Source organism: Zea mays, chromosome 1 (genome assembly GCF_902167145.1).
Source record: "Zea mays cultivar B73 chromosome 1, Zm-B73-REFERENCE-NAM-5.0, whole genome shotgun sequence".
Lineage (NCBI taxonomy): Eukaryota > Viridiplantae > Streptophyta > Magnoliopsida > Poales > Poaceae > Zea > Zea mays.
In genome coordinates this window covers 297,967,497-298,038,247 of record NC_050096.1, presented here as the reverse complement: position 1 = coordinate 298,038,247, position 70,751 = coordinate 297,967,497, and the positions used below count along the sequence as shown (strand labels likewise).

The following is a 70,751-nucleotide window of genomic DNA, read 5'->3' as shown; positions in this document are numbered from 1 at the left end:
TCCAGCGAGTGCTTGGCGACATCCCTCGGTATGCCGGGCATGTCCGAGGGACTCCACGCAAAGACGTCGGCGTTTGCGCGGAGAAAGTCGACGAGCACTGCTTCCTATTTGGGGTCGAGCCCGGAACCGATCCGGATCTGCTTGGTGGTGTCGCCACTGGGGTCGAGGGGGACGACCTTGACCGTCTCCGCTGGCTCGAAGTTGCCGGCATGGCGCTTCACGTCTGGGACCTCCTTGGAGAGGTTCTCCAGGTCGGCGATGAGGGCCTCGGACTCGGCGAGGGCCTCGGCGTACTCCACGCACTCCACGTCGCATTCGAACGCGTGTTTGTACGTGGGGCCGACGGTGATGACCCCGTTGGGGCCCGGCATCTTGAGCTTCAGGTAGGTGTAGTTGGGGACGGCCATGAACTTCGCGTAGCATGGCCTCCCTAGCACGGCGTGGTAGGTTCCTCGGAACCCGACCACTTCGAACGTCAGGGTCTCCCTTCGGAAGTTGGAGGGTGTCCCGAAGCAGACTGGGAGGTCGAGTCGCCCGAGGGGTTGGACGCGCTTCCCAGGGATGATCCCATGGAAGGGCGCAGCGCCTGCTCGGACGGAGGACGGATCGACGCGCAGAAGCTTGAGGGTCTCGGCGTAGATGATGTTGAGGCTGCTGCCCCCGTCCATCAGGACCTTGGTGAGCCTGACATCGCCGACAACGGGGTCGACGACGAGCGGGTATTTCCTCGGGCTCGGCACATGGTCGGGATGGTCGGCCCGGTCGAAAGTGATGGGCTTGTCGGACCAGTCTAGGTAGACTGGCGCCGCCACCTTCACCGAGCAGACCTCCCGCCGCTCTTGCTTGCGGTGCCGAGCCGAGGTATTCGCCGCATGCCCTCCATAGATCATGAAGCAGTCGCGGACCTCGGGGAACCCCCCTGCTGGGTGATCTTCGTTCTTGTCGTCGTCGGGGGCCCTGCCACCCTCGGCGGGTGGCCCGGCCCTGTGGAAATGACGCCGAAGCATAACGCACTCCTCGAGGGTGTGCTTGACGGGCCCCTGATGGTAGGGGCACGGCTCCTTGAGCATCTTGTCGAAGAGGTTTGCACCTCCGGGGGGCTTCCGAGGGTTCTTATACTCGGCGGCGGCGACAAGGTCCGCGTCGGCGGCGTCGCGCTTCGGTTGCGACTTCTTCTTGCCTTTCTTCTTGGCGCCGCGCGGAGCTGACGCCTCGGGAGCTTCTTCCGATGGGCGGCCCTGGGGCTGCTTGTCCTTTCGGAAGATAGCCTCGACCGCCTCCTGGCCAGAGGCGAACTTGGTGGCGATGTCCATCAGCTCGCTCGCCCTGGTGGGGGTTTTGCGACCCAGCTTGCTCACCAGGTCGCGGCAAGTGGTGCCGGCGAGGAACGCGCCGATGACATCCGAGTCGGTGATGTTGGGCAGCTCGGTGCGCTGCTTCGAGAATCGCCGGATGTAGTCCCGGAGCGACTCCCCCGGCTGTTGCCGGCAGCTTCGAAGGTCCCAGGAATTCCCGGGGCGCACGTATGTGCCCTGGAAATTGCCAGCGAAAGCTTTGACCAAGTCGTCCCAGTTGGAAATCTGCCCCGGAGGCAGGTGCTCCAACCAGGCGCGAGCAGTGTCGGAGAGGAACAGGGGGAGGTTGCGGATGATGAGGTTGTCGTCGTCCGTTCCACCCAGTTGGCAGGCAAGGCGGTAGTCCGCGAGCCACAGTTCCGGTCTCGTTTCCCCCGAGTACTTTGTGATAGTAGTCGGGGGTCGGAACCGGGTCGGGAATGGCGCCCGTCGGATGGCCCGACTGAAGGCCTGCGGACCGGGTGGTTCGGGCGAAGGACTCCGATCCTCCCCGCTGTCGTAGCGCCCCCCACGCCTGGGGTGGTAGCCTCGGCGCACCCTTTCGTCGAGGTGAGCCCGACGGTCGCGTCGATGGTGCTCGTTGCCGAGGTGGCCCGGGGCCGCAGGCGCGGTGTTGCGCGTGCGCCCGGTGTAGACCGAGGCTTCCCGCATGAATCGGGAAGTCGCGGCATGAGGTTCCGAGGGATATCCTTGCCTCCGGGATGCAGTGCTCTTGGCCCGCCGGGCCGCAGCGCCTTCCAGGAGATTCTTGAGTTCTCCCTGGATTCGCCGACCCTCGGTGGTTGACGGCTCCGGCATCGCGCGGATGAGCATTGCTGCGGTTGCCAGGTTCTGACCGACCCCGCTGGATGCGGGGGGTGGCCTGATCCTGACATCGTTGGCGACGCGGTGCTGGAGACCTTGGGGCAGATGACGTATTTCTCCGGCCAGGGGTTGGCCCACCCATGCCTGTCCGACGTCCCGACGGATCGGCTCAAGCGCTCCTGTTCCCTCGTTGAGCCTGGCCTGCGCCTCGCGGACTTGCTCGAGTTGTGGGTCGTAACCCCCCGCCGGAGCGGGGACCACAGCTAGCTCCCGTGGGATGTCGGTGCGAGGCACCGGCCTAGGGAGATCACCATCCTCCGGCATGCCAAGATGGTTGCCTTCGGTGGGATCCCCTAGCTCAATGTGGAAACATTCGCGGCTTGGGCCGCAGCTCTCGTCGCCAAGGCTGCGGCTTCCATCGGAACAGTCGGATAGACAGTAGTCACATGCGGTCATGAAGTCCCGCACGGCACTGGGGTTGCCAAGTCCGGAGAAATCCCAACCGATGCTGGGATCGTCATCTTCCTCGGACCCAGAGGGCCCGTAGGTCGAGACGTCCGTCAGTCGGTCCCAAGGCGACCGCATACAGAACCTCAGTGGGGTTGCACTCGCCTCAATGAGAGCGCCCGCCAAGACGAGGTCGTTTGGCGGGTTGAGGCCGAGTCGAAATGACGCAAGATGGGAGTTAGTCGTTACCTTTTGGTCGACGAGGAGCGACGTAGTCACATCGGGGACTGGTTGCGCCGTCATCTCTGGTTCGAGGGCGACGTCCTGCAGGCTTTCCGCGAGCGCGCCGGTGTCGTCTTCTTGCTCAAGGTCAGCGTGCCGCGGGGGGGCGGCGCTTGCCTCCGTCCGTACGCGAGGTCGACGTCCGGCGTGCCTTCCGTCGGGGGCGTCGATTCGCTCGACGACCGACGAAGCGCGGCCTCCCGCCTGGCCTTGTCGGCTCTGCCTCCTCCTCCGTTGGCGGGGGAGAGAACGGAGCGAGCCCGAATGTTGCTCTTCCACCACGCGGGGAAGACGTCGTCGATTCCGCCGCCGGCGGGCGGGTTGTCGGCCGCCATTGTCGTAGTCGCGCGGCGGTGGAAGAAGTGTCATGTCGTAGCTGCCGTCGAAGGACATGAACTCAAGAGTCCCGAAACGAAGCACCGTCCCGGGCCGGAGAGGTTGCTGGAGACTGCCCATCTGGAGCTTGACGGGGAGCTGTTCGTCAGCACGCAGCAGGCCCCTACCTGGCGCGCCAACTGTCGGCGTTTCGAGACAGGGGGGTCCCTAAGCCGACGAGTGAGTGTGCTGCGTGCCCCAGCCCAGATGGGTCGAGCGCGTGGGCGAGCGCGAAGGGGGGAGAGGCGAGGTGGCCGGAGTCGAGCGTGAGAGAGGTGGAAGTCCCGCGGCCTTCGTGTTCGTCCCGCGCCCAGGTCAGGTGCGCTTGCAGTAGGGGGGTTACAAGCGTCCACGCGGGTGAGGGAAGCGAGCGGCCCCAAGAGAGCGCCTGTCCCGTCCTCGGTCCCGCGCGGCCAACCTCCTCTGAGAAGGCCCTGGTCCTTCCTTTTATAGTCGTAAGGAGAGGATCCAGGTGTACAATGGGGATGTAGCAGAGTGCTACGTGTCTAGCGGAGGGAGAGCTAGCGCCCTAGGTACATGCCAATGTGGCAGCCGGAGAGGTCTGGGCACCCTGCTGGCGTGATGTCGTGGCTGTCGGAGGTGCGGCGGAGCCTGATGGAGGGACAGCTGTTGGAGCGGTCGAGTCCCTGCTGACGTTGTCCTGCTTCCGTAAGAGAGCTGGGGGCCGCCGTCGTCATAGAGCTTGTGGAGCGCCATCATTGCCCCTCTGGCGGAGCTGGCCGGATGAGACGCCGGTCTTGTTCTCCGTGACCCGGGTCGATTCGGGGTGGGATGATGATGGCGCCTCCTGTTGACGTGGCGGTCTGTGCCCCAAGCAGGGCGACGTGGGGGTTCCTCCGAAGCCGAGGTTGAGTCTGCCTTCTGTTGTCGTGGCCGAGCCCGAGCCGAGGGGTCGGGCGAGGCGGAAGTTGTTTGGCCGAGGCCAGGGCGGAGTCCGAGCCCTGGGGTCGGGCGAGGCGGAGTTTCGTCGTCTTCCGGGTCTTAGCCCGAGTCCGAGCCCTGGGGTCGGGCGGAGCGGAGTTTCGTCGTCTTCCGGGTCTTAGCCCGAGTCCGAGCCCTGGGGTCGGGCGGAGCGGAGTTCGCCGTCTTCCGGGTCTTAGCCCGAGTCCGAGCCCTGGGGTCGGGCGGAGCGGAGTTCGCCGTCTTCCGGGTCTTAGCCCGAGTCCGAGCCCTGGGGTCGGGCGGAGCGGAGTTCGCCGTCTTCCGGGTCTTAGCCCGAGTCCGAGCCCTGGGGTCGGGCGGAGCGGAGTTCGCCGTCTTCCGGGTCTTAGCCCGAGTCCGAGCCCTGGGGTCGGGCGGAGCGGAGTTCGTCGTGGCGCCTTTGGCAAGGCCCGATTGCCTGTCAGACTCACTCTATCGAGTGGCACTGCAGTCGGAGTGGCGCAGGCGGCGCTGTCCTTCCGTCAGACTGGCCAGTGGAGCGGTGGAGTGACGGCGGTCACCTCGGTTCTGCCGGGGGCGCGTGTCAGGATAGAGGTGTCAGGCCACCTTTGCGTTAAATGCCCCTGCAATTTGGTCAGTCGGTGTGGCGATTTAGTCAGGGTTGCTTCTGAGCGAAGCCAAGGCCTCGGGCGAACCGGTGATGTGTCCGCCATAAAAAGGGGGGGCCTCGGGCGAGACGGAAGTCTCTCGAGGTTGGCTGCCTTTGGCCGAGGCTAGGCTCGGGTGAAGCGTGATCGAGTCACTCGTGTGGACTGATCCCTGACTTAATCGTGTCCATCAGGCCTTTGCAGCTTTATGCTGATGGGGGTTACCAGCTGAGAATTAGGCGTCTTGAGGGTACCCCTAATTATGGTCCCCGACACCTATATACTTAGGCTCAATTATATTAGTTATATTATCATTACTGCGTGTTCAACCAAAACCAAAACGAGGAAACAGTCGACTCAAGAAATACACCGCAGTGTAGAGCAATCCACCAAACATAACAAAATTAGGACAGCAGCACAGTAGCTACTTGTTTCAGTCATAACTCTTCAAATATTAATCCAAACATAGAAAACTAGGACTTTCTGGAAAGCTTAAAATGTGCTCTACAACTTTGGTATTTTCACCTAAACAAGATTCAACACTTAGAAAGGTTAAAAGTGCTAACACAACAGATCTGTCCAGATTTGGACATATTCAGACTTGCAACTTCAAAAATTCACATCTAAACATTCAGACATCCAAACAAATTGATTCTAGACTTTCTGGAAAGGTAATGAAATTGTCTACATATCATTTATAAACATCCCAAGGTGATTCAATATTTAACTAAGGATAAACATCACTAAAAGACTTTGCTGTCCAGAACTGGACAGATTCAATCTTCATATTTGAAATATTCATAACTTAAGCTTCAGACCACCAAAAAGAGTGATCCAAGACTTTTTGGAAAGCTTGGCAAAAGCACTACATAACTTTTATAATCACCAAGGAGTGATTCCAGGTTTAATCAAATCAAACATTACAGTTTTCAAAATCTGTTCTGACAGAGGACAGAACACAGCAACCAGTTTGTAAAATTCATAACTCTTGAACTATCAGGCCTATGGTTATGAAATTTTAACACAAGCAAGATCAGAAAAAAGCATCTACAACTTTCTTATAACGATTATGAACAGATTGTAACATAAAATTAGGCAAACAATGCAGTTTCTGAAATATGTACAGAATTTGGACAGATTCAGTTACTGAATTTGTAAAAAGCATAACTCCTAACCTGTCAGACCTATGGCTGTCAAATTTTAACACCAGCAAGATAATAAAGTTATCTACCACTTTTCTATAGCACATATCTACAGAAAACACAATTTAGTTCATCAAACATACAGCACTGGGAAATCACTGCGTGCAGTCCAAAACAGCAATTTATAAATTTCAGCTCCTATACAATCCAAGAATTGCCGTGTTCTAGATACTTGAATTATTCTAACACTTTGACAATTGTTAGAGTTAAAATAACCAAATGAGAACTAACAAGTAGACTTACTAATTTTTTTATACAAGTTATTTCGCACTCTAGAATTACCTTACACCATTAACAACGCATTCACCAAAATAAAACACTTCGGCACACATGTCCGATATCACACAAAATCATGATAAAGAACTATTAATATTTATCTTTAGAACACCATGATATAACCATTAAATCCCTAATTAGTTTTAAGGTATAACTCAAGCATTCCATGAAACATGCATGATTTTGTTCTCTCCTAATTTTTCACTAACTCTTGTAATTATAAAAGGGGTGTTATTTTAGCACCATATGAAACTATCTATTTTGGGGATGGAATTTTTATGAGGCATAGGTAATGACAAATCATGACTAATGTATAAATTTCACATGCTCAGATTTTATATTTTATTTACTACAAAAATAACAGTTTGTTAATGCAATAAAGCATGTGAGAGCAAGTTAAATCTAAAACTAATTATCTTCTGTGGATGCATGACCATATTAAGTTTCCTTAGGATACTATAATATCATGCAAGGACAGTGGAACACCATTTTCCATTTTTCATTCATATATTATTTATAAATCATTTAAAACTACTTAATGTGTATTAAACAGGTTAAATCACCAACTTAATCATACGTGCACAACAATTCATAAAATTTTTACCCGTCACCAAGCATCACACCAAGAGTCTACTGTAAAAATTTCAACCCATTCAAAGCAATAGAGCTACAGATCCAAAAATAACAAGCAAATAAATCTTCTTTTTCCTATTTAACATGACTTAATTAGCACACCAAGGAAAACATGGAACAACATATAAGTTTTATATTTTTCCTTGATGGAGTATGACAACATCTAACTAACAAAACAGGTTTCATCATTTTTGGATTTTTATAAATAAAATTATGGAGAGAAGCAAGTTAGTTTATTCTCTAAACCAGTTTTTAAATACGAATTTCTATAGAAAAACTTTTCCACTAAAACATGCCAACCTATAGATCCAATAGTTAGAGCATTTCATAAGGAAGCCAACAAAACAAGTTTCACGATTTTAGGAGCTCTAAAACTCGATATATGAATATTCGAAGGAAGAGCAAAAATCTGTAACTTTGTGTGTTCTCACCCATGGCCTTGGGCCCACTCGTCATAGACTCAGGGGGGTCTTCTTCTACCTCCACCTCCAGCCATCACGCAGCAGCACAGGGGGCTGCCATGGCTGGCGTCCAAGGAGAGCAGAGGAGGGGCTCCTGTAGGGGGAGGAACAGCCATCACGAAGGGGAGCTGCAGCAACGGAGAAGGAGGGAGGGAGGGGCGAGCACCACCATTGGAGAGGGTGGGCGCCATGGAGGGAGGGCTGCTGCTCCATGGATGGGAGGAGAGGAGGATGGCGTGGGGAGTAAGGGAAGGGGCTGGTGGCGGCTAGGGGGGGAGAGTGTTGGGGAGGCCAAGGGCATTCATTTATAGGCGAGGGAGCAGCCAAGAACGTGGACAAGTGGCAGCCATGGCGGATGCAAGCTCTACACATAGTGGCCACGCGTCCTCCTTTGCAGCAATCCATCGAACACGTGGTAGATGCTACAGTAGCGACATTGGGCGGCCATTTTTGACGTTTTTTGCTTGGATTCGGACATGGGTCACTGTAGCAAAGATATTTCCCACGCAATACTCTACAAGTTTGATTAAGGGTTCTCAGCCATTTGCCAAATAGATTAAGAGATAATTAAGTCCAAAGTTGCTACTGTCAGAGGGTTAATTTCACCTAAAGAATGGATGTCAAACCTTGTCAAAATGGGTCGGATGAATGCCATCTTTTGATATGATGTTCCTCCATTAGTTACTAACAACTTTTATATTTGGTGAAACTCAAGTTGTTTAACAAATTTTAGGGAACGCGGGACGTCGACCCAAACGACACTGATTTCAGACTTAGAAGAATTCGAATCCTGAAATCAGATTTTTTATTCTGTCTTGATGGCACTGTTTGAGATACTTAGAGATTGAATCAAGACTTTGTTTATATATGAAATTTGTTGTATAACACAGGTTCTACAATTTTCATTAAAGGTCAAACCTCATATCTTAAATATAAATCAAAGTTTCACTTTTGTCAAAGTAGTATCATTATAAGGCTTCAATTTATATTTTAAGGCAATTGGGGTGTTTTCTCGACATTTCTTTGGCATTTTCTCCACATGAACCCTTAATAAATTTTGTTGTAGAGTTGATATAGAGTTGTTTGAGCAAGATGACAAGGTTTTGTTGAATTTCAAAATATGCATTTGTTCAGACGGGCAGTTTCAAGCATATATAGGATTTATCTTTTCTTGTGTGTATTTGGTTCAAACTTCTAGAAATCTTTAGGTACACTTGATAGATAGAGATGAATGATGATATAGATATAACAAGTCCATTTGAATAAGAATTAATTAGAGGTTGAGACAAAGAGATTATGCGGGAGAATGCAGATTCGGATTAAGTATTTGGACATAGACCAACTATCGAGAAAGCGGATTCGGACACCGATTGGATAACATAGCAACTATCGAGAGTCCGAATAAATGAGTCTAGACAGGAGTTGCGAGACGAGATTGACTTTCGAATTTGCCTTTGCTCTGAGAAATAAAAGTTCTAACAGGCTCCAAATTTGGCTGTTCTTGAGATCGAATAATCCCAAACTTGGTAAAACTTTCATGAGTAACTTAATAAATGGAGATAAATGTGATAAAGGGATAGAAATTTTCACTGAGCACCCGAGATTAGGATAAATCTCCCGACATAACGCGAAATTGACACCTGGGGTGTCACATTGCGCGTGCGCCCGGTGTAGACCGAGGCTTCCCGCATGAATCGGGAAGTCGCGGCATGAGGTTCCGAGGGGTATCCCTGCCTTCGGGAGGCAGAGCTCTCGGCCCGTCGGACCGCAGCGCCTTCCAGGAGATTCTTGAGCTCTCCCTGGAATCGCCGACCCTCGGTGGTTGATGGCTCCGGCATCGCGCGGAGAAGCATCGCTGCTGCAGCCAGGTTCTGACCGACCCCACTGGATGCGGGTGGCGGCCTGACCCTGACGTCGTTGGCGACGCGGTGCTGGAGACCCTGGGGCAGGTGACGTATTTCTCCGGCCGGGGGTTGGCCCGCCCATGCCTGCCCGACGTCCCGGCGGACCGGCTCAAGCGCTCCTGCTCCCTCGTCGAGCCTGGCCTGCGCCCCGCGGACTTGCTCGAGCTGTGGGTCGTGACCCCCCGCCGGAACGGGGACCACAGCTAGCTCCCGTGGGATGTCAGCGCGAGGCACCGGCCTAGGGAGATCACCGTCCTCCGGCATGCCGAGATGATTGCCTTCGGAGGGATCCCCTAGATCGACGTGGAAACATTCGCGGCTTGGGCCGCAGTCCTCGTCGTCGAGGCTGCGGCTACCGTCGGAACAGTCGGAGAGGCAGTAGTCACATGCGGTCATGAAGTCCCGCATGGCACTGGGGTTGCCAAATCCAGAGAAATCCCAACAGATGTTGGGGTCGTCATCTCCCTCGGACCCAGAGGGCCCGTAGGTCGAGACGTCCGTCAGCCGGTCCCAAGGCGACCGCATGCGAAACCCCAGAGGGTTTGAACTCGCCTCTACGAGAGCGCCCACCAAAGCAAGGTCGCTAGGCGGGTTGAGGCTGAGTCCAAATGACGTAGGATGGGAATCGGTCGGTACCTTTCGGTCGACGAGCAGCGACATAGTCACGTCGGGGACTGATTGCACCGCCGTCCCAGGTACGAGGGCGACGTCCTGCAAGCTCTCCGCGAGCGCACTGGCGTCGTCCACTTGCTCGAGATTGGCGTGTCGCGGGGAGACGGCGCTCGCCTTCGTCTCAAACGTGAGGTCGACGCCCGACACGCCCCCCGTTGGAGCGCTGGGGACGTCGACTCGCTCGATAGCCGACGAGGCGCGGCCTCCCGCTTGGCCTTGGTTGCCCCGCCTCCTCCTCCGTTGGCGGGGGAGAGGACGGGGCGAGCTCGAATGTTGTTCTTCCACTACGCGGGGAAGACGTCGTCGATTCCGCCGCCGGCGGGCGGGCTGTCGGCCGCCATTGTCGTTGTCACGCGGCGGTGGAAGGAGTATCATATCGTAGCTGTCGTCGAAGGACATGAACTCAAGACTCCCGAAACGGAGCACCGTCCCGGGTTGGAGAGGTTGCTGGAGACTGCCCATCTGGAGCTTGACGGGAAGCTGTTCGTCAACACGCAGCAGGCCCCTACCTGGCGCGCCAACTGTCGGCGTTTCGAGACCTGGGGTCCCTCGGGCCGACGAGTGAGTGTCGCCGCGTGCCCCAGCCCAGATGGGTCGAGCGCGTGGGCGAGCGCGAAGGGGGGAAGGAGCGAGGCGGCCGGTGACCGGCGTGAGAGAGGTGGGAATCCCGCGGCCTTCGTGTTCGTCCCGCGCCCAGGTCGGGTGCGCTTGCAGTAGGGGGTTACAAGCATCCACGCGGGAGAGGGAAGCGAGCGGCCCCAAGAGAGCGTCTGTCCCGTCCTCGTCCCCGCGCGGCCAACCCTCTCTAAGAGGGCCCTGGTCCTTCCTTTTATAGGCGTAAGGAGAGGATCCAGGTGTACAATGGGGGTGTAGCAGAGTGCTACGTGTCTAGCGGGGGAGAGCTAGCGCCCTAAGTACATGCCGATGTGGCAGCCGGAGAGATTTTGGCACCCAGCTGGTGTGATGTCGTGGCCGTCGGAGGAGCGACGGAGCCTGGCGGAGGGACAGCTGTCGGAGCGGTTGAGTCCTTGCTGACGTCCTCCTGCTTCCGTAAGAGAGCTGAGAGCCGTCGTCGTCACAGAGCATGCGGGGCGCCATCATTGCCTATCTGGCGGAGCTAGCCAGATGGGACACCGGTCTTGTTCTCTGTGGCCCGAGTCAGCTCGGGGTAGGGTGATGATGGCGCTTCCTGTTGACGTGGCTGGCCTGCGCCCTAGGTTGGGCGACGTGGAGGCTCCTCCGAAGCCGAGGTCGAGTCTGTCTTCCATGGCCGAGGCCGAGCCCGAGCCCCTGGGTCGGGCGAGGAGGAGGTCGTTCGGCAGAGGCCAGGGCGGAGTCCGAGCCCTGGGGTCGGGCGAAGCGGAGTTCGTCGTCTTCCGGGGCTGAGCCCGAGTCCGAGCCCTAGGGTCGGGCGGAGCGGAGTTCGCCGTCTTCCGGGACCTAGCCCGAGTCCGAGCCCTGGGTCGGGCGGAGCGGAGTTCGCCGTCTTCCGGGACTTAGCCCGAGTCCGAGCCCTGGGTCGGGCGGAGCGGAGTTCGCCGTCTTCCGGGACCTAGCCCGAGTCCGAGCCCTGGGTCGGGCGGAGCGGAGCTTCCTATGGTGCCTTTGGCAGGGCCTGGCTGCCTGTCAGTCTCACTCTGTCAAGTGGCACTGCAGTCGGAGTGGCGCAGGCGGCGCTGTCCTTTTGTCAGGCCGGTCAGTGGAGCGGCGAAGTGACGACGGTCACTTCGGCTCTGCCGGGGGGCGTGCGTCAGGATAAAGGTGTTAGGCTACCTTTGCGTTAAATGCTCCTGCGATTCGGTCGGTCGGTGCGGCGATTTAGTCAGGGTTGCTTCTTAGCAAAGGCAGGGCCTCGGGCGAGCCGGAGATGTGTCCGCCGTTGGAGGGGGGCCTCGGGCGAGACGGAAATCCTCCGGGGTCGGCTGCCCTTGTCCGAGGCTAGGCTCGGGCGAGGCATGATCGAGTCGCTCGAATGGACTGATCCCTGACTTAATCGCACCCATCAGGCCTTTGCAGCTTTATGCTGATGGGGGTTACCAGCTGAGAATTAGGAGTCTTGAGGGTACCCCTAATTATGGTCCCCGACAGTTTTCTTGTAGATTCTTTATATTATAACTTGCTTTTAGTTTCGCAATTATGTAACATGGGTTACAACTGTCTTTTTACGGATATAGGTGTTACTGTCTTTAGAAGAAGTGATGATTCAATAGCATTTAAGGGAGTGTTAGAGGGTTAGCTATACTTAGTAGATTTTGATAGAGCTGAACTCGACACTTGCTTAATTGCTAAGACTAACATGGGCTGGCTCTGGCATCGCCGACTAGCACATGTTGGAATGAAGAATCTTCACAAGCTTCTAAAGGGATAACATATTTTGAGACTAACAAATGTTCATTTTGAGAAAGACAGGGTTTGTAGCGCATGTCAGGCAGGAAAGCAAGTTGGTGTTCATCATCCACACAAGAACATTATGACGACTGACAGGCCACTCGAGCTCCTTCACATGGACCTATTCGGCCCGATTGCTTACATAAGCATCGACGGGAGTAAGTATTGTCTAGTTATTGTGGATGATTATTCTCGCTTCACTTGGGTGTTCTTTTTGCAGGAAAAATCTCATACCCAAGAGACCTTAAAGGGATTCTTGAGACGGGCTCAAAATGAGTTCGGCTTAAGGATAAAAAAGATTAGAAGCGACAATGGGACGGAGTTCAAGAACTCACAAATCGAAGGCTTCCTTGAGGAGGAGGGCATCAAGCATGAGTTCTCCTCTCCCTACACCCCACAACAAAATGGTGTAGTGGAGAGGAAGAATCGAACTCTATTATACATGGCAAGAACCATGCTTGATGAGTACAAGACTTCGGATCGGTTTTGGGCCGAGGCAGTCAACACCGCTTGCTACGCCATCAATCGGTTGTATCTACACTGAATCCTCAAGAAGACATCATATGAACTCCTAACCAGTAAAAAGCCCAATGTTTCATATTTTAGAGCCTTTAGTAGCAAATGCTTTATTCTTGTTAAAAGAAGTAGAAAATCCAAATTTGCTCCTAAGGCTGTAGAAGGCTTTTTACTAGGATATGATTCAAACACAAGGGCATATAGAGTCTTTAACAAGTCCTCTGGGCTAGTTGAAGTTTCTTGTGACATTGTGTTTGATGAAACTAACAGCTCTCAAGTAGAGCAAGTTGATCTTGATGAGCTAGATGATGAAGAGGCTCCGTGCGTCGCGCTAACGAACATGTACATTGGGGATGTGTGTCCTAAGGAATCCGAAGAGCCACCACAAGCACAAGATCAACCATCTTCCTCCATGCAAGCATCTCCACCAACTCAAAATGAGGATGGGGCTCAAGATAATGAAGGAGAAGATCAAGAGGATGAGCCACCTCAAGAGGAGAGCAATGATCAAGGGGGAGATGCCCATGATCAAGGTGAGGAAGATGAACAAGTTCCAAGACCGCCACACCCAAGAGTCCACCAAGCAATCCAACGAGATCACCCCATGAACACCATCCTTAGCGACATTCAAAAGGGGGTAACTACCCGATCTCGTGTTGCTCATTTTTGTGAACATTACTCTTTTGTTTCCTCTATTGAGCCACACAGGGTAGAGGAAGCACTTCAAGATTCGAATTGGGTGGTGGCGATGCAAGAGGAGCTCAACAATTTCACAAGGAATGAGGTATGGCATTTAGTTCCACGTCCTAACCAAAATGTTGTAGGAACCAAGTGGGTTTTTGAAAGGGAATTAGGCTTACACCTAGTTCCTAAATAATTTTGGTGGTTGAATTGCCCAACACAAATAATTAGACTAACTAGTTTGCTTTAGTGTATAAGTTATACAGGTGCCAAAGGTTCACAACAAGCCAATTGAAAAGACCAATGTTGGGTTCAAAATAGTGAGCTAAAGGCATCCCGAAAGGCTCCCTGGTCTGGCGCACCGGACTGTCCGGTGTGCCACCGGACAGTGTCTGGTGCACCAGGGGACTTCGCGCTGAACTCCTCAGCCTCGGGAATTTTCAGAGCCGCCGCGCTATAATTCACCGGACTGTCCGGTGTACACCGGACAGTGTCCGGTGCTCCAAGAGGACGCGGCTCTGGAACTCGCCAGCTTCGGGAAACCGCGACGGCTGCTCCGCTATAATTCACCGGACATGTCCGGTGTACAACGGACTGTCCGGTGTAACTGCGGGGCAACGGCTATTTCGGCGCCAACGGCTACCTGCAGCGCATTTATTGCGTGCCAGCGCGTGCAGAAGTCAGGCACGCCCATACTGGCGCACCGGACACTCAACAGTACATGTCCGGTGCGCCACCGGACATCCAGGCGGGCCCAGAAGACAGTGCTCCAACGGTCGAATCCCAACGGGTTTGGTGACGTCGCTGGCGCACCGGACATGTCCGGTGTACACCGGACTGTCCGGTGCACCATACGTCAGTCAGCCCCACCAAACGGCTAGTTTGGTGGTTGGGGCTATAAATACCCCCAACCACCCATCATTCATTGCATCCAAGTTTTCCACCTCTCAACCACTTACAAGAGCTAGGCATTCAATTCTAGATACACCAAAGAGATCAAATCCTCTCCAATTCCACACAAGGCTTTAGTGATTAGCGAGAGAGATTTGTCGTGTTCTTTTGAGCTCTTGCGCTTGGATTGCTTCTTTTCTTTCTCACTTGTTCTTGTGATCAAAACTCCATTGTAATCAAGGCAAGAGGCACCAATTGTGTGGTGGCCCTTGCGGGGAAGTTTTGTTCCCGGTTTTAATTTGAGAAGAGAAGCTCACTCGGTCGGAGGGACCGTTTGAGAGAGGGAAAGGGTTGAAAGAGACCCGGTCTTTGTGACCACCTCAACGGGGAGTAGGTTTGCGAGAACCGAACCTCGGTAAAACAAATCCGTGTGTCACATCTCTTATTTGCTTGCGATTTGTTTTGTACCCTCTCTCGCGGACTTAATTATATTTCTAACGCTAACCCGGCTTGCAGTTGTGTTTATATTTGTAAATTTCAGTTTCGCCCTATTCACCCCCCCCTCTAGGCGACTATCAGTTTTACGCAACAAGCAAGATGAGCATGGTGTGGTGACAAGGAACAAAGTCCGACTTGTGGCTAAGGGATATTCACAAGTCGAAGGTTTGGATTTAAGTTAAACCCATGCACCCGTAGCTAGGCTAGAATCAATTCGCATTTTACTTGCCTATGCTACTTACCATGGCTTCAAGCTTTACCAAATGGACGTGAAGAGTGCCTTCCTCAATGGACCAATCAAGGAAGAGGTCTATGTTGAGCAACCTCCCGGCTTTGAAGATAGTGAGTATCCTAATCACGTATATAAACTCTCTAAGGCGCCTTATGGGCTCAAGCAAGCCCCAAGAGCATGGTATGAATGCCTTAGAGATTTCCTTATCACTAATGGCTTCAAAGTCGGAAAAGTCGATCCTACACTCTTTACTAAAACACTTGAAAATGATTTGTTTGTATGCCAAATTTATGTTGATGATATCATATTTGGGTCTACTAACGAATCTACTTGTGAAGAGTTTAGTAGGATCATGACACAAAAATTCGAGATGTCTATGATGGGGGAGTTGAAGTACTTCTTAGGATTTCAAGTGAAGCAACTCCAAGAGGGCACCTTCATTAGCCAAACGAAGTATATTCAAGACATTCTAAACAAGTTTGGGATGAAGGATGCCAAGCTCATCAAGACACCCATGGGAACTAATGGGCGTCTCGACCTCGACACGGGAGGTAAATCCGTAGATCAAAAGGTATACCGGTCGATGATAGGTTATTTACTCTATTTATGTGCATCTCGACCAGACATTATGCTTTCCATATGCATGTGTGCAATATTCCAAGTCGATCCTAAGGAAGCTCACCTTAGGGCCGTAAAACGAATCTTGAGATATTTAGTTTATACTCTTAAGTTTGGGCTTTGGTACCCTCGAGGATCCACATTTGATTTAATTAGTTATTCGGATGTCGATTGGGCGGGGTGTAAAATTAATAGAAAGAGCACATCGGGGACTTGCCAGTTCTTGGGAAGGTCTCTGGTGTCTTGGGCTTCAAAGAAGCAAAATTCCGTAGCTCTTTCTACCACCGAAGCCGAGTATATTGCCGCAGGCCATTGTTGCGCGCAATTGCTTTGGATGAGGCAAACCCTTAGGGACTATGGTTACAAATTAACCAAAGTTCCTCTTCTATGTGATAATGAGAGTGCAATCCGCATGGCAGATAATCCCGTTGAACATAGCCACACTAAACACATAGCCATTCGGTATCATTTTCTAAGGGATCACCAACAAAAGGGGGATATCGAGATTGCATATATTAACACCAAAGAACAATTAGTCGATATCTTTACCAAGCCACTAGATGAACAAACATTTAACAAACTTAGGCATGAGCTAAATATTCTTGATTCTCGGAATTTCTTTTGATGTTTTGCACACATAGCTCATTAATATACCTTTGATCATGTCTCTTTTATATGCTATGACTAATGTGTTTTCAAGTGTATTACAAACTAAGTCATAGATTGAAAGGGAATTGGAGTCTTCGACGAAGACAAAGGCTTCCACTCCACTCCATCAAATTACTCATCCTTCGCCGTCGCTCCGCGTCACTCTCAAACTTTGGTATAATCTTCACTCTTATGTTATTTACCATAGGGAGAGAAAGAAAAAGGGCTTATATTTCACTCAAGTATCCGTTTTTGGCGATTCATGCCAAAGAGGGAGAAAGTATTAGCCCAAAGCAAAAGGACCGCACCACCACCAATTTCAAAAAATTTGAGTTAAGAAAAGATTTTTCAATTGATGATTTTTCAATTGGTATCTTATTTAGAATTTCAAATTGGTACAACCTCTTCAAAACTAATATCTAAAACCCTCTTGAACACTAAGAAGAGGATTTGATTGAGGGGGAGTTTTGTTTAGTCAAAGGAAAAGCATTTGAAACAAGGGGAGAAATTTCAAATCTTGAAAATGCTTCTCAAAATCTTATTCATTTACCTTTGACTATTTGCAAAAGGACTTTGAAAAGAATTTACAAAAGAATTTGCAAAAACAAAACATATGGTGCAAGCATGGTCCTAATTGTTAAAAATAAAGAAACAATCCATGCATATCTTATGAGAATTTATTGGTTCAATTCTTAGTAACCTTTGCACTTACATTATGCAAACTAGTTCAATTATGCACTTCTATATTTGCTTTGGTTTGTGTTGGCATCAATCACCAAAAAGGGGGAGATTTAAAGGGAAATAGGCTAACACCTTTTCCTAATTGATTTTGGTGGTTGAATTGCCCAACACAAATAATCGGACTAACTAGTTTGCTCTAGATTATGAGTTCTACAGGTGCCAAAGGTTCACAACAAACCAATATAAAGACCGAAAAAGGATTCAAATATAAAGAGCAAAATTCAGCCGAAGTGTGCCCTGGTCTGGCGGTGTGCCACTGTAGGATCCCAAAAATTCAAATCCTAAAATTTTCTCAAACTCGCTCTAAATTCAAAATGAATTTCAAATATCTTTTCAAAATGTTTGTTTGCAAGTTGATACCAACAAATGAAGTATAGTGGTCTATATTCTCTCTAAAACCCTCCTCAAAATATCCTACAAATATTTCTCAAGTGATCCCCCTCAAATTGTTTCCAAAAATACTACCCAGATATTTCCAGTGACCCCCTCACATTCTTTCCATAAATACAGCCCAGATATTCCACCAATAATCCTCCAAGTATTTTCTTCTTCAGAAATACCTTCAGAATCATTTTCAAGTCCCTCCAAATATTTTCTTCATAACTTTCCTCATGCTCATACGTATACGTATGCCTCCGGTGTCATACGTTGAGCTCTACAAGCTAATTACACTCATATAAGACAAATCCATGCTAATCTCTCACTAATCCTCTCATCCTCCCACTAATCCTCTCATCCCTCCCCCTAATCCCCCCACCATGGCTATAAATAGAGGGGCAAGGGCCTCCTCTCATCCCACCCCCAAGCCATTTCATGGCAACTCTCTCCCCCCCACACCCAATCCATGTTCCACACAAGCACACACTAGCACAAGGATCGTTCGGTCGTTCTTCGATCGTTCGTCCCCCTGTTCTTAGTTTGTTCGATCGTTTGTCAGATCGTTCGCCCGATCGTTCATGGTTCGTTCGTTCGATCGTTTGATCGTCCGTCCGTTCGTTCGTCCAAATAATCTTTTTTCTGCCGTTAAACTGCCGAAATTCCGATCGTTCGTTCGTTCGATCATTCGATCGTTCATCGTTCGTTCATAGTTCCTATTCATCATTCATCGTTCGTTTATAGTCCCTATTCATCGTTCTTCCAGATAATCTTTGTCCTGCCGTTATGCTGCCGAAATTCCGATCGTTCATTCGTCCGATCATTCGATCGTTCGTTCGTTCGTTCGTCCAAATAATCTTTTTCCAGCTGTTATGCTGCCGAAATTCCGATCGTTCGTTCGTTCGATCATTCGATCGTTCATCGTTCGTTCATAGTTCCTATTCATCGTTCATCGTTCGTTCATAGTCCCTATTCATCGTTCTTCCAGATAATCTTTGTCCTGACGTTATGCTGCCGAAATTCCGATCGTTCATCAGTTCGTTCGTCCAAATAATCTTTGTTCAGCCGTTATGCTGCCGAAATTCCGATCGTTCGATCATTCAATCGTTCGTTCGTTCGTCCGATCATTCGATCGTTCGTCCGTTCGTTCATAGTTCCTATTCATCGTTCCTCGTTCGTTCATCGTCACTATTCATCATTCATCGTTCATTCATACGACTATTCACCATTACTATTCATTGTTACTATTCGTCATCGTTACTATTTATTGTTCCTATTCATCGATGATATCTATGGCAACCTTTTTCGTCGTCACTATTCATCGTTACTATTTATTGTTACTATTCATCGATCATCCGATCACCCCAAATTTCAACTACTCATCCGTCATGCTGTCCAGTCCACCTAAGACCAGCCAGACCAATATTTCAGTCATACGAACTCCGGTGACTGTGATTTTCCTTCCAGTAGGGAACTTCCCATCTAGTCACCCACCCCAGTTTTCTCCAAGTTGAGCACGCTTAACTTTGAGATTCCTTTGAACCAGGCTTCCAAACTCAGATTCCAATGATTCTTGTTTCTAAATTCTTATCAAACTATTCCCTATCCAACCATGTCATCCCTTAAACATGGTTCATATTCCAGAAAACTACCAAAATACTCTTGTCCCATATTCTACTTATAACTCTCCTGTTCATACTAAGTCAGACAATTCATTCGTCAGTATTCTCACCAACAGTGAACTTCACTGTGCTACACCACATACACTCAGCTATAAATACACCCAGCTACCCTCTCCCTCTCCACACACACTCAACACCCTCAGCCAAGGCAAACACCCCACCCACTCAGTTACTCTGCTCTGCCGGCTACACGCATAGTGTCGCTTCGCCTCCAGTCCACCCTCCTGGTAAGCACCTCCGCTCCACCACCAGTAATATCACAACACCACATGACACAGATTCTACTCAAGACTCTACCCATCCATATATCACTATTCTGACCACTATACTAAATATTTGTTGGTATACTTGCTGGTTTGTATGTTTGCTTGTTCATGTTGCATAGTTATCGGAGCGTTCGTGTCGTCTCGTGGAGGCCAGATCTGCAAGTCTACGCTAGGCAGTGGAGCTAGAAGCCAGTTTCGCGAGCTCCCCTTCCCCCTTCGCCAAATAAGCACGGCAAGCTCACTAGATCCCTTTGATGCATAAATTACCTATGGTTTTTCAACCACAACCCTCAGCCTGTTATTTTATGCATGATGTGATTTTGAGACAAGTTATTATGGCCACCCAAGTCGCTTGCCGCAATCAATCCTTGATATATTTGTTACAAATGATTTGAGAAAAGGTGTGAGTTTTCAAAAGAAAATGCTTTTCAAAATGTGTATGATGAAGGGTTTTCACCCTTATCACCTTGTGAGTGGGATAATCAGGGACTCCCTGGTTTAGGAGAGGGCCTAAGGTGATGGCTCAGCTGGTTTAGGCGTGAGCATAAGGATTGTCCCCTCGTATAAGGACCGGTTTGTCATCTTTCACTACCTGTACTCATGATAAGTACAACCACTCGAGACTGTGTGGGCAGTCACTCAATCTGAACTCGTACGGTCCAACCCCAGGGTTATGAAGGCTGGGGAGCACCGGAAGGATAAGGAGGGGGAATGTTTTGTCCGGTTTGGACATGGCGGTGGCTTGACTCCTTCCGGTATAACCGTTAAGGTTAGGACGTGCGAGGAAAGAAAGAGATTCGGATTCGGATCTCATTGGCCATGAGATCGCAGAGCCGGACTAGTGGGTAAAGTGTACCCCTCTGCGCAGAGTTCAAACCTATTCGAATAGTCTGTGTCCACAGGAATGGACGAGTCTGGTGTGGTATGGCAATTAGTGTTTTGTTTCAAAAAAAGGGTGCTTTTGAGAAAAGTGATTTTTAAAAGGACCGGCGGTTGAGCCGTGAGCTATGGTGGACGGGAAGTCCAGTAGCTGTTTTTGAAAATGAAAACCAGTGGGAAACTGCTGAGATACCTGGATGGTTTAGTCCAGGGGATTTTGTTCTAATATTGAAAAACTTCCTGCTCCTTTGGGAGAGGATGCGCTTTGCAAAATACAAAATGTTTTCCAAAACAACCCTGCATAAAATATTGTTGTTTCTGCAAATTATCCTGAGCTCCACATATTCCATGCATTATATCTGATTTCCCCATTCCACGGGTGAAGGTGGGCTGCTGAGTACGTTTGTACTCACCCTTGCTTATTTGTTGTTTTTCAGAAAAGGAGATCGGGTAAGAGTTACGACTGTTCCCAACCTTGCATGTGGCTGTTGGACCGCTGATTTGCTTTGTTGCGTATATCGGGCTGCTTCAGCCCCACTCTGATGATATGTCCCGAGTTGTGGACCAACTCTTAAAGTTGATTGCCACCTTTATAGGTTTGTCTCATTTAAGCAGATCTGGAACTATCTGATGTATAAATGTGTTTACTAGCCTCCTGGGACTAGTAATTGTATCACATTTTAGTCCAAGGGGACCGGGACTCTTCAGCCACCGGACAGTGTCCGGTGCACCAGGGACTCCAACTCCGAACTGCTCACCTTCAGGAATTCTGGAGGCCGCTCCGCTATAATTCACCGGACTGTCCGGTGTAGCACCGGACTGTGTCCGGTGGCGCACCGGACTGTGTCCGGTGGCGCACCGGACTGTCCGGTGTGCCAGCGGAGCAACGGCTACTTTGCGCCAACGGTCGTCTGTAGAACGCATTGAATGCGCTACAGTGCGCGCCAGAGTTAGAGCAGAGCCTGATGGCGCACCGTACAATGAACAGTGTCTATCCGGTGCACCACCGGACTGTCCGGTGCCCCAGAAGACAGAAGCTCCAACGGTCGGAATCCAACGGTTTGGTGACGTGACAGGCGCACCGGACAGTGTCCGGTGGCACACCGGACTGTCCGGCGCGCCATGCGACAGCAACCTTCACCAAACGACTAGTTTGGTGGTTGGGGCTATAAATACCCCCAACCACCCACCATTCATTGCATCCAAGTTTTCCAACTTCCTACACCTTACAAGAGCTATAGCATTCAATACAAGACACACCAAAAGATCAAATCCTCTCCCAAGTTCATAGTTTATTCCAAATCAAATAGTGACTAGTGAGAGAGTGACTTGTGTTCATTTGAGCTCTTGCGCTTGGATTGCTTCTTTTTCTCATTCTTTCTTGTGATCAACTCAATTGTAACTGAGGCAAGAGACACCAATTGTGTGGTGGTCTTTGCGGGGACTTTGTGTCCCGTTTGATTGAGAAGAGAAGCTCACTCGGTCTAAGTGACCGTTTGAGAGAGGGAAAGGGTTGAAAGAGACCCGGTCTTTGTGACCACCTCAACGGGGAGTAGGTTTGCAAGAACCGAACCTCGGTAAAACAAATCCTTGTGTCTCACTCTTTATTTGCTTGCGATTTGTTTTACGCCCTCTCTCTCGGACTCGTTTATATTTCTAACGCTAACCCGGCTTGTAGTTGTGCTTAAGTTTATAAATTTCAGATTCGCCCTATTCACCCCCCCCCCCCCCTCTAGGCGACTTTCACTTATTAAAAGAGGTAGAAAATCTAAATTTGCTCCTAAGGCTGTAGAAGGCTTTTTACTTGGTTATGATTCAAACACAAGGGCATATAGAGTCTTTAACAAGTCCACTGGACTAGTTGAAGTTTCTTGTGACATTGTGTTTGATGAGACTAACGGCTCTCAAGTAGAGCAAGTTGATCTTGATGAGCTAGATGATGAAGAGGCTCCGTGCGTCGCGCTAAGAAACATGTCCATTGGGGATGTGTGTCCTAAGGAATCCGAAAAGCCTCCACAAGCACAAGATCAAACCATCTTCCTCCATGCAAGCATCTCCACCAACTCAAGATGAGGATCAAACTCAAGATGATGAAATTGAAGATCAAGAGGAGCCACCTCAAGAGGAGGACAATGATCAAGGGGGAGATGCTAATGATCAAGACAAGGAAGATGATGAGGGTCCAAGACCGCCACACCCAAGAGTCCACCAAGCAATACAATGAGATCACCCCGTGAACTCCATACTCGGCGATATTGATAAGGGGGTAACCACTCGATCTCGTGTTGCTCATTTTTGTGAACATTACTCTTTTTGTCTTCTATTGAGCCATACTGGGTGGAAGACGCATTAAGGGATTCAGATTGGGTGTTGGCGATGCAAGAGGAACTCAACAACTTCACGAGGAATGAGGTATGGTATTTAGTTCCACGTCCTAATCAAAATGTTGTAGGAACCAAGTGGGTCTTCCGCAACAAGCAAGATGAGCATGGTGTGGTGACAAGGAACAAAGCCCGACTTGTGGCCAAGGGATATTCACAAGTCAAAGGTTTGGATTTTGTGCCTTCCTCAATGGACCAATCAAGGAGGAGGTCTATGTTGAGCAACCTCTCGGTTTTGAACATAGTGAGTACCCTAACCATGTCTATAAACTCTCTAAGGCGCTTTATGGGCTCAAGCAAGCCCCAAGAGCATGGTATGAATGCCTAAGAGATTTTCTTATTTCTAATGGCTTCAAAGTCGGAAAAGCCGATCCTACTCTCTTTACTAAAACAATTGCAAATGATTTGTTTGTATGCCAAATTTATGTTGATGATATCATATTTGGGTCTACTAACAAATCTACTTATGAAGAGTTTAGTAGGATCATGGTACAAAAATTCGAGATATCAATGATGGGGGAGTTGAAGTATTTTCTAGGCTTTCAAGTCAAGCAACTCCAAGAAGGCACCTTCATTAGCCAAACGAAGTACATTCAAGACATTCTTGCAAAGTTTGGGATGAAGGACGCCAAGCCCATCAAGACACCCATGGGAACCAATGGGCATCTCGACCTCGACACGGGAGGTAAATCCGTAGATCAAAACGTATACCGGTCGATGATTGGTTCTTTACTCTATTTATGTGCTTCACGACCGGATATTATGCTTTCGGTATGCATGTGTGAAAGATTCCAAGCCGATCCTAAGGAAGTTCACCTTAGGGCTGTAAAACGAATCTTGAGATATTTAGTTTATACTCCTAAGTTTGGCCTTTGGTACCCCAGGGGATCCACTTTTGATTTAATTGGATATTCCGATGCTGATTGGGCAGGGTGTAAGATTGATAGAAAGAGCACATCAGTGACTTGCCAGTTCTTGGGAAGATCTCTAGTGTCTTGGGCTTCTAAGAAGCAAAATTCTGTAGCTCTTTCTACCACCGAAGCCGAGTATATTGCCGCATGCCATTGTTGCGCGCAATTGCTTTGGATGAGGCAAACCCTTAGGGACTATGGTTACAAATTGACCAAAGTTCCACTCCTATGTGATAATGAGAGTGCAATCCACATGGCAGATAATCCCCTTGAGCACAGCCGCACTAAGCACATAGTCATTCGGTATCACTTTTTGAGGGATCACCAACAATGGGGAGATATCGAGATTGCTTATATTAACACCAAAGATCAATTAGCCGATATCTTTACCAAGCCATTAGATGAGAAAACATTTACCAAACTTAGGCATGAGCTAAATATTCTTGATTCTAGGAATTTTGATTGATGTTTTGCACACATAGCTCATTTATATACCTTTGATCATCTCTCTTTCATGTGCTATGAATAATGTGTTCTTCAAGTGCATTTTATGCTAAGTCGTAGATTGAAAGGGGAAATAAAGTCTTTGGCGAAGACAAGGCTTCCACTCCACTTCATCGAATTATTCATTCTTCGTCGTCGCTCCACAACGCTCTCCAATTTGGTATAATCTTCACCCATATATTATTTCCAAAGGGAGACAAAGTCAAAGGGCTTATATTTTACTCACAAGTATCCGTTTTTGGTGATTCATGCCAAAGGGGGAGAAAGTATTAGCCCAAAGCAAAAGGACCGCACCACCGCCATTTTCAAAAATTTAGTCTTTCAATTTGTATTTAAAGTAGTGTTTTCAAATTGGTATCTTATTATTGATAGATTTTTCAAATTGGTATAATCCCTTTCAAAACTAATATCTAAAACCCTCTTGAACACTAAGAGGAGAATTTCATTAAGGGGGGGGGTTTTGTTTAGCCAAAGGAAAAGCATTTGAAACAGGAAATTTCAAATCTTGAAAATGCTTCTCAAAATCTTATTCATTTACCTTTGACTATTTGCAAAAAACTTTGAAAAAGAATTTCCAAAACGCTTGCAAAAACAAAACAAGTGGAGCAAGTGTGGTCCAAAATGTTTAATAAGAAGAAAGCCATCCATGCATATCTAGTAGAAATAATTATTGGTTTCATTCCAAGCAACCTTTGCACTTACCTTATGCAAACTAGTTCAATTCTGCACTTTTATATTTGTTTTGGTTTGTGTTGGCATCAATCACCAAAAAGGGAGAGATTGAAAGGGAAATAGGCTTACACCTTTTCCCAAATGATTTTGGTGGTTGAATTGCCCAACACAAATAATTAGACTAACTAGTTTGCTCTAGATTATAAGTTTTACAGGTGCCAAAGTTTCACAACAAACCAATAAAAAGACTAAGAAAGGGTTCAAATAAAGAGAGCAAAAGACAACCCAAAGGCAGCACTGGTCTGGCGCACCGGACAGTGTCCGGTGCACTAGGGAACCCGACTCCGAACATGCCACCTTCGGGAATACTGGGAGCCGCTTCGCTATAATTCACCGGACTGTGAATAGTGATTGTCCGGACAGTAAAAGTGAACAGTGCGCGCCTGCGCGCGCAGAAGTTAGAGCAGCACCAGAAGGCGCACCGAACAGTGAATAGTGACTGTCCGGTGCACCACCGGACTATCCAGTGGCCCACCTGTCAGAAGCTCCAACGGTCAGAACCCAACGGCCGGGTGACGTGGCTGGCGCACCAGACTGTCCGGTGCGCCATGCGATAGAAGCCCTCACCAACGGTCACTTTGGTGGTTGGGGCTATAAATACCCCCAACCACCCACCATTCATTGCATCCAAGTTTTCAGCCTTCAAACCTCATACAAGATCTCTAGACTTCATTCAAAGACACAGACAAGAGATCAAATCCTCTCCCAAGTCCAAAGATCATTCCAATCAAATAGTGACTAGTGAGAGAGACAATTGTGTTCATTTGAGTTCTTGCGCTTGGATTGCTTTTCTTCTTCCTTCTTTATTGTTTCCAACTCAATTGTAATCAAGGCAAGAGACACCAATTGTGTGGTGGTCCTTGTGGAGACTTATTGTCCCGATTGATTGAGAAGAGAAGCTCACTCGGTCTAAGTGACCGTTTGAGAGAGGGAAAGGGTTGAAAGAGACCCGGTCTTTGTGACCACCTCAACGGGGAGTAGGTTTGGAAGAACCGAACCTCGGTAAAACAAATCATCGTGTCATCCGCTCTTATTCGCTTGTGATTTGTTTTCACCCTCTCTTTCGGGCTCGATTATATTTCTAACGCTAACCTTGGCTTGTAGTTGTGCCTAAAGTTTGTAAATTTCAGATTTGCCTATTAATTCACCCCCTCTAGGCGACTTTCAATAATTTCATGAAGAGAAACCACCCCATCCATGATATACCTGCCTTTGATAAACCCGTATTGGAAATCACTTATCACTGAAGTAATACAACGGGCCAACCTATTAGTAAGGACTTTGGTTTTGATTTTGTAACATACATTGAGCAAGCAGATGGGTCTAAAAGATTTCAGGTCAACCGCATTAGGGATTTTAGGAATGAGAGAAACTATCTCATGGTTAAGTCTCTCAATATTAAGTGTACCATCATGAAAAGATTTGAAGAGGTTGAACAGGTCGTATTTAATTGTTTCCCAGAAATCTTGGAAAAACCAAGAAGGCATGCCATCAGGACCAGGGGCAATGTTATGTTTTAAGGAAAACACAACATTCTTTATCTCCTCAAGAGAGAACGGCATTGTAAGCAGAGCTCTGTCTTCCTCACCAAGTTCATCCATGTGGAAGTTTACTAAGGAGATACTAGAATCATGTGAAGGTCCAAATAATTTTTTATATAAAAAAGTAGCCAACTGATTAATTTCAGTCTCCCCTTGCACCGACCGATCTTCATGAGATAAAGTCAGGATTCTGAGTTTTCTCCTTTTGCATTTAGCTAAAAGGTGAAAGTATTTAGAATTATCATCACCCTCCAAGGTGAACTTGTCTTGGGCTCTTTGTTTTAATTTCACCCCCTCTTCATAAACTAATTTTTTTAGATTCATTTCAAAGTCTAGTTTCAACAATCTATCAGCTTCTGAGAGCCCATACATCTCACTTTTTTTGTCCAGAACTTCAATTTTATCCATGTAATCTCTTTTCAAATTTTTATATTGCCCTTCCACATTGATGTTCCATCATTTAAGCATCTTTTTCAGTCTTCTGATTTTCGTTTTCCAAACATCCAAACTGTGCCCAGAGTTCACAAGAAGAGACCAATTAGCTATCACTTTTTTGGTGAAAATTTGGTCTGAACTTCCAACACAGTTCATATATGAACTCTCTATGACAAGAGGGAGTCGAATCCGTGCTAAGATAGAGGGGAACGTGATTAGAAAAAGATATGTTCAAACCCCGAACACTTACATTATTGTAAGCAAGGTCCCATTCAGGACTAACAAGAAACATGTCCAAATTTTCAAAAGTTGGGTCACTTCTATTATCAGACTATGCATACAATCTGTTTTTCAACTCCAATTCAATCAACTCATGATGATCAATAATCGAATTGAAAAGGGAGCTCTGTTTGTTGATTCCTCCAGGCTTATTCTTTTCCTCCCTTTTCCTCGGAATGTTAAAATCTCCCCCTACCAACAAGGGGAACTTACTTCTAGAGCAGAAGGAAGATAGTTCACTAAGGAACCTATTTTTGTTGTCATCTTGAGCGGCTCCATACACATTAATAAAATTCCAAATGAATTTTTTCTCTGTGCAAGATAAGGGTCCTAATCATGAACTCCCCATACTCCTGTCCCCTGACATCGAAAATTTTAGACCTAAAACCCACCAAAAGACCTCTAGATATCTCATTTGGAGGAGAGGAAAACCAGGCAAATTTTTATTACCACCAATCGAGTTCAATCGGGTATCACTAAACGTTTTTCTATTGGTTTCTTGTAAACCAATGAAGTCCACTTTTTCATCTTTAATGAGCTCTTTTAAGAACTCAGATTTGGAGACCTTTCCAAGAGCCTGACAATTCCAAATAAGACATACCATTCTGATTGGTTTGGAAAAGGAATGGTCTCGGTAGCTTTACTCCTCATATTAGGTGTACACCTAAATTTATGATGTGTTGTATATGCTTAGAATATAAATTAGAGGGTTTTCTATATCTGCATGAGAGAATCATTTCTCTATCTCTACTATATTAAAGCACCAGTTTCAACGGTCATCCTGTGTCACATTTCCTGCTCAAAAATAAAGTAAAATTGTGCACAAATAAAGGGTTTACCTTGGTTGTTGCCTTGTTGGCTCCATGTCCACAACCACCTAACCAATAAAACACATATTTTTATGTCCTATTAAAACAATGATACACCTATATGATATATAGAAACTGTGGTAATGCATTGACAAATGACTATCTTAAATCGAATGACTAAAACTATCAATCTATCTCGTGGACGATGGAGCCTTTTTTAAAAAAAACTTATGGTCAAGGTTCACCAAACCAGTTGAAGGGTAAAAATCGGCGCACCACCCATAATTGGTTTATCGCGATAAACTCGTGAAAACCGATAGAAATCGTTCAAAATCGAAATCACTTAGTTTTTTAATTCAAAACGGTTCAAAACCGATAAATCGATCGGTAAGTCTGATTAATTGAGTCCTGGCCTCATAAACCAATGATATAGAAACAGAAATCGAGCCATCTGTATTTTTGCAAATAAAGCACATTGAGGTCTCAAAATTTGAACAAAATTTAGCAGTTCAAATACATTACATAACATTGTTTAATAGTTTTTAAATTCAAACGACTCAAAACCGATTAATCGACCGATAATACCGATTTATCGGTCACCAATTTGATAAATTGTTAGTAGTGCGCGAGAAAATGAACCTCTTGTTTTTTTCAAATAAAGCCTATTTAGGTCACAAAATTAAAATAAAAATGGCCTAAATATTATCACAAGTCCAATAACAACATTTAGCACTTCAAAATACATTGCACGACAAGGTTTCAATATATTCATGTCATTGTTTCATAGTTCATAAATACCATCTTAGACCATCCGGTGAAGATCATTCCCACGGGTGTGCATTCCACTGATTTTGTGTTGTAATCTGTCCAAGTGTGATCGGTCCACGTAGAAGTCGTACTCCACAACTCCACCAACATTTGGTAGTACTCAAGGTCCTGCCATTCGTATTTTGAAATTTGGTTTTAGCAGAAACTCAAATAATCCATAGTATTTATACAAAAATTGGCATCATCCCGTGAACGTGGTCCGATGCTCCTCATGTCCGCCTCTAAAATTAATATGCATTTTGATAGACATATACATATCCTGCTATATACACATGTAAATTTGCTTGAGTTAGTGTTACAAGTCATTATCTAGCGAGGACAAAATCTTTTGTCTTCAAATCATTATAGGGCACCCGAAGGGCACCTAATGTTTTAGTGATCTATTATTACAAGTATCGATAGCTCATATTGCATGTAGCGGTGATAATTTGATAACATTTCCGGTGAAAATGAGAAAAAAATCCCCTAAACCCTAGCTCTTACTTGAACACCGGCTAATCAATCCTATACATCGGTTTATCGGCTTTGGGGAGCGGCTAACCGCTAATACTAGCCGATATATCGGTTTTTTCTTTTTTGTATTTTTTTCAAAACTTCCATAATTTTTAGTTTGAAATCTGTTGTCTATTTTGAAATTTGGTTTTAGCGGAAAGTTTGCAAATAATCCATAGTATTTATATAAAAATTGGCATCAAAAGTTTCCAAATTTTATATTTTTTTAAATTCAAAATCCAAAATCGGTGTATTGGCCTTACCGGCCGGGTGCAGATAACCGGCTAGCTGTCCGGTTAACCGGATTACCGACCGGTTTGTGGACCCTTGCTTATGGTCGTATAGAGAACACGTATCTAGATTAGTAATTTTAATGGCCTCGTTGGATGGATTTGGACATCATGTGGGTATGATTACTCGCACGCCCTCCACGTGATAGTGGCTGCTCAACTCGACTAGATAGCGATGCATAATGCAGGTTACTCTATATCACTATTTATAGTTTAGTTATTAAAATTCCTTACTCTATATTAAAATTCTCCTCACCCATATCCCTCTATATATTCCCTTATTATCAACTACTACATATCTGTTCACTCTAATCTAACTACTATATTTTTTCCCTCTATATAATAGATGATTTTGGTACTGTCAACAAGTAGTGCGGAATGAAATGGCACGCACCATATTTGGCGGATTCCTGTTGCTCCGGAGCTATGCAGTGCACTATGGCGTACAGCGCTGCAGCATTCTCTTCCAGTCTTCCTGTACTGTACGTGTTTTTGTTGGAAGTTAAGCCGAAGCCCAGTGCAGATAGCTTTACAACGAAGTAATTCCAGATTTGTAGTGGACATTAACTAATTCCGTCTCGCTGATTCTTTTAAAAGAAAGAAATAATAATAACGTAGGCAGTTATGTCGGCGGAGCGATGGCCGCCTGCCATCCGGACGCCTCTGCAGCCCACACCGCTATATTACGCAGCTTCCCAGATAGAGACTGATACACGCTCAGTCGCTTACGGCTCACCCAAGACCAAGAACCCCGGGCGGACGAAAAGATGGGCGCCGATGCCGCACGCACGCCGGCGCCGCACGCGCTGCTGCTCCCTTACCCAGCGCAGGGCCACGTGATCCCGTTCATGGAGCTGGCCGACCGCCTCCTCGACCGCGGCTTCGCCGTCACCTTCGTCAACACCGAGTTCAACCACCGCCGCGTCGTCGTGGCCGCCGGCGGCGGCCGGGCGCCCGATGGCCGGCTGCGGCTCGTGGGTGTCGCTGACGGGATGGGCGACGGCGAGGACCGCGACAACTTCGTCCGCCTCAACGCCTGCATGAAGGAGGCCATGCCGCTGCGGCTCGACGCGCTCCTCGACGCCGACGACGAGCGCCTCGGCAGGGTCACGTGCGTCGTGGTCGACGTCGGCATGTCGTGGGCGCTGGACGCGGTCAAGCGGCGTGGGCTCCCGGCCGCCGCACTCTGGCCCGCGTCGGCGGCCGTGCTCGCCGTCCTGTTCGGCGCCAAGAAGCTCATACGCGATGGCGTCATCGATGACGACGGTGAGTACTCGTACTGTCGTACTCATTATTAATATTAATGGCCGCTACAGTGCGGGGCAGCACAACTGTGACTACTTTACTCATTATTAATGGCGTCGGCGTCGTCGATGGCTGCGTTCTTGGGCTGGGAACCAATGGCCAAAGGCCCAAAGGCCAAAGCTGAAGAATGGTGCGCGTGCGTGCAGGAGCTCCAGTGAAGCAGGAGAACCACTCGTTCCGGCTGGCCGAGTCGATGCCCCCCATGGACGCCGTCTTCCTGGCGTGGAACTACATGGGCAACCGCGACGTCGAGCGCATGGTCTTCCACTACCTGACCACCACCGCGTGGGCCGCCGTGGCTAAGGCGGACGTCGTCCTCTGCAACACCTTCGAGGACCTCGAGCCGGACATCTTCGGCGCCCACTCCCCGGCGGCCGCCTCCATCCTCCCGATCGGCCCGCTGCGCACCTGCCAGCGCCGGACGAGCGAGGCGCCGGCCGGGCACTTTTGGCGCGCCGACGACGAGGCCTGCGCGTCCTTCCTGGACGCGCAGCCCCGTGGGTCCGTGACGTACGTGGCGTTCGGGAGCCTGACGGTCATGAGCCCCGCGCAGCTCCAGGAGCTCGCGCTGGCCCTGCTGGCCTCCGCCCGCCCCTTCCTGTGGGTGTTCCGGCCGGGGCTGGCGGCCGAGCTCCCGCCCGCGTTCACGGATCTCCTGCCACGCCATGCGAGGGGCAAGGTGGTGGAGTGGGCGCCGCAGGAGAAAGTGCTCGCGCACCCTGCTGTCGGCTGCTTCCTGACGCATTGCGGGTGGAACTCGACGCTGGAGGGCGTCCGCCATGGCGTGCCTTTGCTTTGCTGGCCCTACTTCACCGACCAGTTCACGAACCAGGCATACATTTGTGATATCTGGAAGGTGGGGTTAAGGGTGGTGCCCGACGGCGGTGATGGCATTGTCGCCAAGGAAAGGATCATGGAGAGGTTGACGAGCCTAATGGGTGACAGTGGTGTGAAGGAAAGGGTGAAAAGATTGAAGGAATTGGCAGAGAGGAGCATGGGGCCTGAGGGCAAATCTTTGAAGAACATCAACGCCTTCATGGAATCCATGACGAAGTGATTGTTATTGTGTTATTGTTTTATTTTCGGGAATGACTAGCCCTGATGTCCAAGGCATGTTCCAACATCCAACAAGACCATATAAGATATCTGGAGAAAATATCTTCAACGATTTATCAAAATACATGTTGCAATATCAAGAAATATGAAGAAAAAATATCACAGTACCATCAATTCGACCGGGAGAAAAAAAGCACACACGAAACTAAAGTAGCATCATTCATAGATTAATCAATGAAAAAAGTACATCAACAAAAATATCTGATATTACACGGTACAAAGTCATAACAGTGTCATTAAAGTACATCGATCGTGCATTATTGAAAAAAATATCATATCTTATGATACTTAAACGGACTAAGCGAAGAGCTCAGATTTAAAAAAAATACAAGCAACTACGTTAAATCAAGCACTTGAATTGAGATGAGCAAATTGCATAGAAGGAACACAACAACAACAACAACTAAACTATGCTTAGTTGGTAATCAAAATCAATTAGTAGCAGTTGAAGATTAGAAGCAGCAACAGCCGATTTCTTAAAAATCTGAAGCGAACGTGGCATTTGGCTTTATTTATTTATTTATTTATTTATTTATTTATTATATGGCTACAATTTTACGATTCTAGTAACAATGATCAAACTTTCGATTTACACTATCGTAACGTAAAAAAATCGTATTCATATCTTTTGAGGTTTCATCTGATTTTGGATGACATTTTAAATAACTTTTGGTTGTTCGGATAAGATTAATATATTATGGCACCCTTCCTGCCACGACGGGCAACCAAAATCTCCGGCACAGGCTACGCAAAGAGTAATCACAGGTCAAACCACGGAAGTTTTTTTTTTCCAACCAGGCGATCTCCGGTCCTTGCCCCTCGTCACCTCGTGGTGGGTCATTGGATCACTGCTTCCTGCAACCTCCAACCGGGCGGGCGCGGGCCACTGGACCAGCGACACATCCGGGGAGAAGAAAGCTCGGAGGATCCGAACGACGCTGACGGCGAGGCCGTAACCGCAGAGCAGCGGTTGTTGGGATCTCCTGCTCCTGGTCCTGGATGCTGGCACTTGAATTCCAGCATGAGGTAAGCTGCAGATTCTTCCTTCTAGTCTGCAAAGAGAAGAGAGGGGTCATTTCTTCCGGCTTGATGGGCGGTTCCTTCGCTTCATGGGATCCCGGCCCAGTTATTGTTATACAAAAAGTCGCTTTGCTTTCGTAGCTGCGTTCAGTGCGTCCTTCAATTGGGGATCCAAATCTAGTGTCTTATAAAGGGCCGTCGAGTTCGTCGTGTTAATCCCTCTTGATTGAGGTGAAAGGAGGGATTTTTTTCCTCCTGGGGAGAGTTGACTCAGGGTGCTATGGAGCTGGATTGTTCCGCCACTCAGCCTCGAGTGGATTGGAGGATTCCTGAGCCTGTCAACGCAAGTACGTAACACGGATGCGTTTGAGCAATGACTTTGGCTGCCATCTGTATTCAGGGGAGTGCTCACGTTGCGCTTGAACTTCTGAAAGATAAATTAGAATTTATATACGGTAATTTCTCAGGGAAGTGAGGATTGTACAATGATCTCGAGACTGAAAGGTGCCAATGTGGTCTCTGGAACACCGCTACAGTGTTTAGAGAGATTCTGAACTGATGTTGGTAAGACCTCAGGATAGATCCCCTTGAGCAACTAGGAGCGCTTACATTCCAACGAAACCAAAAATTATGTCAGTTCTGGAGCATCAGCGAGGCTCCCTGTTTACTAGAAGCATTTTCTAACTATGGATTAGAGAGTTGGAAAGTTGCAAACCAATCCACCGGTATATGTTCCTTTCGGATGCTATTAGCTCAATCTCATATCACAAGCAGATTGGCTAATGGCTATTGATATTTTCATGTGAAATTAGGATTCCACCTACCGGTTGTGACACAAATACTGGAGGGGACTGGTAAGAACGAAAAGCATGAATTAGGTTCAAAAAACAAGAAATAAATTAAAGTATACTAGTGGCCCATATGGGCGTCATCTTGTGTGGTTCGAGTGTAATTATATTGGTTTGACGGAATAGTTTGAAACATATTTTGTGACACAAAAGTATCACATGATTCACGAGCATCCCTTGAGTTTCTGAAATCTAGAAGGGCACTTACCTTCCTTTTTTCTTGTGAAATCATGCTCTAAATCTTCTCCTTGTTTCAGGTCAAAGAAGATATTTGGTTTATCAATTTCCCTTGTACTCATCAACCTAGCTTCTATATTGGAACGAGCTGATGAGAATCTCCTCCCAGCTGTTTACAAGGAAGTCAGTGCTGCTTTCGATGCCGGTCCTACTGATCTGGGGTACCTTACATTTCTGATGAACTTTCTGAAGTCCATAGCATCTCCCTTGGCAGGTGTTCTTGCTCTTCACTATGACCGCCCTGCAGTGCTTGCGATAGGGACTGCGTTCTGGGCTTTGTCAACGGGGGCTGTTGGTGTCAGCCAGTATTTTGGGCAGGTTGCATTCTGGAGAGCTATTAATGGTGTTGGGCTTGCCATTGTAATACCAGCTCTTCAATCCTTCATTGCTGATAGTTACAAAGATGGCACACGTGGAGCGGGATTTGGTTTGCTATCACTTATTGGTTCAGTAGGTGGGATAGGAGGTAGTGTTTTGGCAACCATCGTGGCTGGAGGGGATTATTATGGTTTTCCAGGATGGCGGCTTGCATTTATATCTGTTGCATTTGTGAGCTTCTTAATTGGACTTCTTGTATACCTTTACACTGTTGATCCTAGGAAATTATCTCCAAGCCATTTTGGCGGTGGTGAGGACAATGAGAGGTATGGTCTTTTGATTTTTTTTTTAGGGAAAAGCTCTTATCTTGCCTATTCATATTTTAAAAGATAAATTACACTGAGTTTTATGTGGAAGGCGTAGTAGTATTACTGCATATTCTTCTTATCAGCTATAAAAGTTTCATCTGAGTGAAAGATTTATGAAAGTATGTTTTTTATTCCTAGTTGATCTCGTGGATGACTACCAATGGAATTGTATATTTGCATATCATTGTAATAATACAATCTTAAATAAATGGCAGGTTACATTTGGTCAGCAATGGTATCCTTCCTCCACATTCCATCTGGAAGGATTCGTGGATAGCGGCGAGATCCGTAATGAAAGTTCGGACCTTTCAAATCATTGTGTTGCAAGGCATTGTTGGCTCTTTACCATGGGCTGCTGTAGTTTTCTTCACCATGTGGTTTGAACTCATTGGTACAGAGGCATTGGACTTTTTTTCAATACTTCAATTGATTAGTATCCGTTTCTTTAGTTGAACATTTGCACTCTTCAACCCTTATAGGTTTCGACAACAGCAGCTCAGCGGCGCTGAATAGCTTTTTCGCTATTGGGTGCGCCAGTGGATCATTTCTGGGTGGTGTGATAGCAGATGTCTTATCTAGATACTATCCAGATTCTGCTCGCGTCATGTGCGCTCAGTTCAGCGCCTTCATGGGCATCCCTTTTTCATGGATCCTCCTCACAGTCATTCCCCAGTCTGTTGATTACTGGTCTGCCTATGCCGTCACACTCTTTTTAATGGGAATTACCATAAGCTGGTGCGCTACTTGTGCAAACAACCCCATGTTCGCAGAGGTAGTCCCTCCCAAGCACCGCACAATGATCTACGCCTTTGACCGCGCATTTGAGGGTTCATTTGGCTCGCTTGCTGCACCTGCTGTTGGATTAGTGACCGAAAAGATCTATGGCTACAATGCAAAGGCCGTCGATCTATCACATGGATCAGTGGATGGAGCTTATGCACTCTCTAGAGGTCTATTGACTATGATGATTGTCCCTTTTGCTCTGTGCCTCATGTTTTACACCCCACTGTATACAGTGTTCAAGCGTGACCGAGAAAATGCTAGATTGGCCAGCATCAAGGAGCAGGAACTTACTTGAAAAGCTTTCTAACAAGGAGTACTGATGTAGTTTGGATTACTATAGTCTACAACACCGCCAACCTGGAGGTTTTGATTGAAGTACTTTGGTTGATGTCTAGGATACTCAGGTTTTATGTTTCTTCAGTCGGATATCATTTAAGAGTACACATTTTGTACACAAGCGATAGATTGTTTGATCTCGTCGTATGTAACTGGTTCAGTATACATTCGGACCTCAACCTGGAGAGTGGAGAGAGGATGTTGCAGCTTTCCATTGAACTTTCAGCATATAGATACAGTTCTTTCTCGTTTTGTTACTATTTACGGTCTGTAATCTTGTTTTGAACTGCCTGAACCATCACGTCATTCCAATGATGATGACATTTGCAGAACTCTTGTACCAGTTTCAGTTTATATCATTATAAGATCAACGCTTTTCTGACAGTGTGCATGTGTTCAGCACAGTGAAGTACTGAAAACTTTGAATTATTTTGCTTCAGCGGGCCTCTAAATTCCTGTAACTCAAATTACCTATCTGATTAACTCATCTGATTTATCTGCACTCTATCAGATGAACTACGGACGCAAGCTATGAATCACCAGCACCTATCTGAACTCATCGATTGATGCGTTTGGTTACGGGACAGGTAGCACAGGGACGTTCTCTGGCGTCCTCTCTCGTCTCTCTAATTTTAAGCGATAATTAGGAACAACATTGTGATAGTTCTGTTCTAATACTTGAACCTAAACCAAAAAAACTTATTTAAGAGATCGTTATATCCTATCTTATCATTACAACCAAACACATCCTAAGGAACCTATCATTACAACCAAACACATCCTAAGGAACCGAGGACGGATGAGGCTTGGAGTGGGATAGAAGAATTCTCTGTTATTACGATGGGCTATAGAGACTCTTGTTGTACGGAATTTTCAAGATTAAATTAGAAATTGAGATTTTTAATTGCATTATTTTTCAACTTAAAGTGTTTGGATAATTTTCTTAACAAATAAATATATGAATTTTTTTTGTATATTTTTAATTAGTTTAATTTATCTCTAAAATTCCAACTTAGTCCGATTTGGTCTCTTTCTTAGTTAACGTGACATCTGACGTGGTTCCAAAAACTGCCCTCAAATTCATATAGGGCTCATCAACACTCCGAGAAGTTTGTATCATATAAGGATCATGACTCGGAAGACTCACTTCATGGTCAAGGACTACTATACAAGCAGTCATTAGGTGAAGGCGTGCAAGCAGACTTATTTATACGTTAGATCTAGATCCAATTGTATGTCGTAGTTAGTATTTAAACCTTTTCACCACTGCCTTATGTAGCTTTATAAAAAAAACTCATAATAAATCACGATTGCATCTACGGTTAGATCTAAATCTAACGGACCAATAGATCTGCTTGCACACTTGTATCCGTGACCCACTATAAGGGCGCGTTTGGTTGGAGAGTCAACTAGAACGGAGTGACTCCATTCTAGTTTTTTGAGAATTGATCCGTTCTATTCTGCGTTTGGCAAGCAGAACAAGATCACTCCATTTTTTGTTTGGTTGAAGAGTAGAATAGAGTGGAGCTGCTTCATTCTTTGTTTGGTTGGAGAGTCATATGAGTTTAGAGGGGGAGAGAGGGAGGAGAACGCTCACGTTCAGGAGAGCGCTCACATTCAGTCGTTTTGGTGGAGCGAGAGCATTCTATCTATTTATGGTAATTTCCATATGTAGATCCGAGCCATTATGTTCTTGTTTTGTTGGAAACCAAACATCTAGAAAATGGGAATGGCGCCGCTCCATTCTTCTCCACTGCTCAACCAAACACATCCTAATAGAACCACCACTCTCAAGACCCCAAGTTCCGAAGGCCTCCCTTGTCTCCAGCCAAGAGAGGTGGGCAACACTAGAGAAGACATTATAGAAAGTGTCTAGACGGAATAGCTCAACTACAACAGGTCAGGGTGGTCTTTTGGGTTGTCTAAGTGTTACGAGGGCTGGGGCCCTACCGCCCTCGGATTAAGGATAAGATACTCTAAGTACTCAAGGCATTTGTTGGTACTTGATTCCAATCCCCTGAAGGTATCGAAAATCAAGGCAATACAAGTTAGATATTAAGACCTTTGTCCTTTGATATAACACTTCTTCGGAGTGTTAGAGCGAAGGACGAAGGTTTTTAAAGAGAAACGTAAATGAAATGATATGAAAAAGACAATGTGAATCTCTATATGGAACTCATCTCATATGCCTTATCATTTTATTCTATTTTCTCTTATCTTAAACAAGTTTACAAGCATACCTTCGACTCTTTAACACATAATGACATGAACACTACAGGAATCCAGTTAATTCCCGTCGGCTCAGAACCGACGGGAATAAGCACCAAACCGACGGGGATTACTTATTCTTGTCGGTATATGGTTAATTCCTGTCGACCGATGTCGGGGATAAGCTAATTCTCGTCAGCGCCCGACGGGAATTATTAATTCCTGTCGGCTGCGTACAAGCGGACGGGAATTAACTTATCCCAGTCGGCTATGGCTGGCGGACAAGTATTAACTGTTAATGCCCGTCGGGTTAGTAACTCCCGTCGGTCCTATCTGACCGACGGGAATTATTCGAATAATGCCCGTCGGCCAGGTAGGACCGATGGGAGTTACTGGGCCGACGGGGATTACCATTAATTTCCATCGGCTATGGTCAAGCCGACGGGGATTAACCTATATTGTTGCACAAAAACAGCACCAAATAGTCATTATTTCTCCACAATTTTACACAACGACACACATAACATATATATCATCATATAGAACCAACACATTATAAATACATACATTGATAATCAATTCACACATCACCAACATAGTTTACACAAACATTTCAAAATAGGAACAATGAGATAAGTTAAAGTGTTTAGTTCACGAAAAACATAGAGTGCACGAGTTAAGAAACAAATACGACAAAACAACATATTTAAGTATAATCACCACTTAGGTGGTTAGAGCTTTGACCGCTGTCGCCACCAGAAGGAGGGAACGCGAAGAGGGACTCAACAAATCTTGTCCCTGCTATGGGATCAGACTCACTACCACCCGCTTCGGGCGCAACCTATGCAAGTTAGCAAACAACAACGTTTTTAATGCAAAGATCAACAAGTTAAATGCAAATATCAATAAGCATACAAGTGTATAAATTCATCGAGAGTTATCAAACATACCCTATCTCTAGGTGCAGGTATATGTGTCAGAGGGGTGTTGAACTGTTGAGTCCCCAATCCCTATTTAATGAATATTCACACAAGTTAAGTATACGGTTCATGTTTTGCTAACTAGATGAATTGCTAGTTTAGACAATGTTATTAGCCGAATTTGCTAATATTAACGTACTGGAGCCGGTGTGGATGCAAACTGGCTCCATTGTGGTGGCAGTGGAATATTTGGTGTCATGCCCTGTTGCTGCATTAACTGTTAAACATATATGTTACTATTGAAGATGTTCTATTGATAATCTTAATGACTTGCACCTTGCATTCTGGGTAGACGAGGAGAGGGAGAATCCTCATGTAACCTAAGTTAGAACCAAGGATCATGTCTACCATGTGGAAGACTACGACTGTAGCGGGGTCGGACACAAAAAAATAGAGGATACCACATTAGGACGGTGATGGATGGCATCACATTAATGATGATGGCCATGTCTACGTCCTAACCCTAGCGGCAAAGGTGGACAGAAAAGAAAGACGACCATTCCTACTTTGAGCTCAATCTACATGAGATTGTGATGTCGTATTGACTCGTGTAGCTAGATCAAATTATTTCCGTGTGTACTATAAACAGTCTAATAAGATCATCTCCAATAGGTACTAAAAATTAATCTCCTAATATATAAGAATTGTGATCTTTTTAAAAGTTTTACAACCTTAAAAAATATCCATACTCCAATAGCTCCTTGTAATCTTCCAAAAAAACTAGGTGAGTACCCGTGCGTTGCAACGGGAACATATAATAACATAATAACTTATATACAAAATGTGTCTTATATTGTTATAAAAAATATTTCATAATCCATTTGTAATCCTAGCCATACATAAATTTTGTTATTTTAATTTAACTGTTTCACTACTCCATTACAACCATCAGTATCATGCAGACTTCGATATATGCAACGATTTGCATGGTCTCATCATTGAAGAGCACGTGTCACACCTGTCGGTAGAAGTTCCCTCGTACATTGTCAGTCATCAGGTACGCACCACCATACACGCTTGCTTAAACAAAAAAGCAAGTGTATGTGTTAGCGAAGAGAATTAAAGGTAGGTCGGCACAAAAGCTACCTCGACGATGGCGAGTGGTCATTGTTGTCGGTCCTCCTCTGCGTCACCTCTAGTGCCAAGATGACGCCATAGTCCTTGATATAGTAGTCGTCGAACGCGCACGACATGGCGAGTACCGATGCTCTTGGCTGGGCTACCAAACGAAGTGCACCCCAGGCTCATCAGCGAGGTAGTACACCTAGCCGTTGCACCACCGGATGTGCTACTCCTCTACATAAATCTTGTTCGAGGACAATCACACAACGTCAGCAACGACCATCGTTCCAGCGCACAAGAATTCATGGTCGGTCAGTAGTGACTTACGTGGGAGGTTGAGCTTCAGGTGGATGATGAGCTGGACGGTGTGACGACGCCGTTGTCGGATGCGGTGCCTAGAACAACCCGAGAGTCGCCGGCGTTGGCGACGACCATGAGGTCCCCCTATTTGAAGATGGACAGCGCGGTGCAGTCGCTCTGGACCGCGTACAAGCGGCGGCTACGCTGGAGCTTGCCGAACATAGCGACGCATGCGGTCACGTAGTACTGCTTCCAGAGGTCGAACTGGCAGTCGCCAAGCTTCTTTTCGTCGTCGATGAGCGACGCCAACGGGAGCGCCTCCTGCCAGTGGTGTTTGTTCGGGGTTTCCAAGTAAGAAACATGGATTCATTTTTGACGTTGGTTTATGAAAATGACTCACAAGTCAGAGCCATGGAAAAATATTACGGAGAATAAATGTCACACATATAAAAAAGAATTTAAGTTGAAAACATTATTCAAACAAAAGAAATTGCATGCAAGATTCTTTTTTAAATACTACTCCCTCCATCCAAAAATATAATTCAGGAATCTCCTTGATAATTATCTACTACTACACATTATGTAAAGGTAGCAAGTGAGCTTTGGGAGAGATGTAGTGTATATTTTTACTGTAACAAATATTGACATAAACACACATGTGGTGTAGTGGTAGCTACGAGCATATTTGTTTGAGAGGTCGTAGGTTTGAATCCCATTGAAGCCATATTTTTTTGTTTTTTAATTTAACTAGTTGAGTGCCCGTGCGTTGCTACAGTTCCTATATATTATATATATAAATTTATTTAAATACGATATTTGTTAAAAATATGTTCTAAATATTTATAAATATTTACAGTAATACTAACTATAAAATAAATTAACACATTTTAGTTACAATCATTTGAATACTAAGACAAATATAAAAGATAAAGAAATAACAATTGTTCATACGTAAAGATTATAAATCTTAGATAAATTGAACAACCAACATTTTATGGCAACAACCAACATTTTAAGTATACGTACAATTCATATGATACTACTCTTCATTTCTCCAAAGGCATTGGGTTCTTTAGATTTCTGAAGTCTCTACAAGAAAATGGAGATATAATTATTTTCATCGAATAGAAACATCTTCTAATCAATGCAATTGAATATGAACACTGAACACACTTCTTTTTCAGAAGGAAATTCTTGATCAAATAAGAAATTGTATCTTTTCCTGAACCTGCATACCAACCAAATCTATAAGTGTCAAAAATTCATCGAGCTTACAACCTGTACCAGAATGAACAAGCAAATAACACTTGAGGAGTATTGCTTTCAGAAGAAAAATGAATGGAAATACCAACTGGGTGTAATAGGTTAGGGTCTGAATTCACCTATTCCAATAGGAAGCAGATAAATACATGCTTAGAGCATTAGACTAAAAACACACTGGAGAACCTCTAATGGTATATCAAGATAAAGCAAATTAGATATGCATCCGAGTAACCAACTCTTACCCTTCTTTGTCAACAGATCCATATACAGGCTCAAATCTTGGATCCCTTCCAACCTAGGGGAAAGAACGATGTCAGAAACATGATATGAATTTAGAAGACAAAGTCCACGATACAACCTCTAAAATAGATTGATAATTACACATTTGCATGAAAGAAACTAAGATGAAGATAAAATCACTAAGTGGAAGTGAAGGAAGTCAATATATAAACTGCACTCTTTCATGATGAATGCATTCTTAAAACAACATGATTGCATTTCCCAGGCCTAGATAAGTAAATGAAATTACCAAACAAATAGGATAAAAAACTGAAATTCACATGTAACAAAAATCAGAAACACGTGAGCTACAGGCCTGCAGCAGCAAAACATGCCCAACCAGACAAGTGACTAAAAGCACACTGTTATCCATGCATATTGTATAAGTTTAGATACCTATAGCGCACAAGCTAATGGTGGAATCAGGATCCAAGAGGGCTACTTTTGTGAAAATAGGTAAACAACTCACCATAATAGCAAATAGTTAAGTGCTCTTGCTCATGCTCCATATAGACTTATTTATAGACTTTATCACATCCTCCGCTTTCCTCATGGCAGTAACAGGAAAACAAAAATTAACACGTCATTCAAGTGTACAAAAAGCAGCATTTTCCAAGTGACAACTCATGAGCCACGACTTATGTGCAACAAGAAAAATCATAGCCAATTGGCAACAAAAAAGTGACAACGCTTCTAGATCAGTTTGTCGTACACTGAAAACAAATCATGACAATAAACGTGTACGATATCGAATTCATCGTCACAGGATACAGCTAGCAAAAGTTGCAATGCTACTCAGTAAACAAGGGTTCCGAATGAAAAAAATAGGGGGTGGCAGTCATACCCAGGATCTTGCTCCACAAGCTCGCAGATTTTGATCTTCTTCTCCCAATCCATCTCCTTGAGCTTACCACTCATCGCCGCCTTCACCATTTCTGCAGCCATCTTCTCCCCTAGGCCTTCTCTCACTGTCGATCACATCTAGGCCTAGTATTCCACAGCCACATGGCGAGGAAAAGGGCATGAAGAAATCAAAATTCAGTAACATAAGACCAAGTCTTCAAAATTGTCCTACTAATTCTATTGAAAAACAAACGATCGATTTACAAGAGGGTGCAACCTGAACCTGTTGTTTCCTACAAAATATATAGAACGTTGATAGTGGTCAATATATATATATATATATATATATATATATATATATATATATATATATATATATATATATATATATATCAAATCTTTGTCTATAATCACAAACATAAATCATTTTATATAATTTCATAACTCTATCCTTGCGTGTAGTAATCAGGATTTGGCATAAAAGTTTGTGTCAAGCAGTCCATAGTTGCCACCGATGAGAGTCTGCCTGCAGAACACTTTTGTGTTGTACTTAGATGTCACCCAAGCTAATCTAGACACTTGTATCCATAAAAAAACTCCATCACAAATTCACACATCATACTCTATACCAACACCAACATCAGAAATACAAGCATGATTACTGAAGACCGCTAGTTTCTCTAGGCATAGTTTTTTTAATTTGCTTCCGTACCAAGGCTTCACTAAATAACACAGGATTATAGAAGACAACACCAACTGTGAGTTACAGTATACGTTTAATAGTTCATAACCCTTCGCTTTTGTTCTACAAATTACTACTAAAGCCATTATTGTCTTGCAATTTTAGTGTTTTGACATGATACATTGTGCAAGCAAACAGAGACAGACAAAAATGGAAGCAAACCTGGAGTTTTCTGAGCGCGTTCCAAACAAGCATCTCTAAACACCTAGTGGTCATTCCTCTAGCGGCTGCAATAAGAGAGCCTCTGAAGCGCACTGAGATGGGCCTAGCCGCCTAGGCAATAAACACGGAAGAGACACACGGCTCACAGCCTCGCACACTCGAGACTTCCTGAGAGGTTGAGAACACTATCACGCACCTACGCCCAGATGAGATCCGTGTGTACCTGGCATACCGGATGATGGAGAGCCGAGCCGCATTTGTGGATTGTTGGGGCGTACACACTTGACATCTTATAGGGCCAGATGATGCCCGCGCTGTACATGGAAGGTTAGCGGCTCGACTGTAAATGGAAGGTTAGCGCACGTCTGGGGGCGCAGATCCGGGTGGGAGACAGCGTCTCTGGCAATTGGGTCGAGGTTAGCGGCGGCTTCCATGGAGGCTGGTGCGCGCAGATCCGGGGCGACTTCCATGATCTCTACTGTACAATGTACTGACATGCAAGCCACAATGATGCCAGTGGATCCAAAATCTCAGTTATAGCAAATGCAATGAATTTCTAAATATCCATATGGTGGATTCGCGCTAGTGGATATCATACCAGAGACAAGTCATTGGTTATTGTGGAGGCATTTATGAACCATAATACAAATGTGAGTTGCTAAGGAAGCTAGTACTGAATGAGTGATCATGTACATACAAGATCTAAGAATTATGGATAACACCTCCTAAGGTGACTAAACTACAGGAAACAAAGTGCAAAAAGGCACATGGACCAACCGTTAGAGGGAAAGAAAGTTGCATACCTCAGATGAATGTTTCTGCCTGTTGCTTGGTTTTGTGTTGTTTTTTCTTTTTTTATTGTGGAGGCCCTGGCGTGGGAGCTGATGCGGCTACGACGCGAGCAAGAGGAGGCCCACACGCAGCTGCTGGACATGAAGCGGCGGCATGAGCAGTGCACCACCTTCCTAGCGCATGTCAGTTGTTTGATGAATGTTGTCAGTTATAATTATATAAAAGGTTCTCCATGGATACCGGGCTCTGAAAACCATTTAATTTTACAAGAATAAGGAGCTTATGATTTATGACTATAACATGTAGGTTGCGATGTTCCATATCTCTGAACCTTTTTGTTGAGGAAAAGGAGCAGAGGTTTCTGGATAATAGTATTAGAGAGGAAAGTAAGTACCTAGAGTGGTTGGTGCAAAATGATATGAGTTGTATAAATTTAGATCTGAGTTTATTTATGAAGGTTCTCCATTTATCATGAAGTTTTAGACCATAGATCTATTATCCAGAAAATACTCTATGATCAATGTAGTCAGGCATAACTGAGTTTCAAATGAAATTGTTAAGAAAATACTTGGTTGATGAAGAAACTTAAGATCGACAAATTTTTTTATTTGAGATTCCCTTCGCAACTGCAAAAGTTCAGATCTGAATGAGTATAGTATAGTATAGTATAATAAACACTTGTAGAACAAGCCTTACGAGCAAAAAATTATGAATAAAAAAAGAAGTCAATTGTCTGTGTGGTTTTCAGGGCCGATGCCCCCTTTGTTCTCGCATTGGGTAGTCATGGGACCATGAGCATAAGCTTATAACAAATGCAGAATTACTTACACTAATTCTATTTACAAGATTTTAGATACGAGAAGTAGCATGTTTGTTAGGAGGTTAGAGAATTAGATCCATATCTACATACAGAAAGTATTTCTTGACCCTAACAGACAATTACTTGCTTATGAAGAATGCTGAAAATATCCAGTTGTCATAGTTTGTTAAATCAGCAAAATTTGCAAGACCTGAGCACCATGGGTTGCATGTTATCATTTGATAGAGGTATACAAAATCATACCAGATAATTTAAAGATGGCAGATACCTGCCATGTCAAGATTCTAGTGTACATAATACATAGTGTGTTACTGCTACTAATGAATGATTTAGTCAGTGCTCTGGATGCCCCCCTCTGTTCTCACATTGGGTAGTCATGGGCCCATGAGCAGTTGCTGATAACAAATGCGGAATTACTTACACTAATGCTAGACTTAAGTGTAGAAAATGGATCACAAAGTGATTAGTCTACCATTTCAAAGCACTCATAATCCGATTTCTGCCTTAAGCTTATTGTTACTCTGTTTGGATTCATCTTTATCTAGTGATACCAATAGATGTTAATTCAGTCAAGGACAACTCCTATTGTTTTGGATTCGATCCATCAAGACTTCAAGAGGCAATGCATATGATGGCTCTCATGTTGCCAATTTTAGTTCTTCAAAAATAGGGACCCATGATGCATCAAGGGGTGCCACTGACTTTGACTCTTTGAAGGGTTCTTGGTATGATGCTTCAAAGGCACATGTAATTGGACAAGCGCCAGTTACAACAGCTCATGGGGGAGCTTGCTAGTTAATATGGGTCCAATCAGACACTATCATCCTAGGCAACTTGGATAGAAAATCATCGGGACAATGAGATCACTTGCAGATGTCATTACTGAATTGTGGTCTCTATATGAGAAGCCTACCGCCCTACCCTAGATGGATATCAAGTGGAAGCAGTCTTTTAGAAGGATAAAGATGGATCCATTCCTAGCATTGTCAGAGTACATGTCATGCTATCAGAATAATAGGTGAAATGCTCTTATAAAAAAAGGAGTGGGCAAAGCAACACTTAAATCTTCAGGATGGACCTTTCTGGATGACAGACCTAAGAACAAGTTTTACATCTCCCTTGATGGTTAGTGGTTTCCATCTTTTCTAGGAGCATGCCAGGCATGTTTGGCTGCAAAAGAAGAAAATAGTTACCAAAATGATCATACATAAGAGGGCATGTGACTCGCCTTGATAGTTTGAAGGACAAGAGTCACGCTAATGAAGAGGCGCCAATCTGGGAATGCGCCTTGCACATCAGCAAGGGCAAGGAGGCAGTCCGCGGCGTTGCAGGTCGCAGGTTGCCGGAGCCGCGAAGGGCATGGGCGCGTCACGCGCGACAGAGGGCTGAGGGGGCACGGTCCCGCGAAGGGCATGGGCGCGTCACGCGCGACAGAGGGCTGAGGGGGCGCGACCGTGTGCGGGACGCACTCCGCGGCGTCGCAGGTCACCGGAGCCAAAGAGACATAGACACGCCACGCGTGACAGAGGGCTGAGAGGGCACGACCGTGTGTGGTGCCTCGCGGTCGCGTCTCATGTGGCTAGCGGCGACGACGGCGAGGGTGTTTCTGTCACGCAGGCCTTCAAACCCTCCTTCACTACCACCGCCATAAATGGGTGCGCACTGCGCAGTGTTGTTGCCGGGTGGTCGCGGGTGGAGTGGCGGCATGCGCGACGCGGGTGGGGAAGGTGGCGACGGTGGGGGGATCGAGGCCCGGGGAGGCCGCAGCTTGGTCATGATGACGGTCGTCCTTCTTCTCGATAGCCCGAGGGGATGGGCGGGCATCACGGCACGATAGAGGCAGATGGATGGGGAGCACCATGAATGGGATTGGATGCTCACAGAGAAAGGGAGGCGCAGGAGGAGGTGAGGTGGCAGACCTTCCATGGACCGCGGGCGCGTTGCATGTGGGGAGAGGAGATCTGGCGGACCTTCCATTGACGGCGCGGGCGGACGGGGCAGGGGCGGGGGCGGAGCGTGCTTCACCAAAAGAAGATGTGGACGCCCTCTATAGCATCTTATGTAGTAGTAAAGATAAAGAATAGAATAGCGCCTTAGCTGGACCAACAAGCATCTCGCCTGTGAAAATTCAACAAGACATGAAATCAGATTTTTTTTCGAGCAGTGCCAAAGAGTATGATGCACATCTTAATTTAACTGCAGATTGCATATACCGGTTGTGACACGCTTCTTTTGTCCTCCTGAGATACCTCTGATCATAGAGTCTCCAACCATTGTATCCACACAGATCTCCAGACCCAGAATCTGCAAAAGAAATACAATTACTGTTAGGGGCATATATATCCATTTCTCGTATTTTCTTTTTCTGCAGTATATTTTTACTTACCTTGAGGATGTAATCTGTTACCACGCTCTCCTGACCTTCCACGGAGATAGCCTGTTTGCACAGAAGCACAAATAACTTTGAGTAACCTTTGTCACTTCCAATGTAAACACATGATTTGGTTAGAATTAAATGGAATTTTACCTTCATGTAAACATCAACATCAGGATCTGGTTTAATGTTGGCTTCTTTCTCCCTTCTTGAAAGCTCAGTAAGCATGTCTGCGTAATTTGAAAACACCATCAGGTTCACTTCACCGAAGGTGAATAATTATCTGTGTTCCTTTCCAATGTCTGTGTTTACATACCATAACGCGTTCCGACTCCTTGACATCTTGCAGAGAAGGCAAGTGTTTCTCGGACCGTCATTTCGCCGACGTGAACATCGTGCTACCCGATGTATGCCGATGTCCTCTGAGGGACAAATTCATCCATGCCATGACCATTGTAAGTCACTCTTCCTGACACCTGAAAATTACCATTGCAAGTTCACCTATTCAGTACAGTTTACAACTATCTCTCTCTCCCAATATATACCCTTTTTGCCTAGAATTCAGAAGTTCACAATCAAGAAATTATCGCAAGATGTGATACCTTCAGATTGGAGTCAAGTTTCCCTGCCAAAGCCAGAAGTAGGCTTGTTTTCCCGGATCCAGGAGGTCCAAGCAGCAAGGACATTCTGAACGAAGTGCCAGTTAGTAAGTACAACTACAGAAAAACTGAAAACCTTGCACTTTAAAATTCTTTGGCTTCTTACCTGCCGGGTCTTATGACCCCACTGATATCGTGAAGAATGGAGACAGACCTCTTCCCGCTAGAGACGATGTGCATAGCATTTAATACATCCTATGATGGGAGCAGCTCACGAGAGTTAGAAGCCGAAGGAATTCCTTCTCCGTGGCTGCCTAGGAAGCATGGAGGGGTGCCCGCTGCTGCAGATGAGATGCATACCATGACTTTGTTGGAGAAGAAGTTGGTCATCGTGGGGACACCTCGGTTGCCGACGTAGGCCTCGGCGTCGATGTTCAGGTTCTCAAAACGCACCTCTATCGTCGGACTATCGATCCCAACCCTGCAGGTCAATTTACAATCGCTTTCTGAATTTCTCTTCACTACACCGGTGACCAAGGATTCAAATAAGAACTGAACTTTTTTTTTCTTTCTTTTACTCACCGCTCCATGCGGTCGCGGAGCTTGAGCAGGAAGCGCTCGTTGTCCTCCTCGGCGATGCGCACGAGGCGCTCGATGTGGTTCTTGCGCTCCTGCATGCCGAGCCCCTGGATGTCCACCTCCTCGACGCCGGCCGCGGCCCCCGTGAGGATGCCCTTGCGCATGCGGTCGTAGGTGGGCAACTTCTCGATGGCCGCCCAGCGCAGCGCCTCCTCGTCGTCCTCCTCCCGCACGGACCGGCCGAACGCGTCGCAGGGATTGGGGAAGGGGATGACTCCGGCGGCGAGCTCCTAGTCTCGGAGGAAGGGCCGCCGCCGCGCCGGAGAGCGTGCTGATGAGATCCTCGGAATGGATTGGAGGTGAACGATCCGCGGGAGAGAGGCGGACTGGAGTGGGGAGGCGGGGCGGCGGCGGTTCACGCGGGGTGGGGGTGGGGGAGGCGGATGACGAACGTGGGCGTGGGCGGGCGGACGGTGTAGATTTACGGAAGCGAGTGGACGATGCAGATTCATCGAAGGCAGAACCAGGGGAGGCAGCCTACCCCTTACAGTCTTAATAGGTAGTATAGCTTTTAGTTAGGCGTGGAATGCACGTGGGAATGGAAATGGAATTTGCGGGGAGGGGGGAATGAGAAAGACACTACACGAAATGAGAATTATGAGGGAAGATGAGGTCAGGCGATAGAGATTTGTTGGAGTGCTCTTTTTTATTTTTTGTTTAAATTAAGGATTGAGATTAGGAGTATTGAAATATGATGGAGATGCTCTAAGAGAAGAATTATAGTAGTAGTCCAAAAAAATGAATAATGATAATTGCTCTCATAATTACAAAAAATATACAAAAATAACATCAAGCCAAACAACCCGGATCCCCACGGGCCACGACCCCACCAGGCCACCACGTATACTTGCCCACGTTCCCCTTCCCCTCGCATCCGTTTCGTCCGTGCGCCGCCGCCAGCATCTTCTCAGCCCAGGCCCCAGACAGAGCAAACCCCCCCTCTAAAATTCGGTTATATTTGGGCTCCCGCCTCCGCCGTCGCCCTACAGTCCTACACCAGGTGCCGAGGCCTTCGCCGGTCAAGAGCGCCCAGCAGGTATTCCCACCCCCTTCTCTTCCCCGTTTGCTGTGCGAAACCGAGTTCACAAACTTCCTCAAGCTATTTGGCTATCCAATGCCCACTGCCCAGCAATTTCTAACTTTTTTGCGAAAATTATTGGCCACCCTTCTTGTCCCTCTACTAGATCCGCCACTGGGTTTTTGGATTTGGAGACATGGCGGAAGTGGATGACAAGCTCAAGGACTACGAGATCAGGAAGGAGGGAGAGGCAGAGATCCTCTTGCACAAGAGGAACGCCGTCTTTTACAATCCCGTGCAGGTTTGTTCGTCTTCCATTTTTCGTGTTTCCTTTTCTTTTCTGTTTCCAAAAATGGGGCGCTGTTCAAATTTTTTTCTTCCTTTTTTTAAAAAAATGGAGGCGCTGTTCTATCGATTCCTTATCTGCATTAAGCTTACAGTCTGCACTCTCGATTTTGCTTGTTGCAATTTACTGTAGTGATCTGTTGACTTCCAGCTGATCAGTCTTTATCGGTGTGGGATTGGGTCTGCAGGCTTCAAGTTTATCTAGTTCTACCATTGGGGGCGCTTTGTGCCTTCTAAAACTATTTTGTTATCACAATTCATTTGTATTTGCTAGTGCTTCGCATAGACTGGTAGCGGTTAAGCTTTCTATTACACAGAGACCAAACAGTGAATTGTGGTTTGCGTATATCTTGCTGTCTGTTGAGTTTCCGTGGAAACCAATCAGTGATCAAGTTACTCACTGCAAGTTTACCTCATTCTACCAGTTCGTGCAGCTAAATGAATTTATCCATTCGACCAATTTGCTTATCATAGTGTGGGAACAGTGTAAGTTTCACATTGCTTAGATATTGGACTGCGGACAGGCTTGCGAGGCGAGGGCTGCCTCATCCGGAGTGCTGTCCCCTGTCCCTGTGCGATCAGCATGAAGAGACAATTGAGCATCTCCTGATATCTTGTGTTTTTGTCAGAAAATTTTGGTTTGAGCTCCTTCGGCTGTTCGGTCTCCATGCCTTTGCTCCACAGCATAACGATTTCCTACAAGAGTGGTGGAGGATTCAGAGTTCAAAGCTGGATGGCCTTTTTCAAAAGGGTTTTAATTCTTTGGTGGTTCTTGGTGCTTGGGTCCTTTGGAAACATAGAAATAGGTGTGTGTTCCAAGAGGGGTATTCAAATCTAAATATAGCTCTAAGTAATGCTAGGGATGAGGTCTTGGTGTGGAGTTTGGCTGGAGCGAAGGGCCTGTCTTTCCTCCAGGGGTTTGACCCAGGAATCCAGGATAGTTAGTTTGTGTGTACGATTGTATTGGGGGGTCTTTCCCCCTTCTTCTCAATATAATGATACACAGCTCTCTTGTGTGTTCTATAAAAAAAACTCCTAACAGTAGATCAAGCTTCTGTGTGTAAATTATGCACCTGACAAAGTCTAATGGTTTCAAATTACAAAATTTATTATGGCTTCATTGAAGAAGATAACAGTTTCAAATTTGTGATGTAACTCCCTGATTTTTTACATAACAGATACATAGCTATGAAACATACTTTTTCTTTATTGAAAATAATTACTGTTTGTTGATAGCCATTTTTGTTATTGCTTTAAAGTTTATGAGTTGAGGGAAAATAACATATGGCTCCAAAGTTAGGGATAATTTCCCAGTTGTACCATCATACATATTTCTGAAAACTTGAAGTTTACTGTTTTGTTTAGGTTCACAACAGAGACATGTCTATTGCTGTTTTAAGGACCTTTATTGCCAAGCGCAAGGAAGAACATGAAGCGCTGGTGGACAAGAGGAACACATCGCATGGAAAAGACAAACTGAGTGAAATATCCTGTCAAAATGGAGAGGATGCGTCAACTGGCCAGCAAGATGAAATGGAACTAAATAAAGCTGAAGTTCAAATTGATGATCTGTCAAAAGAAGCAACAAAACCTCCTTGGAAAGTAACCAGAGAACTTAAGCCACCACTTGTCCTCGAGGTGAGACTTCTCATAATAATATGCAAATTAAGTTTAAAAACGGATCGAATACGAACAAATATATATATGGATATGAATGCAGATAGTTATATGTTTTTATCAGATTCAGATTTGGATACTAATATTATCAGGTGTGTTGAATACAAATACTAATGGATAGTTTGGGTCAAGGGATAGTCAGATTAATAATAAAAGGGAACATATCAGGAACAACCGTTTTTTTAGTGTAACCATGCATCCAAGACCCAATGATGAAAGTGGTAGGACGTTTAAAAATATTCTTTTTTTGAAACAACCCTTCCATCTCCTATGGATATTTTTTATAAGGTCCTCTCATATTCATCCTTGTGTCTTGGTTGTACGGTTATACCAATGGTTACAGTTGCATCTGATATGTTCCCATAATAAAATGCTACATATCCGTATCATATACCCAACTTTAAATATCCATCTGAAAGTGACATTGGAGATATGGGCTTGGTTACAGACAGATTGAAATCCTTTGGAAGGATGGATAGATGGGAATATCCTTCCCACATTTCATCCCTAATGGAAAATGTAGTTCATGTGTACTTCTACATCAACATTAACTGATACCTAGTCTTTTTTTTTCAAATATCTAGTTTTCTTCTCATAATATCTAGGTTTGTAGATTGCACTGCTAATTTTTCTCCTCAGGCTTTGGCTGCAACTGGGTTGCGATCTCTCCGGTATGCCCGTGAAGTTGAGGGCTTAGGAAAGATAGTTGCTCTGGACAATGATAAAGGTAATGCTATATAGTTTACTGAACTTGTTTCTTATGTTCCTAGATATTGACGCTTCCACGCTTGATTTCATTAATTCACTATGGTTTTTGTTTCTTCAGCTTCCGTCGAAGATTGCAAGCGAAACATAAAGTTTAATGGTGCTTCCACTACTAGTAAGGTGGAAACTTACTTGGTTGATGCTCGAATTCACATGCTGATGCATCCAAAAGAATTTGATGTGGTAAGACATTTGAGGAAAATATTTCTAAATCTGGCATTTTGTTACCGTTATTCTTTCTAAGATAAAAATACAACAAATATACACTTTTTGATTGGAATGATGGTCTTGTGTGTGTCAGGGTGTGGGACTGGGGGGGGGGGGGTACCATTTATATGATTATGTCTCTGGCTACTGAATCTAAATCTGAAGTTTCTGATATTTATTATTCAAGGGTGAACCTTATTCTTGGTACAAGTCAATGGATTGAAAAGTCACATTTTTTTGCAAAATCTGTGATATCTATTATTGGGAATGGGGCCAGCACGCTGTTCTGGACTGATAATTGGTTGCATGGGACAGCAATCAGGGACATTGCACCAGAAGTGGCTGCCAAGGTGGGCAAAAGAGCTCTGTCCTCTACAACTGTAGTTCAGGCCCTTGATAATTTCAGATGGGTCAATGATATTAGGGCTCCTCTTTATCTGTTGGGCCTTCAACAATATTTGCTGCTTTGGGATTCCTTGAGGGAGGTTCATTTATCACATGGCCCGGATCAACATAGATGGAGACATGTTATTTCAGGAGTTTTCTCTTCTAAATCATGTTATCAAAGCTTGTTTGCTGGTTCAGCTCCTTTTGAACCGTGAAAAAGACTTTGGAAAACCTGGGCTCCACCAAAATGCAAATTCTTTCTTTGGTTGGCTATTAATAATAGATGTTGGACTGCTGACAGATTAGAAAAGAGAGGTCTTCCTCACCCGGTGGTGTGCCCTTTATGTGACCAAGATCAAGAAACAATCCAACACCTCCTAATCTCCTGCATCTTTGCTCGTCAGTTCTGGCACAACTTGTTATCCCCTTTTGGTTTGGGTCATCTCACGCCGGCTGTTGATGCTCCTTCCTTCACAGAGTGGTGGAAACATGTGGAGTGTCATGTGCCCAAAAGCACAAGAAAGGGGCTTAACAGTGTCATCATCTTAGGGGCGTGGTGTATTTGGCTTTATCGTAATAAGGTGGTCTTTGATGGGGATTCCCCTTCACTGAGAAGGATTCAGAGAAGTTTCCTTGATGAATCAGTTTGTTGGGTTATGGCTGGTGCTAAGGGCCTTGGATCTAGCTAGGGCTTTGAATGTGGCTGGGTCCTTAGCCATCTAGACCCTTGGTCTTGTTCTGCCTTTTGTGTTGTTTTCCTTTTGTTCTTTTGGCAGGATCTCTTCCTTGTAAGACCCTTTGGGTTTGTCTCCTTTTCTTTTTATATAAAGATGCGCAGTTCTCCTGCGTGTTCGATAAAAAAAGTCACATGTAAATATGCCATGAAATAATTGCATTAAATGATAACGGTTGTTTCTATAAACATTGCAAATCATATTTAATATGCTTTTACACCATGTTTTTCCCCTCGTTGTTCTTAGGTTGATCTTGACCCTTATGGATCACCATCTATATTTCTAGACTCAGCTGTACAGGCTGTTGCTGATGGCGGTTTATTGATGTGCACTGCCACTGATATGGCAGTTCTTTGTGGTGCCAATGGAGAAGTTTGTTACTCTAAGTATGTCGGCACTATGTCTTCAAGGAATGTTCTATCTGAGCAGCTTATAGTGTAATAATCAATTATGTTTTGTAGGTATGGTTCATTCCCAACCAAGGGCAAGTATTGTCATGAAATGGCTTTGAGAATTCTCCTAGCCAGTATTGAGGTACATAGGTGATTTACAAATTTCAATATATGAGGACTATAAACTACTTCTATTTCAGGCTTTTGCTAAATGATGTATCAAGTTAATCTGCACTTTACATGTTTCATTCTTTGGGTATCTTAGTTTCTCATGGCCTTAACCATTCTTTTCTTACACCAGAGCCATGCAAATCGGTACAAGCGATATATTGTGCCTGTTCTCTCTGTGTTCATGGATTTTTATATCCGTGTTTTTGTTCGAGTATTCACGTGAGTTTCCCCCCTCTAGTTTTTAGTTTGTTTCATATTTGGTTAAAGTACTTTCCCCTAATGTGGCATTGTATATGGATTCCATGTGCAGTTCTGCAAGTGAAATAAAGAATACACCTCTAAAACTTTCTTACATATATCAGTGTGTTGGCTGCGACTCTTTTCATCTTCAATGTCTTGCGAGGACTGTTCCGAAGGTATGTTTTGCATACTGTTTAACTCTTTGATACAACATTCTCTCCGTTATATATTGACACTCTCTTGGCTTTCCTTTTTTTATTGTTCCTCTGTAAGCAGAAGAATAATGGTGTGAAGCATGCACCTGCTTTTGGACCTGTTGTTCCTCAAGAGTGCAGTGATTGTGGAAAGAAATTTAATGTAGGTGGGCCAATATGGTCAGCTCCTATTCATGATCAAGACTGGGTAGTTTCTACTTTGACAGGTGTTAAGTCAATGAAGGATAGATATCCTGCGTATGATAAAATTACTTCAGTTCTAACTACTGTGTCAGAGGTATCTCTACCCACCCCTCCATCAAATGTTATGTGTGTTTTGGTTGGGGCAAAGTGTTCCATAGTAGATTTTAACCCGTAATTTCTCTTGCAATTTATTGTCACTTGCCACAATCAATATAATCTTAAAAGCACTTTGAATACAAATTTATTGGTGCAACTTTGTATGCACTAAACATTCATATAATTTATCGAATTGTTGTTCAAAATTAAGTTTGACTTTCCCTACTCATGCCTTGTATTGATGCCTGAGTATCATATTGTCATTCTCATGACTGTTAAAATCCTATCAATTTCTAATACTATTTTGTATCACCAACTCCAGTTTTTTTATGCTTTAGTAGATAGGCTAATTAAAAGATAACGCTTGGAAGATTTTTAAAGAAAGGCCAATGTTTTGATGACCTATTAATCATGGTTTACTGCTCAAGTCATAGAAACAATGTAGGGGATTCCAAATTATAGTTCATTTTAGCTTTGCCTTAACCTTGTAACTTTGAGTTTTGACCCGGCTGTTAGAGAAATATATTAAGATTTATAAGTTCAAATAAATAAACTATCAAAACATATTCCATGGAGAATTTAATAAACCAATTAGACATGGTAGATATTGGTGTATCTTTCTATAAAATTGCTTATTCCTTCCCCACTCAGGGCTTTGTTCGTTTCACCGTTGATCCATGTGGATTAGATGGTATTGAGTCTGTTTAAATCCATAACAAGTCAAAATAACATCTCAATCCATTCCAATCCACTCCAATACACATGGAATTAGAATAACCGAACATGCCTCATGTGGGAGCTGCCAGTACTGGGTCTGTCTTTTTTTTCTATGAAATTGGTCACAGTTAGAGTACTTCGACTTAGGAAAAAAAACAAAAGTATAAGGTATATAATTGGGAACAGAGATATACAATATAGATGTATAGGCCATTCAGTCAAGAATCTGGTTACCTAGCCAATAGGTTACCCAAGTGCGACTAATAAACCGTTTCTGGGCCTTTTTTTTCATTCCTCTTTTGCATGATAAAAATTGATGGTCGCAGCTAATTTTTGGGGTTGTTTTGCAGAAAGTTTCACCCCATAGCATAACTTTTGTATTTTGGCAACCTATTATGTTTTGAGTGACTAACTGTTTGCCACTGACGAAGTATTCTGTATGCTCTCTAAACACTCAACTTAATTTGATGCAGGAGCTAGATGACATTCCACTGTTTTTCAGTCTCCATAACATAGCAGGCACTGTCAAGTGCACGTCTCCGTCTCTGGTTATGTTCCGGTCCGCAGTTCTAAATGCAGGGTATCGGATCTCAAGCACCCATGTTAACCCACTTGGGGTTAAATCTGACGCCCCTTGGGATGTTATTTGGGACATCATGCGCTGCTGGGTAAGTTTGGATTGCTTCTATATCTATCACAAATCAAGATCAGCGTCTCTTCTCAAGTATGAATTGGTGGATACCTTGCCTGTATGGCTGGCTGTATGAAAACTCCTAAATCACCGTACAAAATCTATTGCTAACCTCAACACAGGTGAAGAACCATCCTATCAAGGAACAGGCACGTGACTCACCTGGCACGGTGATCCTTTCAAAATCGCCAAAGCTAGAAGTATGTTGTGCATAATTAATCATATGTTTTTTTTTTTGTTGTATGCGACCTGCAAACGGTATTATATATTTATTTATTTATTATCCCTTTTGTGTGTGTGTGTGTGTCATAGGCAGACTTTTCCAGAGCAGTTGCTGCCCTCGGCAAATCTGGGGCAAAGAAGACGAAACGATTCCTTCCAAACCCAGAGCGGCACTGGGGCCCGAAGGTCAGAGCAGGCCGGAAGATCACGAGCAAACACGTCTCTCTGTTGGGCCCTGATGCCATCAACGCTGCCGTGAACGGCGGCGGCGGCGGTGACTGCCACAGAGAAGGGAGCGGTGCCGCGCCAGATAGTAGCAATACAGCCCCAGAACCCGAGGGGCTGGAGGACGAACCCTCGAACAAACGCCAGAAAGCCAGCGGCGACGGGGAACCAGAAGGACAGAAGGCCAGCGACGGGGAACCGGCAAGCGAAGCTTGATCTGTTTGGTAGTCGTTGTTGTGCCTGTCAGCCTGTGCTTTTGCTCGTTTTGTGGCCCGATGGGTGTTACCTGTTTTATTTTGATGCAACGAATTTTGCTTGGTTTTGACAGCCTGTGGGTTTTAGATATAAGAAAAGCAGGCTCCAGACCCAGGCCTCGTGCGTGTCGAGCCTGGCAACGTTGAGAAGCCCAGCTGAAACGGCTGCACGTTTCGGTGGCAGCGACGCGGCACACGGGTCCAAAAGCCTCCGAGACCTCTCGCCATCCATCCGCGGCACCCAGCGAGCCCAGAATCTCCACCTCCATGTTGTACTTGTACCTAGCTAGCTCTAGCTGCGGCTGATCCCGGGGGCATTTGCTACAGAATTATTCCAGAGGCCCCGTTATCCGAAACGAACGAACGGCAGCCGTCCGTCCGGTCGCCGGAGAATTGACCGCCGCCGCCACCACGTACGTGCTTCGAGCTCAGCGACAACGAATGGTTTTTGCAGCAGTCAGATAACCCCAGAAGCCGCCGGTGCCGCGGCAATGATGATGATTGATGGGTCGTGGACCCAACTTGCAACTGGCCGGCTGCGGGATTGGTCCAGCGTGGCGGCATTCTCCATCCGAACCCCCGGTGGCGATCATTCGATCGATCAATCAATCAATCATGCACCGGCACCGCCGGCAGCAGTCCAAGACTTGGGAGCTTGGCGTCCGCCGTTGCACTCGATCATGGCCGAGACCCACAGACCAGTGTTTGCTGCGCAGGCGTCGAGTCGACGCTTGGCGTCCGCTCGACCGCTGGTACAAAGATCGGGCTCGGCAGAGTGGAAAGATGACTGGTCGAGCTAGTGCTGGTTGGTTTCTCCAAGTATTTCGGTCAGCAGCTGGTCAGTTTTAGAGCACGTCATCTTCCTATAAAATGACGTGGATTTTCGTAGCAAATGAACAACACATGTCACATGCTGGATATACCTCCGGCTCCGTATGACACATTGGTCTTGGATGTAAGAAAAAGTAGGAGAAAAAAAATCAAATCATGTTCCAAAAACCTTGAGAGAAACGATTCCAACAGCGTGTGCTGACGAGACACCACAAAGAAACCATCATCGGTTTCATCATTGCTGGAAATCTGGAACGTTCGCTCTGGATCCTTCACGAGGGACACCCAAAAAGCAAAAAAGGGGAACACCGCAAACAAAAATCTCCTCTCTGGGGGTCCACATGCCAGCCAGCCTGCCGTACCTACTACCCAGGCACCCAGCAGATTTTCGCCGTTCCTGCTAGCATGTGTGTGTGTGTGTTCTCCAACCATCTCCGAGGATCTCGTCAGTCGTCACGAAATCTCCATGGCTGGAGCACGCGAGAGGCCAGGATATCTCGCCGGAGTAACAAGGGTAGAAACATCTCCGGCGTGCCACGTGTCAGCCCTTTCCACGGCACTACAATACACTTATACACCCCAGGTCCCCAGCCGCGCCCGCGCTATATAAAGCTCCCGCCCCCCATTCCCTTCCCCTCCTCCCCCAGCCCCAGGTAGTAGCTTAGCTAGCGTGATAATCACCGCGCTAAACTGATCATATATACACAGCAATTGGCGTGTGACAGGACAGAGGAGGAGGGGGCAGGCTGGTAATATCTAGCAAAAGTACAAGCGTTCCTCCAGTGGCGTCCAGCGCTATATAGTTCGCTGTCCGGCGTCCTTTCCGACCGAGCGCGAGCGATGACGGTGACGCCGAGGATTACGGTGTGGGATGGGCGGCTGGTGGCGCACGGGCGGAGCGTCCTCGCCGGCGTGCCGGACAACATCGTGCTCACGCACGCCTCCGGGGCGGGGCTGGTCGACGGCGCCTTCGTCGGCGCCACGGCCGCCGAGCCCAGCAGCATGCACGTCTTCACCTTCGGCACCCTCCGGTGAGCTAGCTAGCATCCATCCATCACCAGCTCCTCTGCAGTACCTGGAGCTTTCTTGTGCTTAGCGGTTCGTCGTGGCATGCAGGGACCTGCGGTTCGTGTGCTGCTTCCGGTTCAAGCTGTGGTGGATGACCCAGCGCATGGGCACCTCCGGCCGCGACGTCCCGCTGGAGACGCAGTTCATGCTCCTGGAGTGCGGCCCGGGCGACGGCCACGGCGACGGCGACGCGGCGGTGTACGTGGCGATGCTGCCGCTGCTGGAGGGCCAGTTCCGGGCGGCGCTGCAGGGCAACGACCGCGACGAGCTGGAGATCACCCTCGAGAGCGGTAAGCCAAGCCGCGCAAGCAGTCTGCTAGCTATGACCTGTCTGCCTGCCTGCCTGCTGCCACTAGCTAGCAGCCGCTTTCGGCTCTCTTTGCTTTTCTTCTGCTGCTTCACGTGGTGACGCGTGACTGATGCCGTTGGGTGGCCGTGGCCGGCGCCGGCGATATTTTCCGTGGCCGGGACCGGGAGCAGGGGACAAGGCGGTGCAGACTGCGCAGGGGACCTGCATGCTGTACGTGCACGCCGGGACCAACCCTTTCGACACCATCACTCAGGCGGTCAAGTGCGTTATTGTAACAACTTGTTACCGTGTCCCTCCCTCCTCGTGCTACTACCGTTGACTCAACTCAAAAATGGACGCAGGGTGGTGGAGAGACACATGCAGACGTTCCATCACAGGGAGAAGAAAAAGGTACGGTACCGGTCTCATTGCCTTCGATTCTTCGGACGGACAGCTTGTTGTGTTGGGTTGGGTCACTCGTGTAGAATAGAGGCTAGAGAGAGAGAGAGAGAGAGCAGTGGTTGGCCGGCGATGAAGAGCCGGCCCGGCCCGGGCGGTGTCGCTTTGCGTGAAACTGACGGTGGTGGTGGTGGTGGCGCAGCTGCCGTCGTTCGTGGACTGGTTCGGCTGGTGCACGTGGGACGCCTTCTACACCGACGTCACCGCCGAGAGCGTCAAGCAAGGCCTCAAGAGGTGGTTGGATTGGATCCAAATCCTGTGATTTGTTTTCGAACGCCAAGCAAACAAAAAAAGAGAAGAAGAATCTCACCTTCTGAAACTTCGCAGCTTGGCGGACGGCGGCACGCCGCCGCGGTTCCTGATCATCGACGACGGGTGGCAGCAGATCGGCAGCGAGAACAAGGAGGAGTCCGCCAACGCCGTCGTCCAGGAAGGGGCGCAGTACGTGACCCGTCGGCGATGTCAATCTTGGCGTGCAATGGTGAACGACAAGCGAAGCTCAGTTTGGTCTGCAATGGTGCGTGCCGTGCAGGTTCGCCAGTAGGCTGACGGGGATCAAGGAGAACGCCAAGTTCCAGAAGAAGACGAAGACGAAGGAGAGCGGCGGCGGCGGCGGCGAGCAGCAGGCGCAAACGCCGGGCCTGAAGCTGCTGGTGGAGGAGGCGAAGCGCGAGCACGGCGTCAGGTACGTGTACGTGTGGCACGCCATGGCGGGGTACTGGGGCGGCGTGAAGCCGGCGGCGGAGGGGATGGAGCACTACGAGAGCGCGCTGGCGTACCCGGTGCAGTCGCCGGGTGTGATGGGCAACCAGCCGGACATCGTCATGGACTCGCTGTCCGTGCTGGGCCTGGGGCTGGTGCACCCGCGCAGGGCGCTGAGCTTCTACGACGAGCTGCACTCGTACCTCGCCTCCTGCGGCGTCGACGGCGTCAAGGTGGACGTGCAGAACATCATCGAGACGCTCGGCGCCGGGCACGGCGGCCGGGTCGCGCTCACCCGCGCCTACCACCGCGCGCTCGAGGACTCCGTGGCGCGCAACTTCCCCGACAACGGCTGCATCTCCTGCATGTGCCACAACACCGACATGCTCTACAGCGCGCGCCAGACCGCCGTCGTGCGCGCCTCCGACGACTTCTACCCGCGGGACCCGGCGTCGCACACCGTCCACGTCTCCTCCGTCGCCTACAACACCCTCTTCCTCGGCGAGTTCATGCAGCCCGACTGGGACATGTTCCATGTACGTTCGCCTCAATCTCTATCCTCTCCTCCTGTCCTGTGTACTGACTTGTGTGGGTGCTGATCATTGTGCCTGTGCCTGCCTCCAGAGCCTGCACCCGGCGGCGGACTACCACGGCGCGGCGAGGGCAATCGGCGGCTGCCCGATATACGTCAGGTGAGACCGACAACCAGCTCCTGATCAGAACGAACGACGTCGTGGGGTTGCCGAAATCGCTGTCGATCGCGGCGTCCGTCCCAGACAAGCCGGCACAAGGATCGATCCCTCGAGACAGGGGAACCGAATGATTTGGTTGCCTGCCCTTGCGGCATGGCAGCGGAGGTGCCAGCCCCGAAGACCCGACCAGTCGCCGCCGCCGCCATGATTGGCCGTCGCCATCAGCGAGCGCATTATAGGCGCGCGGCCTTGTCTATCTAACTGGCACACAAGCTGCAGTAGCAAAGCCCAACAGCGACTCGACGGCTGTGGCTGCTTGCGTCGCCCTCCGGCACGCCTTCCGGCGGACGGCGCGCGAGCCCGTGTCTGTGAAGTGTGTGAACCGAAAAGAAGCGACTTGTGGTTCCTAATAGGCTAATAGTAACACACTGCCTTTTCCCGTGTGTCTCTGTCGCAGCGACAAGCCAGGCAACCACAACTTCGAGCTGCTCAAGAAGCTGGTGCTCCCCGACGGCTCCGTGCTCCGCGCGCAGCTCCCGGGCCGCCCCACCCGCGACTGCCTCTTCGCCGACCCGGCGCGCGACGGCACGAGGTGAGCAGAGAACGCGGCCCTTGGATCCTCCATCGTTTTCCTGGGCTACCGACCTAGCTACCTGTAATGTGACCTGAGACCTCTGCTCGGCCGCGCAGCCTGCTCAAGATCTGGAACGTGAACAAGTGCACGGGCGTGGTGGGCGTGTTCAACTGCCAGGGCGCCGGGTGGTGCCGCGTCACCAAGAAGACCCGGGTGCACGACGCGGCGCCGGGGACGCTGACGGGGTCGGTCCGCGCCGACGACGTGGACGTGATCGCCGGCCTCGCCGGGGACGGCTGGGGCGGCGAGGCCGTCGTGTACGCCTACAGGTCAGGGGAGCTAGTCAGGCTGCCCCAGGGCGCCACACTGCCGGTGACGCTCAAGGTGCTGGAGTTCGAGGTGTTCCACGTCTCCCCCGTCAGGGCGGTCGCGCCGGGCGTGTCGTTCGCGCCCATCGGCCTGCTCGACATGTTCAACTCCGGCGGGGCGGTGGAGCAGTGCGAGGTCCGTGGCGGCGCGAACGCGGCCGCCGCCGTCGCGCTCAGGGTCCGCGGCTGCGGCCGCTTCGGCGCGTACTGCTCGCGGCGGCCCGCGAGGTGCATGCTGGACGCGACGGAGGTGGAGTTCAGCCACGACGCTGATACGGGGCTCGTCACGCTCCACATCCCCGTGCCGGAGCAGGAGTTCTACAGATGGAGCCTGGAGATCGAAGTCTAGAGGTGCTCCCGGCCTGTCGGATCTGTGGCAATTGCCTCCCATTCTTCAGTGGATTCACCATTACACGCGTGCCTCAGTGTGTGGTTGGCGTGTGTGCGACGTAGGGAGGCGTGTGGAACGCATGAAACGGGCACGTACGCCATTGACGCGCCTCTCTTCGTCCCTAGAAGAATAAGCTAAGCCTCTGTTCTACCTTGCTGCATCGACCTGCTTGCAATAAACTGCTACTATACTCCATGTGTATGCAATGTGACACAAACAAAAACACATCTCCAGTTCCATGATACACTGTACTGTTGACTAATTAGACAAATTCCAAATTAAATTCCGAATATAAATCATGACCAAATCAAAAGAACTGAAATAAAAGCCAAATCAGATGATGCGTACTAATTAGACTTACTGATAGTTGGCGCGTGCCAGAATCAGCTTGTGTCGGGGACCATAATTAGGGGTACCCTCAAGACGCCTAATTCTCAGCTGGTAACCCCCATCAGCATAAAGCTGCAAAGGCCTGATGGGTACGATTAAGTCAGGGATCAGTCCACACGAGTGACTCGATCACGCTTCACCCGAGCCTAGCCTCGGCCGAGGGCAGCCGACCTCGAGAGACTTCCGTCTCGCCCGAGGCCCCCCTTTTAACGGCGGACACACCACCGGCTCGCCCGAGGCCTTGGCTTCGCTCAGAAGCAACCCTGACTAAATCGCCACACCGACTGACCAAGTTGCAGGAGCATTTAACACAAAGGTGGCCTGACACCTTTATCCTGACACGCGCCCCCCGGCAGAGCCGAAGTGACCGTCGTCACTCCACCGCTCCACTGACCAGTCTGACAGAAGGACAGCACCGCCTGCGCCACTCCGACTGCAGTGCCACTCGACAGAGTGAGTCTGACAGGCAGTCAGGCCTTGCCAAAGGCGCCATAGCGAACTCCGCTCCGCCCGACCCCAGGGCCCGGACTCGGGCTAAGACCCGGAAGACGGCGAACTCCGCTTCGCCCGACCCCAGGGCTCGGACTCGGGCTGAGACCCGGAAGACGGCGAACTCCGCTCCGCCCGACCCCAGGGCTCGGACTCGGGCTAAGACCCGGAAGACGACGAACTCCGCTCCGCCCGACCCCAGGGCTCGGACTCGGGCTAAGACCCGGAAGACGACGAACTCCGCTCCGCCCGACCCCAGGGCTCGGACTCAGGCTAAGACCCGGAAGACGGCGAACTCCGCTCCGCCCGACCCCAGGGCTCGGACTCGGGCTAAGACCCGGAAGACGACGAAACTCCGCCTCGCCCGACCCCAGGGCTCGGACTCCGCCCTGGCCTCGGCCAAACGATCTCCGCCTCGCCCGACCCGGGGGCTCGGGCTCGGCCTCGGCAACGGAAGACATACTCGACCTCGGCTTCGGAGGAGCCCCCACGTCGCCCTGCCTAGGGCACAGGCCCGCCACGTCAACAGGAAGCGCCATCACCGTCCTACCCCGAATCGACTCGGGTCACGGAGAACAAGACCGGCGTCCCATCCGGCCAGCTCCGCCGGATGGGCAATGATGGCGCTCCACGAGCTCTGTGACGATGGCGGCCCTCAGCTCTCTTACGGAAGCAGGGCGACGTCAGCAAGGACTCGACCGCTCCAACAGCTGTCCCTCCGCCAGGCTCCGTCGCTCCTCCGACAGCCACGACATCACGCCAGCAAGGTGCCAAGACCTCTCCGGCTGCCACATTGGCATGTACCTAGGGCGCTAGCTCTCTCTCCGCTAGACACGTAGCACTCTGCTACACCCCCCATTGTACACCTGGATCCTCTCCTTACGACTATAAAAGGGAGGACCAGGGCCTTCTTAGAGGAGGTTGGCCGCGCGGGACCGAGGACGGGACAGGCGCTCTCTTGGGGCCGCTCGCTTCCCTCACCCGCGTGGACGCTTGTAACCCCCCTACTGCAAGCGCACCCGACCTGGGCGCGGGACGAACACGAAGGCCGCGGGACTTCCACCTCTCTCACGCCCGACTCCGGCCACCTCGCCTCTCCCCCCTTCGCGCTCGCCCACGCGCTCGACCCATCTGGGCTGGGGCACGCAGCACACTCACTCGTCGGCTTAGGGACCCCCTGTCTCGAAACGCCGACAGTTGGCGCGCCAGGTAGGGGCCTGCTGCGTGCTGACGAACAGCTCCCCGTCAAGCTCCAGATGGGCAGTCTCCAGCAACCTCTCCGGCCCGGGACGGTGCTTCGTTTCGGGACTCTTGAGTTCATGTCCTTCGACGGCAGCTACGACATGATACTTCTTCCACCGCCGCGCGACAACGACAATGGCGGCCGACAACCCGCCCGCCGGCGGCGGAATCGACGACACCTTCCCCGCGTGGTGGAAGAACAACATTCGAGCTCGCTCCGTTTTCTCCCCCGCCAACGGAGGAGGAGGCGGGGCCATCAAGGCCAAGCGGGAGGCCGCGCTTCGTTGGCCGTCGAGCGAATCGACGCCCCCGACGCCCCGACGGAAGGCACGCCGGACGTCGACCTCGCGTTCGAGACGAAGGCAAGCGCCGTCCCCCCGCGACACGCTGATCCCGAGCAAGAAGACGACGCCAGCGCGCTCGCGGAAAGCCTACAGGACGTCGCCCTCGTACCTGGGATGACGGTGCAACCAGTCCCCGATGTGACTACGTCGCTCCTCGTCGACCAAAAGGTACCGACTAACTCCCATCTTACGTCATTTCGACTCGGCCTCAACCCGCCAAACGACCTCGCTTTGGCGGGCGCTCTCATTGAGGCGAGTGCAACCCCACTGGGGTTTCGTATGCGGTCGCCTTGGGACCAGTTATTGGACGTCTCGACCTACGGGCCCTCTGGGTTCGAGGAAGATGACGATCCCAGCATCTGTTGGGATTTCTCCGGACTTGGCAACCCCAGTGCCATGCGGGGCTTCATGACCGCATGTGACTACTGCCTCTCCGACTGTTCCGACGGAAGCCGCAGCCTTGACGACGAGAGCTGCGGCCCAAGCCGCGAATGTTTCCACATCGAGCTAGGGGATCCCTCCGAAGGCAACCATCTCGGCATGCCGGAGGATGGTGACCTTCCTAGGCCGGTGCCTCGCGCCGACATCCCACGGGAGCTAGCTGTGGTCCCCGCTCCGGCGGGGGGTTACGACCCACAACTCGAGCAAGTCCGCGAGGCGCAGGCCAGGCTCAACGAGGGAACAGGAGCGCTTGAGCCGATCCGTCGGGACGCCGGGCAGGCATGGGCGGGCCAACCCCTGGCCGGAGAAATACGTCACCTGCCCCAAGGTCTCCAGCACCGCATCGCCAACGATGTCAGGGTCAGGCCGCCGCCCGCATCCAGCGGGGTTGGTCAGAACCTGGCAGCCGCAGCGATGCTCCTCCGCGCGATGCCGGAGCCATCAACCACCGAGGGTCGGCGAATCCAGGGAGAGCTCAAGAATCTCCTGGAAGGCGCTGCGGTCCGACGGGCCGAGAGCACTGCCTCCCGAAGGCAGGGATATCCCTCGGAACCTCATGCCGCGACTTCCCGATTCATGCGGGAAGCCTCGGTCTACACCGGGCGCACGCGTAACACCGCGCCTGCGGCCCCGGGCCACCTCGGCAACGAGCACCATCGACGCGACCGTCGGGCCCACCTCGACGAAAGGGTGCGCCGAGGCTACCACCCCAGGCGTGGGGGGCGCTACGACAGCGGGGAGGATCGGAGTCCCTCGCCCGAACCACCCGGTCCGCAGGCCTTCAGTCGGGCCATCCGACGGGCGCCATTCCTGACCCGGTTCCGACCCCCGACTACTATCACGAACTACTCGGGGGAAACGAGACCGGAACTGTGGCTCGCGGACTACCGCCTGGCCTGCCAACTGGGTGGGACGGACGACGACAACCTCATCATCCGTAACCTCCCCCTGTTCCTCTCCGACACTGCTCGCGCCTGGTTGGAGCACCTGCCTCCGGGGCAGATCTCCAACTGGGACGACTTGGTCCAAGCCTTTGCCGACAATTTCCAGGGCACATACGTGCGCCCCGGGAATTCCTGGGACCTTCGAAGCTGCCGGCAACAGGCGGGGGAGTCGCTCTGGGACTACATCCGGCGATTCTCGAAGCAGCGCACCGAGCTGCCCAACATCACCGACTCGGATGTCATCGGCGCGTTCCTCGCCGGCACCACTTGCCGCGACCTGGTGAGCAAGCTGGGTCGCAAGACCCCACCAGGGCGAGCGAGATGATGGACATCGCCACCAAGTTCGCCTCTGGCCAGGAGGCGGTCGAGGCTATCTTCCGAAAGGACAAGCAGCCCCAGGGCCGCCCATCGGAAGAGGCTCCCGAGGCGTCTGCTCCGCGTGGCGCCAAGAAGAAAGGCAAGAAGAAGTCGCAATCGAAACGCGACGCCGCTGACGCGGACCTTGTCGCCGCCGCCGAGTACAAGAACCCTCGGAAGCCCCCCGGAGGTGCAAACCTCTTCGACAAGATGCTCAAGGAGCCGTGCCCCTACCATCAGGGGCCCGTCAAGCACACCCTCGAGGAGTGCGTTATGCTTCGGCGTCACTTCCACAGGGCCGGGCCACCCGCCGAGGGTGGCAGGGCCCGCGACGACGACAAGAACGAAGATCACCAAGCAGGAGAATTCCCCGAGGTCCGCGACTGCTTCATGATCTACGGAGGGCATGCGGCGAATGCCTCGGCTCGGCATCGCAAGCAAGAGCGCCGGGAGGTTTGCTCGGTGAAGGTGGCGGCGCCAGTCTACCTTGACTGGTCCGACAAGCCCATCACCTTCGACCAGGCCGACCACCCCGACCATGTGCCGAGCCCGGGGAAATACCCGCTCGTCGTCGACCCCGTTGTCGGCAACGTCAGGCTCACCAAGGTCCTGATGGATGGGGGCAGCTGCCTCAACATCATCTACGCCGAGACCCTCAAGCTCCTGCGCGTCGATCTGTCCTCCGTCCGAGCAGGCGCTGCGCCCTTCCACGGGATCATCCCTGGGAAGCGCGTCCAGCCCCTCGGACGACTCGACCTCCCCGTCTGCTTCGGGACGCCCTCCAACTTCCGAAGGGAGACCCTGACGTTCGAGGTGGTCGGGTTCCGAGGAACCTACCACGCCGTACTAGGGAGGCCATGCTACACGAAGTTCATGGCCGTCCCCAACTACACCTACCTGAAGCTCAAGATGTCGGGCCCCAACGGGGTCATCACCGTCGGCCCCACGTACAAACACGCGTTCGAATGCGACATGGAGTGCGTGGAGTACGCCGAGGCCCTCGCCGAGTCCGAGGCCCTCATCGCCGACCTAGAGAACCTCTCCAAGGAGGTGCCAGACGTGAAGCGCCATGCCGGCAACTTCGAGCCAGCGGAGACGGTTAAGGCCGTCCCTCTTGACCCCAGTGGCGACACCACCAAGCAGATCCGGATCGGTTCCGGGCTCGACCCCAAATAGGAAGCAGTGCTCGTCGACTTTCTCCGCGCAAACGCCGACGTCTTTGCGTGGAGTCCCTCGGACATGCCCGGCATACCGAGGGATGTCGCCGAGCACTCGCTGGATATTCGGGCCGGAGCCCGACCCGTCAGGCAGCCTCTGCGCCGATTCGACGAGGAGAAGCACAGAGTGATTGGCGAAGAGATCTACAAGCTAATGGCAGCAGGGTTCATCAAAGAGGTATTCCATCCCGAATGGCTTGCCAACCCTGTGCTTGTGAGGAAGAAAGGGGGGAAATGGCGGATGTGTGTAGACTACACTGGTCTCAACAAAGCATGTCCGAAGGTTCCCTACCCTCTGCCTCGCATCGATCAAATCGTGGATTCCACCGCTGGGTGCGAAACCCTGTCCTTCCTCGATGCCTACTCAGGGTATCACCAGATCCGGATGAAAGAGTCCGACCAGCTCGCGACTTCTTTCATCACGCCGTTCGGCATGTACTGCTATGTCACCATGCCGTTCGGTTTGAGGAATGCGGGCGCGACGTACCAGCGGTGCATGAACCATGTGTTCGGCGAACACATCGGTCGCACAGTCGAGGCCTACGTCGATGACATCATAGTCAAGACAAGGAAGGCTTCCGACCTCCTCTCCGACCTTGAAGTGACATTCCGATGTCTCAAGGCGAAAGGAGTCAAGCTCAATCCTGAGAAGTGTGTCTTCGGGGTGCCCCGGGGCATGCTCCTGGGGTTCATCGTCTCCGAGCGAGGCATTGAATCCAACCCGGAGAAGATCGCGGCCATCACCAGCATGGGACCCATCAAGGACTTAAAAGGTGTACATAGGGTCATGGGATGCCTCGCGGCCCTGAGCCGCTTCATCTCACGCCTCGGCGAAAGAGGTCTGCCTCTGTACTGCCTCTTAAGGAAGGCCGAGTGTTTCGCTTGGACCCCTGAGGCCGAGGAAGCCCTCGGGAACCTGAAGGCGCTCCTTACAAAGGCGCCTGTCTTGGTGCCCCCGGCGGATGGAGAAGCCCTCTTGGTCTACGTCGCCGCGACCACTCAGGTGGTTAGCGCCGCGATTGTGGTCGAGAGGCAAGAGGAAGGGCATGCATTGCCCGTTCAGAGACCGGTCTACTTCGTCAGCGAAGTGCTGTCCGAGACCAAGATCCGCTACCCACAAGTTCAAAAGCTGCTGTATGCTGTGATCCTGACAAGGCGGAAGTTACGACACTACTTCGAGTCTCATCCGGTAACTGTGGTGTCATCCTTCCCCCTGGGGGAGATCATCCAGTGCCGAGAGGCCTCGGGCAGGATCGCAAAGTGGGCGGTGGAAATCATGGGCGAAACGATCTCGTTCGTCCCTCGGAAGGCCATCAAGTCCCAGGTGTTGGCGGACTTCGTGGCCGAATGGGTCGACACCCAGTTGCCGACGGCTCCGATCCAACCGGAGCTCTGGACCATGTTTTTCGACGGGTCGCTGATGAAGACAGGAGCCGGCGCGGGCCTGCTCTTCATCTCGCCCCTTGGAAAGCACCTGCGCTACGTGCTGCGCCTCCATTCCCGGCGTCCAACAATGTGGCCGAGTACGAAGCTCTGGTCAACGGGTTGCGGATCGCCATCGAGCTAGGGGTCAGACGCCTCGACGCCCGCGGTGATTCGCAGCTCGTCATCGACCAAGTCATGAAGAACTCTCACTGCCGCGACCCGAAGATGGAGGCCTACTGCGACGAGGTTCGGCGCCTGGAAGACAAGTTCTTCGGGCTCGAGCTCAACCACATCGCTCGGCGCTACAACGAAACCGCAGACGAGCTGGCTAAAATAGCCTCGGGGCGAACGACGGTCCCCCCGGACGTCTTCTCCCGGGATCTGCATCGACCCTCTGTCAAGATCGACGACGCGCCCGAGCCCGAGGCGCCCTCGGCTCGGCCCGAGGCACCCTCGGCTCAGCCCGAGGTACCCTCGGCCCCCGAGGGCGAGACACTGGACGTCGAGGAAGAGCAGAGCGGGGCCACGCCTGATCGAGATTGGCAGGCCCCGTACCTGCAATATCTCCGTCGAGGAGAGCTACCCCCCCGACCAAGTCGAGGCTCGGCGGGTAGCGCGACGCGCCAAGTCATTCGTCTTGCTGGGCGATGAAGAGGAGCTCTACCATCGCAGCCCCTCGGGCATCCTCCAGCGATGCATCTCCATCGCCGAAGGTCAGGAACTACTGCAAGAAATACACTCGGGGGCTTGCGGCCATCACGCAGCGCCCCGAGCCCTTGTCGGGAATGCTTTCCGGCAAGGCTTCTACTGGCCAACGGCGGTGGTTGACGCCACTAGAATTGTCCGCACCTGCGAAGGGTGCCAATTCTATGCGAAGCAGACCCACCTGCCCGCTCAGGCTCTGCAGATGATACCCATCACCTGGCCTTTCGCTGTATGGGGTCTGGACCTCGTTGGTCCCTTGCAGAAGGCGCCCGGGGGCTACACGCACCTGCTGGTCGCCATCGACAAATTCTC

General features: G+C 48.7%; 3 protein-coding genes, 1 long non-coding RNA gene and 2 pseudogenes across 5 annotated transcripts; 4 read left to right on the top strand and 2 right to left on the bottom strand.

The window, feature by feature from the left end:
* The first annotated feature begins 30,280 nt into the window (after positions 1-30,280).
* On the top strand, positions 30,281-32,032 carry LOC100284856 (cytokinin-O-glucosyltransferase 2). The gene is given in 2 exon segments (NM_001157751.1): positions 30,281-30,844; positions 31,030-32,032. Coding segments are annotated over 2 exon segments (1,410 nt in total). The 5' UTR covers positions 30,281-30,345; the 3' UTR covers positions 31,941-32,032.
* A 772-nt stretch (positions 32,033-32,804) lies between these two features.
* On the top strand, positions 32,805-35,927 carry LOC100502352 (uncharacterized; annotated as a pseudogene). The gene is made up of 5 exons (NR_145696.1): positions 32,805-33,025; positions 34,125-34,227; positions 34,319-34,748; positions 35,006-35,181; positions 35,270-35,927. The product of NR_145696.1 is annotated as an uncharacterized protein (transcript).
* Positions 35,928-40,486: 4,559 nt separating this feature from the next.
* LOC118471918 (uncharacterized) lies at positions 40,487-47,396 on the bottom strand. Its single transcript, XR_004855666.1, has 7 exons — positions 44,552-47,396; positions 42,846-42,988; positions 42,471-42,544; positions 41,965-42,017; positions 41,633-41,687; positions 41,486-41,548; positions 40,487-40,780 (listed from the first exon to the last, which is right to left on the bottom strand). It is a non-coding gene; the product is annotated as an uncharacterized lncRNA (long non-coding RNA).
* Positions 47,397-47,407: 11 nt separating this feature from the next.
* LOC103645705 (ABC transporter G family member 39-like) lies at positions 47,408-49,875 on the bottom strand (annotated as a pseudogene).
* Positions 49,666-57,626, top strand: LOC100275038 (probable tRNA (guanine(26)-N(2))-dimethyltransferase 1). Its single transcript, XM_008667422.3, has 13 exons — positions 49,666-50,008; positions 50,157-50,291; positions 51,701-51,973; positions 52,652-52,739; positions 52,839-52,960; positions 54,352-54,491; positions 54,567-54,639; positions 54,799-54,887; positions 54,979-55,084; positions 55,185-55,400; positions 56,593-56,787; positions 56,933-57,010; positions 57,123-57,626. Exons 2-13 carry the CDS (start codon positions 50,187-50,189, stop codon positions 57,471-57,473), a joined length of 1,836 nt encoding a protein of 611 aa, XP_008665644.1. The 5' UTR covers positions 49,666-50,008; positions 50,157-50,186; the 3' UTR covers positions 57,474-57,626.
* Positions 57,627-58,754: 1,128 nt separating this feature from the next.
* On the top strand, positions 58,755-63,129 carry LOC103644222 (probable galactinol--sucrose galactosyltransferase 2). Its single transcript, XM_008667421.4, has 10 exons — positions 58,755-59,373; positions 59,459-59,700; positions 59,891-59,981; positions 60,062-60,110; positions 60,301-60,392; positions 60,486-60,599; positions 60,691-61,396; positions 61,485-61,552; positions 62,010-62,144; positions 62,243-63,129. Exons 1-10 carry the CDS (start codon positions 59,183-59,185, stop codon positions 62,841-62,843), a joined length of 2,289 nt encoding a protein of 762 aa, XP_008665643.1. The 5' UTR covers positions 58,755-59,182; the 3' UTR covers positions 62,844-63,129.
* The last annotated feature ends 7,622 nt before the right edge of the window (positions 63,130-70,751 follow it).

What these genes read in the sequence shown, in the direction of transcription:
- LOC100275038 (XM_008667422.3), top strand. Translation starts at nt 50,187, where the DNA reads ATGGCGGAAGTGGATGACAAGCTCAAGGACTACGAGATCAGGAAGGAG. An exon ending in ATCCAAAAGAATTTGATGTG is followed by an intron (nt 52,961 to 54,351) that starts GTAAGACATTTG and finishes CGTTGTTCTTAG; the next exon opens with GTTGATCTTGACCCTTATGG. An exon ending in GGAGAAGTTTGTTACTCTAA is followed by an intron (nt 54,492 to 54,566) that starts GTATGTCGGCAC and finishes TATGTTTTGTAG; the next exon opens with GTATGGTTCATTCCCAACCA.
- LOC103644222 (XM_008667421.4), top strand. Translation starts at nt 59,183, where the DNA reads ATGACGGTGACGCCGAGGATTACGGTGTGGGATGGGCGGCTGGTGGCG. An exon ending in GTCGTCCAGGAAGGGGCGCA is followed by an intron (nt 60,600 to 60,690) that starts GTACGTGACCCG and finishes CGTGCCGTGCAG; the next exon opens with GTTCGCCAGTAGGCTGACGG. An exon ending in GGCTGCCCGATATACGTCAG is followed by an intron (nt 61,553 to 62,009) that starts GTGAGACCGACA and finishes TCTCTGTCGCAG; the next exon opens with CGACAAGCCAGGCAACCACA.